General features: G+C 52.9%; 1 protein-coding gene across 1 annotated transcript; it reads right to left on the bottom strand.

Annotated features, from left to right (window-relative positions):
• Nucleotides 1-19654: 19654 nt before the first annotated feature.
• LOC120385186 (anoctamin-7-like) lies at nt 19655-50173 on the bottom strand. Its single transcript, XM_039504290.1, has 13 exons — nt 49634-50173; nt 48556-48710; nt 46639-46713; nt 45310-45351; nt 29470-29569; nt 28401-28561; nt 26142-26249; nt 24173-24309; nt 23671-23728; nt 22933-23043; nt 22231-22396; nt 21472-21562; nt 19655-20003 (listed from the first exon to the last, which is right to left on the bottom strand). Exons 2-13 carry the CDS (start codon nt 48568-48570, stop codon nt 19997-19999), a joined length of 1071 nt encoding a protein of 356 aa, XP_039360224.1. The 5' UTR covers nt 48571-48710; nt 49634-50173; the 3' UTR covers nt 19655-19996.
• Nucleotides 50174-70729: the final 20556 nt, after the last annotated feature.

Below are 70729 nucleotides of genomic sequence, written 5' to 3'. Positions count from 1 at the left end.
ACACTCCACCTTATGTAGCTTTTCCATATTGCGGGAACCATTTGTTCCAAACTTGTTTCCCAGTCCAGTTTGTGGAAAAATACAGGTACAAAAATGGAGTTTGTTGTCATGTGGTCTGCTCACATGCCCTAGCATGCCCTGCTGAGTCATAGTAGCCATGACTCATAGGCTAGCTGAAAAATTCACAAGAGGGCTAAGCTCTTCCACGGTCCATTGTCTTTCTTGATGAGCCATGAACACTGTCTGGCTTCTTTGTTGTACCTGAAAGGCTTGTTGTGAGTGTTACCCAGAGTAAACACATTTGAAATACAGATACAGAGTCAATATCCATAACTTCAGTTACGAACATGATACATGCACACAAATAGGACAGTCATATTCAGCAAATCATAACTTTTCCAATGACACTGAACATGATGCATCTTGCACAAAATGTAACATAATTATGTCCTAATCATTTTATAATCATACCACTATGCTGAATGTGTGGTGTAGTGTCAGGCCTAATTTCAAGGCACAGGAGTTGGGAATGGAACTTCCACTCTTTGTGGAACAGGAAATAACCCTCCAGCCAGGGCTGGGAAAACTTCCCGGACTCCCAGTGCTGGAGCCTGAATCTTCTGACACTTCATTAGTTACCACGAACCCCAATCTTTGTGGCAACTGCAAACTTTATCAATGATGATTTTATATTCTCTTCCAGGTCATTGATAAGAATGTTAAATAGCGCAGGGCCAGAACCAATCCTTGTGGGAACCCCCTAGAAAGAAATCTACTCAAGCATGGTTCCCCATTTACAATCATAGTTTTTAATCTATTTAATGTATGCTGTGTTTATTTTGTATCTTTCTAGTTTTCTAGTCAAAATATTGTGCTGAACCAAGTCATATGCCTTACAGAAGTCTAGGTAATGTTTTCACCTCTTAGCTCATCAATACTATTAGCTGCAACCAAACTTTTGATCTCACCCAATAAGGATATCCAGTTAGTTTGATTGGATCTGTTGTCTCTGAACCTTTGTTAATTGGTACTAATTATATTACCCTCCTTTACCTCTTTATTAATTAAATCCATATTCGCTGCTCTATTATCTTGCCCAGTATCGGACTAACACTCTTGTAATTAGCTGGGTCATCTCTTTTACACTTTTTAAATATTGGCACAGCATTAGCTTTTTTCCAGTCTTCTGGAATTTCCCCATTGGTCCAAGTCCTAATTAAAATCAACATTAACAGTCCTCCACCAGGTCTTTCAAAACTCTTAATACAAGTTATCTGGACCTGCTTATTTAAACATGTCTAACTGTAATAGCTGCTGTTCAACATCCTCATGAGTTATTGTTGGGATGGAAAGACTGTCGTTGTCAACGTCTTATATGATTACATCATCTGTTTTTCTCCAACTCCAGGAGTGAAATATTTATTGAACACTTTTACCTCTTCTGTATTATTTTTGATAATTCTGCCATTTCCATCTAGTAATTTACCACTACCATTGTTAGGGATTAATTTTGTACTTAATATACTTTTTTAAACTTCCTTCTTATTTTCATTAAGTGGTCATTGATTTCTGATAGCTTCCCTTACCAATTTTCTACAATTCTGACTTTCTAACTGTTATTCTTTACTGTTGACTTCCCCTTTCTTCCATATATTTTCTTTGGAGATTCCTACCAGGGAGCCACCAGCAGGGTCAGAGACAGCCCCATCTCCTATATCAAGCCCTGGCTAGTAGCTATGTGATAAATGTGATGACTCTGCCTCTGTCTGTCAGCTGGGAGACACAAAGGTTCTCTCTTTCCACCCTCTGATGCCTCCTGGCTGCTCTAAGCAAGGTGGGGTGGGACTCTGTTAACATGTGCCTCCTGGAGCTTCCATTTACTTGGTGCTGCTGTTCCATGAATAGTGGGGTTGTGAGTGGGGCAGCAGGTACTGAGTGTTGGACTCTTGCTCTTTCAGGGGCCGGTGACCTTTGAGGAGGTGGCTGTGTATTTCACCAGGAAAGAGTGGGTTCTGCTGGACCCCAGTCAGAGAGCCCTCTACAGGGATGTCATGCAGGAGAACTATGAGACGGTGGTCTTGCTGGGTAAGGAGTCCTGTCGCCTGGGTTATTAGAAGCTGTGGGGTCTCTAAAGAACCTGAGTAGTAATAACTGTATACCTTTATTCATCATACAAGTTTTGCAGGTTTTCTTGCTCCCCTTTTTTTGCCTTATCTCCCACATGCTAGTATCATTTTTGGACATGTGCCTTTTTGGTGCCGTCAGTCATTTTAAAATTGGATTTAATATATCCTTATTGGCTATATTAATCACTGTAGCTTTCATGCCTTTTCCTCATTTTAAGAGGAAAATATGCCTCCTGTAGAATTCTAAATTGAGTAAATATGTGTATGACTCATGCATGGTTTGTGTGACAGTGAGATGAGCTCTTTTAGGAGAGCGTGTATTGTTGCCATTCAGGATCCCATGGGTGAAGGGATAAGAGAGCCGTGGGAGGGGCAGAGAAGTGGGGGGAGTAGGTAATTCTGGGGTGCCAGGACATGGGGAGGGTGTGTGCAGGGTTAGAGCTAAGAAGCAGCAGGGAGGTAGGAGGTAGTGAGAGATGAGGAGAAAATACAAGAAGCTCCCAAGGTGCCGGGAAGTGGTGCTGGCTGAGAGTAATGGGAAGAAGGGGAGGGGAGCGTGGAGGAAGGGCACCCGGGAAGTGGTCTGGGTGGGTCATTGGGAGGGAGGAGAGGTTTGGGAATCTAGAGCTGTGGGGGATCCCAGACCTTTAACCCTCAATCCCTACTGAAGCCTTGTTGCTTTAGAGCCTACACTCCAGTTTTATTTCTGTTCAGTTTCACTTCTTTTTACATTTTCCCCCCCAAATATCATTATTTTAACATTTGACCTCCCTCTCCCACTCATAACCCCTCTCCCCATATAACCTCCCCATGTCTATGCTCAGTGACCCTGGCCACTGATCCTGAGTCCTTGCTGCATTCCTCCCTGTGACGATGCGGTTCTGGCGGGACCCAACGGAGAGTGCCAAATCAGGACCAATTGCTCAAACAGGGCAGTCACAGCCCTAGGCTGGGGTTTTTCACCTCTAAGGCAAACCAAACCAGCCAGACAAAGAGGACTTTGGTTTCACCCCACTGGCTAACCACAAGTCACACAAGCAATTCCCTTAGACACTCCAGTCTCCCAGTATCACCACCAGTGCCACTCGTCCTGGGGATGAATGGTTATGAAAACCAACACCCCAATAAAAGAAAATGGTTCTCTCGATCCCAAAGGACCAAGCCCCAGACCCAGGTCAATATACACATCAGATCTTACCCACAATTCACACTGTTGCCAATCCTTTAGAATCTAAAATCTAAAGGTTTATTCATAAAGGAAAAAAGGTAGAGATGAGAGCTAGAATTGGTTAAATGGAATCAATTACATACAGTAATGGCAAAGTTCTTAGTTCAGGCTTGTAGCAGTGATGGCATAAACTGCAGGTTCAAATCAAGTCTCTGGAGTACATCCCCCGCTGGGATGGGTCATCAGTCCTTTGTGCAGAGCTTCAGTTTGTAGCAAAGTCCCTCCAGAGGTAAGAAGCAGGATTGTAGACCAGATGGAGATGAGGCATCAGCCTTAGATAGGCTTTTCCAGGTGTAAGAACCTCTTTGTCCTTACTGTGGAAAATTACAGCAAAATGGAGTCTGGAGTCACATGGGCCAGTCCCTGCATACTTTGCTGAGTCACAAGGCGTGTCTGCCTTCTCTCCATGGGTCAATTGTGTAGCTGATGGTCATTAATGGGCCATCAAGCAAGCTGGGCAGAGCTAACACCAACTTGTCTGGGATGTTTTCCAGGCTGTGGCGCTGCAAATTTGTAAGTGTAGCCAAGCCCCCAGAAGCACAGCACCAACTTGAAATACAGACAGTATAGAGCCAATATACATAACTTCAACTAAGAACAAGACCTCAGACTATCCTAGTGAGAGACGGCCCATACACAGGCAGACAGTGATTTTGATTCTTTGTTTTTATACCCCTGTAACTAGCTAAGTGATAAAAATACACCTAAGTTCTTAAAGTCTAGGCTTTACAGACAGACCTGAATATCTCTATTCTAACAGTGGGTTCTACCCTTTCCCCCATTCTGTCTGTCTTGTCTTTTCAGATTGTAAATTCTTCAGGGCATGGGCCATCTACTATTCTGTGTTTGTACTTGGCCGAGCACAATGGGGACTCACTGTTAGTTCGTTCTTAGGCACTAAGGTAATGAATATGATTAACAACTCTCCTGCCACTTTGAGCCAAGGAAGCTGGCCTTGGGATGTTACTGCTTAAAAATGAGCTGGGGGTAAAACCATGGACTATTCCTTGTGACAAGTATCCCACAAATTCCACTCACCTCCCTTGTTTTCTTTGCCTGGAGTAGGGCTTCCAGATTCCACACCTGATGTGATCTCGCAGCTGGAACGAGAGGAAAAGCTGTGGATCCCAGATCTCCAGGGCTCTGAGAAAGAAGTCCTCCCGAGAGCTGCCTGCACGGGTAAGGAATTGGTTAAATCAGCTCAAAAACTGTCTGTGATTTCAGGAAACATTTGGGATGCCCTACAAAGACCCTATGAGCTCTCCAAATTCAGGATTGTTCCCTGCAGGTGTGGAATCATTAGGCAGATGTGACTCATGGCTTCCCACCTATGCTCTGACAAGTGGCAGCAGGTCCCTGCCCAATGTAGCTTTCCCCAGAGTGTTCTGGTGAAAATCAGCACCTGATAGGTTTGATCTCTCCCACACATATTTTGGTTTGTTCATCCCTTTTACCATTCCTCTCTCTGAGATTTCCTTTCTCTCCGGTGCAGGGAGTGACCTATATCTGGATTCGCTCAGTCTTCCATCAGGTGATGGGATGGTGAGTGAAAATAAGGACCAGAAACCCCAGCAGGAAGATGCTGAGCAAGTAGAAACACATGGAACGTTATCAGGAAGACCCAAAGGAAACGTTTCCGGGAGTTGTGCACTCCCAGAAAAAGAAACAGCCTGTGAGACTCAGCAGAGGTCAGAAGAAAACTTAAGTAGCCTCTCAGACCTTATTCCACACGAGAGAATCAACTTGGAACAGACACGCTACACATGCCATGATTGTGGGAAAAGCTTCAATGGGAGCTCAAACCTTGTCACTCATCAGAGAATGCACAGAGGAGAGAGACCCTACATGTGCTCCGAGTGCGGGAAAAGCTTTAGTCGGCAGTCACCCCTTATCACACATCTTAGAATCCCCACAGGAGAGATGCCCTACACATGCTTTGAGTGCGGGAAACACTTCACTGATAGTTCAGCCCTCATCTCACATCAGAGAATCCACACACAGGAGATGCCCTACATGTGCTCCGAGTGCGGGAAAAGCTTTAGTCGGCAGTCACCCCTTATCACACATCTTAGAATCCCCACAGGAGAGATGCCCTACACATGCTTTGAGTGCGGGAAACACTTCACTGATAGTTCAGCCCTCATCTCACATCAGAGAATCCACACACAGGAGATGCCCTACATGTGCTCTGAGTGTGGGAAACGCTTCAATTGGAGCTCACACCTTATCACACATAGGAGAATCCACACAGGACAGAAACCCTACACGTGCTCTGAGTGCGGGAAAAGCGTCAGTTGGAGCTCACACCTTATCAGGCATCAGAAAATCCACGTAAGAGAGAACTGTAATAAATGCCTTGCTGAGCAAAGATTTTGTTTTTGTTTTTTAAATCACATTTGCTAATTCCCACATAGTGATCTGTGCACCATCTTCACCGTAGTAGCTCAGCTCCCCCAGATGAGTTGCCTGCTTCTGCCTTTTCCAGCTCACCCGTCTTTGGGGTCAGTCCTGTGATCTTTTCTATTGAGCCGTAGGAGTGTATGTCATAGAACCATAGAATATCAGGGTTGGAAGGGACCTCAGGAGGGATCTAGTCCATTCCTGCTCAAAGCAGCACCAACCCCAACTAAATCATCCCAGCCAGGGCTTTGTCAAGCCAGGCCTTAAAATCTCTCAAGATGGAGATTCCACCACCTCCTAAGTAACCCATTCCAGTGCTTCATCACCACCAGAGCAAACTGAGTTTCCTAATATCCAACCTAGATGGCTCCCACTGCAACTTGAGACCATTGCTCCTTGTTCTGTCATCTGCTCCCACTGAGAACAGCCAAACTCCATCAGCTCCAGGTGGAGAGAGGTTTGATTCCCAACAAGCTACACTGAGGCAAAACTACCTGTGCCTGACATCCACTAGGGCTGCACATGGCGTTGGCTGCTCGAGTTAGTGATCTTGGGGTAAAAGACAATTACAGTTGTAGAGCAGATGCAGCCCAGGTGCAGGGGTTGGCATTAGCTTCCCCTTGACCTGACCTAAACTCCATCACTTTCCTAGTCTAAACAAACCCTGAGCATCACGGTTATACTGTTCCCCAGTACACAGCAATTGTTAGTCATCGAGTTCTCCTTTGGGGAACAAATTGTTTCATTCTCAGTTGCTCTGATGTTGCTTCACGTTGTGCTGAAGAGCAGATATTTTTCCTACCATTTTCCTCACTTAAAATATATTGAACTATAACAAAGAGCAGGAACAGGGCAGGGATAGGAAACCATCATTTCACCCTCTGTAACAACAGAAGAAGACAGTGTAAGTCAGAGGATTCCCTTATTCCCCATCACCATCCCAATCCCCTGTTGTTCAATTGGTTAGGTCAGTATTTTTCTAAGGGGCTAGGAAGATTTATACCCTAGTAAATGAATTGTACATAAGAAAAGTACCCATGCATTGGGCTCCCAAAGCCGTTGTGGCCCAGGCGCTGCAGGTGGTCGCTCCTGAAGATATCTCCTTCCTAATCAGCTGCATGTTGCCTATTGTTTGGGAAATGCAATCCCTAGCTAGGTAGAGATGGGAAAAATGGAAGTGACACTTCTGTTCAGCTCACCCATGGGAGATGCTGCAAATGTGTAGAAAATGAAATCCGTGTTGAATGTGATATAGCTGCAAAAGATACCTATGTTTAATAGAGACCTGACATTTGGTGTCTTACAGGGACTCTAAGCCGCACCTGAATTTAGTCCCTAATTTAAATCTGTGCCACCAGATTAAAGAAATAAAAGGGCATAGTTGAGGAGTTGTGCCTCACTGTCGCTACTGATCTGTTGTGTGGTTGGTGAAGAATTCTACACCAGAGAAGTGTCAAATTACTCCAAGGAAGGTCAAAGATTTGACAAGAGCTCAGGTAGAAATTGCAGGTACTAGTGGTTGATTTTCACCCCTGAGATGGAAGCTATGGTGACCTGTGGCCCAGGTAAACTATTTTTAGAACCCGGCTCCCTAGTTAAGTGACATTGGTCACCCTCCTGAAGGACGCCATGATTAAATTGGGAACAACTGTCTTTTACCATTTGGATCCAAAGTTAGATGAAGCACAGAGAGAAAAACAGCTGATTCCTTCACCTCTCTGCCTCCTGCTTCTTTGAAAGGTTAGAAAGTGTGAAAATAGAGCACAGGTGGTTCTAATTCCTCAGCATCTTCCTGCTGGGGTTTCCCCTCCTCATTCTCACTCACGGTCCCATCACCTGATGGGAGACAGAGAGAATGAGACATAGGTCACTCCCTGCTCCTGAGAGAGAGGAAATCTATGCCATTACCTGGTTCCTAAACTGCAGCTACAGTTCCTACTCTGGGTGAATCCAAAGCCCGAGAGGTGCAGAGATCCAACCCCTTATTATCTTAGAAACTCTTTGTTCCCTTTTCTATTTTTTGTCTTTCTTTTTATGAACTTGGAGACCTCCCAGCCTTTCTATTAGATTGGAGTGTAACGATGTCGCTCAGTGGGTGTCAGTGTGTGAACACCTCTGAAATCTACAACGGGAAGATGTTAGGAAGAATAGTTCCCCAAATCTTAATAGCCTTAAAACCCTGCCCTATAGAATCACTGAACGAATGCTCCTCACCTGCGCAAGCAGTGGAAGGACTTGAGCGGTCAGATACGTATTGTTCAGCGAGAGCTGTTTGAACTTTTTACTAATGTCTCTCTAAGGTCTGTATGTGTTCTGGGCCGAGAGGGCGAGGAGAAGTATTAGCTACAGAATAGTGAAATCTAAGGAGAAAACTGTAATTAGCTTTGAGGTTGTGGGCTAAATGTCAGCAATGATTTGGTTTCAGCATTGAAATATTCAGCTGGGTAAATCTGGGTTGCACTGCCTGGGTCAAAATCTCTGATTGGGGTTTTGGCATCACTAAATGTGCACCTGCCTTCTTGGGTTGCTCTTTTAGGATTTATAGGGGTTGGTTTTTCTACTGTATTAATCTGATGGTTGGACTAAATTGACGACTTGATTCCAGCGCAATATCCTTGTTAACTCATTGATTTCCTGATTTGACCTGAACTTTATCACTGTGTTGTTTAACCCTTAGCTGAGTGGTGTCTATAGTCATTTAGCCTTAGTGACGTGCTGCTTTCCCCACTTATTTCTCCTTATCCCCTTTCAGTCTCTCCTCTTTCCCTTTCTTCCTCCTCCTCCTCCACCCTCTGGCAGGGAGATGTGGTCACTTCCCTGCTCCCAGGGGCGCTCACTCTCCCGTAGCTGGATTGGCCCCTGTGAGCGCTAATAGGAGCGAGAGCCTGGGTGCGGGTCAGTCCCTGCAGCGGCTCTGGGACACACAGGGGCAGGAGGAGGAGCAGAGATGGGGCTAGTTCCCACCTCAGACAGTCCCTGGCCCGGTGAGTGCGGCAGCTGCAGCCTGGGTTGGGCTTGAAGGAGCCAGGAAGGGGCTGGAGCAGTGGGGGGCTGGTAGGAAGGAAGCAGGAAAAACAAGGAAAAGAGCCGTGGGGCAGCTCCTGGTGGCCGGGCTTTGTAAGGTACCAGACACTGCTGGTGCTGCTGCCTCCAGTGTGCGCTGGGAGCTGGGGCTGAGCTCCGGGCTGCTGCTGCGGTGCCAGAGGGGCTGCTCCAGGGACAGACGTTCACTGAAGCACTTTCTGTGCCCATCCGAGGTGGGGACTTTCTCCAGCTGGACCCAGTCCCAGGCTCTGCTGCCCCTGGCCAGGGGCTGCAGGCACCAGGGGCCAGAAGGACCCCAGGGGCAGCCCTGGGTGGGCAGAAGAGACTCCACACACAGGTCCCAGAAGCTGAGGGTCTCGCAGCCCCTGGGGATCTGCTCTTGGGTGGGATCTGGACAGCAATGGAGCCCCTGCCTCATGCTGCCTCAGGTGTAGTGTGAGAAACTGCTGTGTGTAGGAATTTGCTACTTAGGGTGCATTGAGCATGCTCAGTAAATCTGCTGAAGCCACTTCCCTTCACCCTGCCCTTTCTCAGAATCATTCTGCAGATTGCTATTTACAGGGTGTCATAAACGTATAGCTACAGGTAGCATTAAATACCCTGTAAAGGGTTAAAAAGCTCAGATAACCTGGTTGGCACATGACCAAAAGGACCAATAAGGGAAGAAAATACTTTCAAATCTGTGGGGAAGGTTTTGTTTTCATGTTCCTTTGTTCTCTCTGGGTCAGCGAGGAACCAGGGCATGGAAAATACATCTTCCCTAAGCACATGGCATAGAAAAACCTTAGAGTTCTGTCCATAGGCAGGTCCTTCCATAGCTTGCTGAGTCACAAGGTGTATCTGCCTTCTCTCAGTGGGTCGACTGTAGAGCTGATGGTCCGTAATGGGCCATCAAGCAGGCTAGGCAGAACTGACACCAACTTGTCTGGCTGGGGTGTTCCTGGAAGCAGAGCACAAGTTTGAAATACGGGCAGCATAGAGCCAATATTCATAACATCAACTACAAAATGATACACATCTAGAGATAGCATCATTATAATCAGCCAATCAGAACCTCTCCATAGACCTCTTACACAACAACCTTTCTACAATATTGGCTGCGAATATAGAACAGTGGTCGCAACAGTGATCTATACAGTTACAGATTATGTCAGTAATGTCACAGGAGGTGACACGGTTCTGAGGGCTGGAGAAAAATGCCTTCTAGTGAGCTATTGAAAGAGCTCAACCTGTTTAGCTTCTCAAAAGAAGATTGAAAGGTGACTTCATTGAAGTGTTGAAGTGCCTTAATGGAGAGAAAAGATTGGGTATTAAAGGGCTCTTGAATCGAGCAGAGAAAGGCCTAAGAAGACCCAATGGCTGGAAGGTGAAAAGAGACAAATTCATATTACAACTAAGGCACAAATATTCAACAGCGAGGATGATTCACCACAGGAACAAGTTACCAAGGAAAGTGGTGGATTCTCCATCTCCTGATGTCATTTCATGAAGACTAGATGCCTTTATGGAATGTGTTTGCCCCAAAAGTAGCTCTTGTGTCCTACAGGAGGCCTGCGATACGCAGGGGGTCAGATTAGATGCTCTAATGGTCTCTTGCCATAAAGTCGACTAATTTCTGAAAATCTGAGGGTAGCATTGGGAGCAGCGTCTGATGTTTCCCTGCCTAGCCGGCTTGCTGCCTAGAACGAACGCTCCTTGAGTGGGGTGATCCACAGGGAGTAGCTCAAACCTGCAAAGTGCCTGGCCAGGGGCAGGACGTTAACCCAGCAAGGGAGGGGTGTGGCAGTGACATCACAAAGGCCTTTTGCAGGGGCTCAGACTATTGGTCCAAGGTGGTGGGGAGGTGGTGACCTCACAGAGAGATGCTGACATCAGCCAGGCAGGACAGGGGCGAGGGGCCAGGGAAACCTCAGAGACCCCTGTGGCTTTACTGGAGCAAGTCTCCTTCTCCAGGTCTCCTTCTCCTTCTCCAGGTCTCTCTCTGAGGACTGAGAGAGTATTCGGGTTCATGGACGTGAGCGCCAGGAGGAACCTCTTTCGAGTTTTCTCCTTCCCTTTTAGTGATTTTACTAGAAAACAGCCGTCCCTGTTTAGAAGGTAAGAGCCTCCTGGAGGTTTGAAACCTGTTCAGTCTGATCCATCTGGTGAGAGTTGAATTCTAGGCATGGAAAACACGAGCTTAAAGAGGCAGAATTTTATTGCGCACCTGGGATTTTGTCCCTTAGAATCACTGGGGACATTAGGGTTTGTCCTTTTTGTTTCACATTTTCCTCCATCCCTTCCTCCCTCCTTTCTCTTCTTCTCTTGCTTATTTTGTTCTTTCTCCTGTTCCCCTCCCAACACCAGGAGGGAGGGGGGGGTGTTGCGGGGGAGGGCTCTGCAGCTCCCACTGTAGGAGGTCCACCCAAAAATGTGAGGCTGAAATAGTGCTCAGGCAGTCAGGACCGGATTAGCCTTTTGTGGGTCCCGGCACCAAACATATTTGTAGGCCCCTATGTAGTCACTGTGGGCTCCGAGTGTGGGCCTGGTGGGGCAGTGCCATTGGTGCCATAGGATACCCGGTACTGAACCTCAGAGACATTTTCATTTTGATCACACACCCCTACATGACTGTACGCATTGCCATACACAGCTCCCTCAGCCCCCGGGTTTTCTTATTGAGCTGTACACCCATGTGGGTTTACCAGTGTCCACAGTGAGCAGAACTTTCATAGTGATCAAGGAAACTCCCCACAGATTTATCTCCTTCCTCATTCAGACCTTCTCTAGCCATGTCTCCAGTACCCCCCATGTCACCAGTCACGGCAGATGGTCCTAGTCTCAGCTCAGAGTTCTAAAGCCAGCAGACACCTGATCAGGTCTGACAGATTCCCCCCCTCAGCCCCCATCCTACCATGTGAGCCAGCCAGCTGCAAACACCATCTCCCCAAAGTCAGGACTGAGCCCTTGGGAATCCAGAAGCCACCAGCCTCTCTCCCTCTGCTCCCATCTACATGCTAGTCTGCTACCTGGTCACCACCACCTCTCCCCATACTTGTTTCCTTTCCACTTTGGAAATGCTCCCACCCAGCTGGAAGCTCCCTCTGCCAGCCTGACCTGCTCCCTCCTTCCCTGCTCCCCTTGACATTCCTGTCCTACTGGTGCCCTCTGTTCCTTGAGGTGAACTCCAGTGTCTTTAGCTGCTCTAGCTTAATGGCCCCAGTAGTCACAGAGCCACCTGCAGCTTCTCTGGCTACAGCCATGGGGCCAGTTCCCAGAGGCCAGCCTTAGCCAGCTGCAGCTACTAGCCGCAGGAGGGTGGCAATGCCAGGGCTGAGCGTGCTTGAACCTTGCAACGGCAGCACTAGGGGCTCTAAATCCTCAGCCCTGGCCCTAGGCAGCTGCAGACTCTGGAGTTAGGCACTTCCCTCCTCTAGGCCATGGCTTTAAATACCTGCGATTCCCATCACCTGCAGCAGAGGCCACCAATTCCCACGCCCCCCTCAGCCAGCACCTAGTCGTGCAGAAAGTGCAGCCTGAGTGATTTTGGAGGCTGGGGTGCCAGGAGGTTCCCATCCCTGAGCAGCAGCTCTGCAACAAGCTCACGTGCGTCCCAGTTGGGACATTAGCTGTTACTGACAAGGCTTGTCTGTGTTCTTTTTTTTATCTCATTGTTAGGTGTGAGAAGTATGAACTGTTGAATAGGTTCCATTAGTTGGTTAATAAGATGTCTACGAAGTAAATCACTGGCTTTAAAATAAGATCCAATCTGGAGCATATGAACTATTGACCCCTGGACTCCATCTCTGAGAGGACTTGTTTACCATCAGGGGACAGGCTCAAACCAGTCCAAACCGGTTTTTCCCGCCAAAACCAGCCCTCAGCGTTCCATCTCCTCAGCCCTTTTCCCGCCACAGAAGTGATATAAGGACGTGCTCAGCGCCTGGGCGGGGCCGTCCCCCCCCCAGCGACGGCCCCTCCACGGTCGGGTCTTCCCAGTGCTCCCGAGCCGGAGAGCGACGAACCCCCTGGGTCCCGCCGTGAGACTGAGGAACAGGAGGCCTGTCACCCCCATTCCTGCCGTCCTGCATCCCTGGTGTCCAGCCTCCCACGGAGCCCCCTTGGAGTGAGAGACCCCGGGGGGGGGGCACTGGGGCTGGGCAGGAAAGTGACTCTGCCCCGGGGAACCCGGGAGAAGCCTCAGAGCTGCCTCAGCCCCAGTGGAGCTGCAGCAGGAGCTGCCCCCGGCATCGCTGGGATTTGGGGGGCAGAGACTGGGGCCTGGGGGGGATCCCCTGTGGTGTGGGGGGAGATGGGGGTGTCAGGCAGGGAGGAGAAGCTGGAGTTGGAGGGAAGGTCAGTGGGACGCGGGGGAGGGGGCCTTGAACTGTCTCTGTGCAGCCAGGAAATTCCCAAGTGGGGGGAGAAGTGGTGGGCGGGGGTAGGGGGGAGGGGGGTTAATTGGATCCTGTCCCTGTTTGTGCCACTTGGCTCTCGCCCCCGATACAAATTCTCTCTAGTTCTGCCCCTTTTCTCGCTCAGTGTCTCACACGGGGCTATAAAATCTGGGGCGATTTCCCCCCTTTCCCCTCCAATGATCAGCTCTCCCGTCTCCCCCGATTTCCCCCGTTCTCCCCATGAGTCTCAAACGTCAGTTTAAAATCTTCTCTCGTGAGGGGCATTTTCCACCCGTGTTATCTGCAGCGATTTGTCCTTGTGTAGGTGGGAAATTGTTGCCCTGCGTCATTCCCCAGCACATGGCTGCCCCTGGAGTGGGGGTGGGATGGCTCAGTGGCTTAATGCTCAAATAAATTTGTTAGTCTCTAAGGTTCCACAAGTACTCCTGTTCTTTTTGTGGATACAGACTAACACGGCTGCTGCTCTGAAACTATGTAACTGTACTCTCTATGCCAGGATCTAAATCATGAATGAAGATATTGAACAGAACTGGACCCAGAGCTGAGCATGGTGGGACCCCACTCCTTATGCCCTTCCGGCCTGACTGTGAACCACTGATAACTACTCTCTGGGAACAGTTTCCCAACCAGTTATGCACCCACCTTAGAGTAGTTCCATCTAGGTTGTATTTCCCTAGTTTGTTAAGGAGAAGGTCATGTGAGACTGCATTGAAAGCCTTCCTAAAGTCTAGATAAACCATATCTGCCGCTTCCCCCCATCCGCAAGGTTTGTTACCCAGTCAAAGAAAGCTATCGGGGGCTGGTTTGACACAACTTGTCCTTGATAAATCCAAGCTGGCTATTGCTTCTCTCCCTATTATCTTCTAGATGTTTTCAGATGGATTCCTGAATTGTTTGCTGCATTATCTTCCCTGGTGCAGAAGTTAAGCTGACTGGTCTGTAACTGCCTGGCTTGTCCTTATTTCCTTTTTCATATATGGGAACTACATTTGCCCTTTTCCAGTCTGCTGGAATCTCTCCCATCTTCCATGACTTTTCAACTATAATAACCAAAGTAAAACTAGCCCATTGGGTCTGTGAGCAGGTAAATCGCCTCCCTCCAGCAGCTCCCCCAGGGCAATGACCCAATGCCTCCCCCCACCACAGGGACAGAAGCTGAAAGTCCATCTGATGGCAGGTCAGGGGCTAGCGTGGAATGTGCTGGGATCTCGGCCTGGGCCCTAGTGGGGTAGGTGACCCCGTCACCGTAACCACACCCAGCAAGGCCTGCACCGATTTTCTCCCTGTCTGTGAGTCCCAGCAGAGAGACCAGGGACTCATTGGTCCATGGAGAATGAGCTTTCCCCAGCTGGGGCTGCAAACCAGTGATCAAGGGCAGCGGGTGAGGAGCTTGCACTAGCGCTCCTGCAGGGTCCATGGTGTGGGGTGAACAGAGAAATCCAGTGTCCAGGGCTCTCAGGCCACGTGTCCATTCCACTGCAGGAGGATCTGGGAGCAGCCCGGGGACTGGGGCAGGAGTCGGGAAAGCAGCCGTCTGGGAGAAGGAGGGAATTCAGCTGTGCTGGGAAGCTGGGCTGAGCAGAGATGCTGCTGCAGATGCTGCTAGTTCCCTGAGTACGACGCTGCAGCACTTTAACTACATGGTTAATATAGAGGTTGCAGCTCAGCTGAGTAGTGTGCTGCACTCATTTTAATGGTGTTAGTGGCTTTGCCAGGGTATAAAACCAGGGCCGCCCAGAGGATTCCGGGGGCCTGGGGTCTTCGGCGGCAGGGGCCCCCACTTCGGCGGTAATTTGGTGGCGGGGGGCCCTTCCGTTTCATGACCCGCCACCGAAGTGCCCCGGAGACCCGTGGCGGGGACCCCCTGCTGCCGAATTACCGCCGAAGACCGGGCTGCACGTCGGCGGCGGGTCCCGCTTCGGCAGTAAATCGACAGCAGAGGTCCTTCCACCCCAGAGCGGAAGGATTCCCGCCGCCGAGACCGGGAGCAGAAGAAGCTCCAAGGGCCCGGTCCGCAAGAGTTTTCCGGGGCTCCCGGGCGAGTGAATGACCCTGCTCCTTGTGCCACGAAAAACTCTCGTAGGGGCCCCTGCGGGGCCCGGGGCCTGGGGCAAATTGCCCCTCTTGCCCCCCCCTCTCGGCGGCCCTGTATAAAACTGAGGTGCAGCTTCACCCTGGTCACACCCCTCTATCCCTGCTCCACCCCCTCCCCCTCCAGCCTGTCCATGCTCCCCCTCCCGAGCACTCCTTGTGCCTACAGCTGCTGGGGAGGCACAAGTGGCACCTGTGTGGGAGGAATTTCCCAGGGTGGGGAGGGCTTTACCCTTCCCTACAGCCCCTTTGGCCCACCCTGGGCAGCATGGGAGGCAGAGCACAGTGGTGGGCTGGGGCCAGATTTCAAGAATGTCTCTTGATGTCAGATCCAAATATGGGATCCTGCCTTTACATGCGTAGGGGCTGGACACCTGCAGTGCCCAAGGACTCCACATGCAGCTGTGGCTGCAGTTGGAACAAGTTCCCTGCAGTCCTGTAGTTCAAAGGGAGAAACTGAGGTACCCAAAATTAGGCCATTGTTGTAAATTGAGGCCTTTCCGCCTTGCCCGTTAACAACAGTCGGTGGGCTAAGGCTCATTGGAAGTCACTGTTTAGACTTGATCACGGCTGACGTAGTCCTGGTCATAAGCAGAAGCCTGGCAGTGAAAGGTCCTGATTCCATCCCCAGCCTCCAGAGGCAGATGGTCCCCCAGGGATGGAACAACCCTGGGAATATTTTACACTCACAGTCTTTCCCACGGGCTGGGTAATTCCACAGTCTCATTCACAGGGCTGAGAACCTCAGGGTTAAGTTGCACAAAGTGAAACTAACTGAAATGTGCCCCTGCGCTGCACGCTGTGCTGTGCTGCCCTGGGAGATGTGGCTTTAAGCTGCTGTCCCAGCCCCTTCCCACTCTCAAGAAGGACTGGGCCAAAGAGATCTGATGAGGTTCAACAAGCGTAAGGATTTTTATCTCTCTAGGCCGATCTGATCAGAAGATCTCGGGAGCCTTACAGTTTATCTCCCGCTGAGTCCCCCTTTTAAGGCCATCTATCAGAGCTGACTTTAATGAACTCCACACACACAAAGCTATAAAATAAAACAACAACACTTTATTTGCTAAGGGGAGAGGAAGGAATGGAAAGGGGAATGGATTAATGATTCTGGAGATTCGGAATAACACACAGGCACTTATAATACAAGATGTTCTATCTTTACAGACATCAGCGATAAAGGGTGCAGGATCCAGAAAAGAAGCCAGTAGTGAACACTGACCGTGGACAACAGATGAAACAGACAGGTACGTATCCCTATCTTAACTCCCACCTAACCCGCTTTGCGTCGTCCTGAGTGCACGATTGATCTAACTAATCGGACCAGGTCCGTGTATGCAAGTTTGCTTTCCCAAAACAACAAACAAACAACCCCAACTTAATTAGTAAGTAGCTATTGCAGGCCCATAGCCAGTGGCAAGATTGTACCGCACCAGGAGAGAGAGCAGCCACCTGCACCTCTGACAGCTCAAAAGCTCAAGAGCCAGTGCCCCTGGCCCCTCCCCTCATTGGTCTCTGTAGGGAGCTGTTGCTGGGCAAGGTCAGATTCCTGCTCTTCCCACTTTCCCGCCTTTTCTAGGTACTGAGGAACAAGAACCTGACCCCAATGGAGGTCGCCTTGTCCTTTACCAAAACAAAATGGCCTTTTGATTTACAGAACTTATTTTAACTTTTATACAGAATAATTCGGCAAACATGTATACTGAAATTAACATTTCCCCTCTTGTCGGTGTTACACCTGTTTTAAAAGATGTAACTGCCGACACCTGTGGCTTTGCCAAATTATGACCCACCCGATGAATAAATTGTCACATGGCGAAAAATTTGCATTGAACCCAAATACAACCATAGTATTACAGAGGGTAGTGCTGATTAAAACATTCCTTATCGCAGACTGGGGATGTGTAATAACTGTTTGATTTGCTTCTTCCCTAATTACCACGGGACCAGTTAAACTAGGAATAGGAGAAGGAAGAACCAAAACAAATTGGTATACTCTTATTCCATACGGACCTACCATAGACCATTTACCAGAGTCTGCCGTTGTAACATTCATTTTAAACCTCCCTATACAAGTCTAACTATTTACGGGAAAATTTAACCTTGATCTTACTGCAGTAGAAAGTTTTACAATGAAAAGACTCTTCCTGCTTTACATCCATTTCCCTGCATAGACGAACTATTGCAAGAAGGTGTGGATACAACAGTACATTGAGAGCCGAGAAGGAAGGACTGTGCTGGAGTACTAATTCTGAACATGGCACTAGGTCTTTCATGAACCCAAGGAGCTGATATATTTCCAGAAACCCACCCCATGGTACATGCTCGGGTACTTCCAATTTAATGCAACCGCAAATCTGAGAACTGTTGGGCACCCTAAGTTTGGTACAATTCCCAAAAGAGGTTTTACTATATCCCACTTACATGACATTTCTGTTTTTCTCTGCATCCCACAGGTGCAGCCTGATAGTTAAGGCACATTTCTGAAATTACTGCTTGAAATATACCTGCCTTGTTCGATCTTTCTTTGACCCACTTGAGCACACAGCACGGTTCTTCCTTGATCATTAAAACAGAAATGGGGTCATTTTGTTCCAAAGGATCCAGGGTGGCCATGGGATCCTCTGTGGCATAATGACTCCCTGTTATACAGAACAGATGGTCACCTTCAACCAAATCAATTAACCAAACCTTAACAAATACAGTGCAACCTATATACATAGAGAATAGGATGATGGCGGTCATGTCGATCTAGGAATGGAAGAGAAAATATGATTGGCACAGTTAAATGGGTTGATTTCCTTTCCATTCCTTTACCTGGCTGCTATGGAATCACTTTAATTTGATCCCCTTCTTTGCTGGTATTTGAACCTGATATACAGAGGCACTTGCTCCGTTTGTTATGATAACTGGACCCACCCAACGAGGACTAAGGACATGGCCTTTTTCTATATAATACCTAAACATTACCTTTGTACCAACCACCCATCCTACATCATTAATGTGGCCTAACCAAGCACTAATGACTTGGTTATTAGCTTTTAGTTGAGGAGCTACTCGATGTTGAAGACTGCTGATGGTGTCTAGCAACTGTGACATGTATAAGTCTATTTGCACCCTGGGAAGGTACTCATCCGGTGGAACTCCTCCCACCCACTAAAGTTCAGGGGTGTGCATAATTCTCCCAGTTAGCATCTCGTGCGGTGAAAACCCTCACACAGTTCTAGTAGATCGCATGGCCGCTAGGATATATGGGAGTTTGCTATCCCAATCCCTTCCTTGCACATCTATTACTTTTCTAAGAGCAGTTTTCATGGCTCTATTAGCCTCTCGACGATAACAGATTTTGCGGGTGAGCAGCTATGTGCAACCGCTGTTTGATGTTTAAGGCCGCACACAGCGCTTTTGTGACTTCACCCACAAAGTGTGGTCCTCTGTCTGAATCTATTTCTGATGGGATACCAAATCGAGAAAAGGTTTGTTCCAGTATTTCCTCCTTTATGTTAGGCAACCACGCCACTTAGACACCCGTTCCAAAGTTTTGGACGCATCATAGTGTCCCTGGCCATGAGCTACAGTTATTAGTTCTTTTCGTGGAGTTATTGGCATAACCAGTACAGGTAATTCACAGTTTGGTGATGTTGCTATAATCAATCCGTTTTTGTCCTTACATATCCTTGATGTTTCCCTGCTGTTAAAAGGGCTTGGAGATCATTATCCTGTTTTTGCAGGGTCAAGATGCCATGGCCTGCTGACACATCTGGAGACGGCATCTTAACTACAGCAGCTGAAATTGGGTCTTATCCCATGTATATGCTGATCCTAACCTAGCAGCTTGTTTTGCTAGCTGATTGGCCTGATTGTCAAGCGTGGCCAGAACCGACCCCCTTCGTATGGGCTTTTACTTTGAACTCTTTTCTTCCAGATGGGAAGGGCTTGAACCACCCAACTAGAAGCAGAACACAGACAGATGTTTTCCTCAGGTGCTACCCCAGACGATACTGCCAGGACCGCAATTCATTGTGCAGCTTGTGCTGACGGCGGCCTCACCGTACCCTGCACCACTTGCTGTGTCCCCTCCTGGATTGCAGCAAACCCTGCAACAGGATGCCCTTCGTGGTGACAAGCACTCCCATCAACTGCCCAGAGTGTTAACCCTTTTCCTTGTACTTCTTCCCAGGATGTTGCTAAGAAGAATGGAGATAGTAAGTCTAAATCAGGATCTGGCAACGGACATTCGTGCTCATCTCCTGCGGTAATCGGAGCATAGGGAAGGATTCTCGTATGGGGGGGATCTTCTCAGTACGAATATCCCGATTGACCAGACTTAGAGTCCATCCCGCCAGCCGGGAGAGGATACCCTTCCTCATTAATTCTTCCAGAGATGACATATTTTACTGGAGTATGGCATGTCCTCACCACAATGAGAGCTGTGCCACTTAAATATTCCCAATGTGTTAGGGACCATACCAGGGCGAATACCTCACGTTCGCAAGCTGAAAACCTCGCCTCCACCTCACTGAGAGTTTTGGAACCATAGGCCATCGGTCTCACCTGGCCAATTTGTTTTGCAGCAAAACAGCTCCAGTGCTTGCTGGAGTAGTTGCCAGGTGCAAGTAAAATGGCAGGCCTTGTTTAGGAGAGGCTCGCGCTGGTGCAGCCGCTAGAGCCTTTCTAAGATCATTAAAAAGGCACCTTTCACAATTGGCAAGTCAAATCCTAGTGAGGACAAGACACAGAAGCGTCAACTCTGGCAAGTCCAATGAAAAGTATAGGGCAGAGGCCAAAATGAACGTGAAGAGCAACTAGCCAAGGCACAACAACTAACAGCAAAGGGTTGTTAAGTACATGGGATCAGGGCCGGCTCCAGGCACCAGCCTACCAAGCACGGGCTGGGGCGGCACCTTGGGAGGGGGGCACTCGGGGGTTGGGTTTATTGTTTTTTGTTTGGCCAGGCGGCGCGGGGAGGCGGGTCTTAGGAGGTGTGGTGCCGTGTTGGGGCGGGGACTTGGGCGGTGCTCGGCTGGGGTGGGGCCTTGGGCGGCGTGACGCTCGGGGGGCGGGATGTGGGTGGGGCGCCGCTCAGGGTGGGGACTGGGTGGGGCGCCGCTCGGGGGCGGGGCTTGGGTGACGCTAGGGCGGGGCCTTGGGCAGCATGATGCTCGAGGGCGGGGACTTGGGCGGGGCAATGCTCAGGGTGGGGACTGGGCGGGGTGCCGCTCAGGGGGCGGGGCTTGGGTGACGCTAGGGGGCGGGGTCTTGGGCAGCATGATGCTCGAGGGGCGGGGACTTGGGCGGGGCAATGCTCAGGGTGGGGACTGGGTGGGTGCAGGCGTGCGTGTCGGGGATCCTTCCCTCTCCTCCCTGAGGCCAGAGGGGGGCTGTGGCTGGATACACACCTCCCCCTGCAGGGAACGAGGCCGCCTGCCCCAAAGCACAGACACAGACCAGAGGAGTTTAAGGAGACTCTCTCTTCAGGTCTCCAGCCACTAACTGGTGCCAGTCCTGGACATGTGAGCAGAGCCGAGTGCAGCGATGCACCGACTCCCCCAGCGATGGCACTGGGTTGGCAGGTGGCACCATTCATGGCACCTGAACCTGTATTCCCCTCAATAGCCCACCAAGGGCCCCCACCCTTCTCCTCCTCAGCTGTCCCCTCTCTTGGGTGGAAACCTGCGTCTCTCTCCCTGCTGCCCGGGCTATTTCCAGGCTGTGCAGCCCCCTGCTTACACTGTGCCATTGCCCAGAAAAGCAGGCTGGTGGGTGGCCAGCGTTGGCACTTTGCTTTCTCTCCAGAGGCTGCAAACGGTGCCTTGCCGGCAGTTATAGGGCGCCACCCCGCTCTCCCTCAGCAAATCACCACATATCAAAGCCCCTCCTTGTGTCTCCCTCCTTTCTTCTGACAGCTGTGACCCGGGGGCTTTTGCTAGGCCTGGGAGCGGAGAGTGATGGGAGCTGCTGGAGTAGCCCCTATAGCACCCCCACCCCCTATAGCGCCCCCGCCCCCCGCCCTTCGAGAAGGCAGCACCCAGGCCGCACACTAGTAACGGCGGCTGGCGGCAGCCTGCGAATTCCTGTGTCTGAGGGCTGGATGTCGGGGGGCAGGGAGGGGGGCAGGGTAGGATGGCAGGGGTCCTCCTCACACACCCCCCCTCCTGCGCTCCCAACCCCAGCCCCACAGACTCACGCGGGCGTGTTGGTTCCCATGGCAATCAGGCCTGCGAGGAAGACCACGGTGCCCACGGCCGCAGCAGGGAGCAGCCAGGCCGTGTAGAAGCCTGCAGAGGGGACGGGCACGTGAGACCAGCCCCCGGAGGAGGGCGACACCGGACAGGGGAGACCCCCTCCCTCCCCTCTCCATCAAGGGTGGGGCACCAAGACTCCTGAGTTTCACCCCCAGGGCTGATGCCCTGTGTGGCTTGGGGAAAGTCCCTCCCCCGTCCGTGCCTCAGTTTCCTCAGCTGTAAAATGTGGACAATGATCCCGCCCCACCTGGCAGGCTGGGGGCAGGACTAAGGCACTTGCAGACTCTGCATGGCACCTCGCTCACCCTCTTCCACCCCACGCCCGCCCACGCCCCTGTGAAGCAGGGGCACGGGGCACCAGCCACATGGCACTGCTGGCACTTCGCGGCAGCACCAAGGGAAAGAACCAGGAGACCTGCCCACACGGTCCTGCCCCCCGGCCCTTTCTGTACCAGTCAGGGTGCCGGGAATCTGCCTCTGCCGGCCGGACACCGAGAGCCCTGGGCAGCGCCACCGGGCAGCACAGGCTGGGTGAGCCTGGCTGGGGGCAGAGAGAAGCCCTGGGGCTCTGTGTGTCCAGCAGGCTCCAGGAACAATCCCCGTGATCCCCATCCCAGCCCCAACCTGGCCCCTGGGACGCTGCAGGGGAGGCGCTGGGGCAGGGGCAGAGGCGGACAGAGGAGGAGGAGGTGGGCTCTCACCCAGCCAGGCGAAGTAGATGGCAATCTTCTCCCCGAAGTACTGGCGGATGTGATCCAGCGGCTGGTACCGGTACCAGCAGCCCCACTGGGCCCAGAAGCGGTAGAGGACTTGGCGAGGGTTCAGGGCTTCATCGGGGACCTCAGACTCAGGCGTCTCGAAGGGGCCCTGGGTCAAGGCAACAGAGAGGGAGACGGGTCGGCCACCTGCACAGCCAGGGGCGACTGCGGATGGGGCAGGGTCTCTGCAGTGCCCAGGGAGCAGAGCTGCCAACGGCTGCCCGGGACCCCCGCCTAGTGCCGGCTGAATGGCCGCAGTGACCAACCAGGACCTGCAGAGCCAGCAGCTGCCCCCCGGTCCCCACATCCCAGCTCCGGAGGGACGTCTGTGTCCCCGCCCCATCCCAGCTCCGGAGGGACATCTCTCCCAGGCCCCCCCTCCCAGCTCCAGAAGGACGTCTCTCTCCCAGGCCCCCCATCCCAGCTCCGGAGGGACGTCTGTCCCCGCCCCATCCGAGCTCCGGAGGGACGTCTCTCTCCCAGGCCCCCCATCCCAGCTCCAGAAGGACGTCTCTCTCCCAGGCCCCCCATCCCAGCTCCGGAGGGACGTCTGTCCCCACCCCATCCCAGCTCCGGAAGGACGTCTCTCTCCCAGGCCCCCCATCCCAGCTCCGGAGGGACAGCAGCCCACCCGGCAGCCCCTACCTCGTGCAGCGGGAAGGCAGCGCCGTACACCCGCTCGTTCAGCAGCCGGTTGATCCCGATCTCGGCACGTTTCCGCTTCCCGTAGATGGTGCGAGCCAGGATCTCATAGACCTGCCGACCCGAGGAGCGCGGCGCCGTCAGCAAAGTCCACCCTCGCCAGGGCTCACGCGGAGCAGGAACCCAGCAAGTCCCGGCTGGGCGCAGCCCTGTGGAGCTCACACACCTGGACCTTGCACCAGAGCCTTGGGATGCTAATGGGAGCCTTCCCATAGACCTTTCTGGCCCAGCCCCCAGGGCAGGAGCTGCCCACGGCTCTGATGCCCCCACATTCCCCTTGGCTCATGCTAGGTGCAGGGCAGAGGGAGCCTTCCTGACCCTTCCCCAGGCAATCAGCCGTGCCCTGGAGCCTGAGATTGGATTCAAACACACGTCACTGGTTCTAGTGTTTCCCACCAGCTGTGGGGCCTGCGGAGGCTGAAGCACAGAGCTGGGCCCGAAGCCATGAAGGGGGATGATTCTGGGTTGGGGTTTCTACACAGAGCTGGGGGCAGGGTTGGGTCTGGGTGGGGGGTTAAATCAGCCCATTAGAGAGCCAGGGGATTTCGATCTGGCTGCCCACCATGTGATGGGCCCGTGGAGCTGCCTCTAGGGCAACGGGGTTAATTACGGACCTGGGCAGAGCAGGGCTGGGAGTGGGGCAGGCCCCTGAGGTCCCCATGCTCCCTCCACCCTACTCACGATGCGATGTCTCTGCGTGTTGCTGAAGTAGGAGTCCCGGGAGTCGCTGCCCAGGAACCTGGGGGGGATAATCAAACAGCCAGTCGGGCCAGGGGAAGGGAGGCAAGGAGGGAGCTGTGACGAAGTGGGGATGTTCTGGCTGTGCTCTGTGAATGCTGAGTGGGGAGTGCTGGCCTGGGAAGGCTGCAGGGGAGTTGTGCTGGGACTGGCTGCATTGGGGATGGGAGACTTGCCTTGAGGGAGGACACCTGAGCACGGAACATGAGACCCCAGGAAGGGGGCTGGAGGTCGGCCAGGTGACACCTCTGCCCGGAAACTGGACAAAGGACACAAAGGCTGGGGGAGGAGCCGGGGGGAGGCTGAGTGAGAGGCTGGAGGGAGTTTCAGTTTGGAGCTGGCTGGGAGACTGGAGGGGAGCCCAGATGGGGCTCTGGTCTCCCAATGCAGCTCTGGCCTCCCTGGCCCCCCAGATGGACCTAACTGAGGGAGTCCCGAGACTCACTTGTCCAGCTTGGACCTGCGGAAGGCGCAGGTGTAATAGTCCGCGGGCTTGCTGGGGACGTGCTGGTGCAGGGCGTTGGGGGTGCAGAGTCTCCTCAGGACCTCGGCGGAGCTGTTCCAGTCCGGGTTGGGCTGGGCCTGCGGTCGGCACAGAGAGCGTCAGGGCTGGGGGTGGCCAGGGGAACCTCCCAGACCGACAGTCACCTGCAGGCGGAGACGGGGCCAGTCCCCCCACTACTTCCTGCACACGGGGGGCCTAGCAGAGCTGGGGGGCGGGGCTGAGCTAGCAGGGGGCTGTGGGTCGGAGCGCTGTCAGAGCTGGGTGGGGAGCCCAGGGCTGGGGTAGGAGGGGGCTGCGGGTCGGGGTTGAGGGGAGCTGGCAGAGCTGGGGCGCCCAGGGCTGGGGTAGGTGGGGGCTGCGGGTCGGGGTTGAGGAGCTGGCAGAGCTGGGGGGGCGCCCAGGGCTGGGGTAGGTGGGGGCTGCGGGTCGGGGTTGAGGGGCGCTGTCAGAGCTGGGTGGGGAGCCCAGGGCTGGGCTAGCAGGGGGCTGCGGGTCGGGGTTGAGGGGCGCTGGCAGAGCTGGGTGGGGGAGCCCAGGGCTGGGGTAGGAGGGGGTTGCGGGTCGGGGTTGAGGCGCTGGTAGAGCTGGGGAGCCCAGGGCTGGGCTAGCAGGGGCTGCGGGTCGGGGTTGAGGGGCGCTGGCAGAGCTGGGGAGCCCAGGGCTGGGCTAGCAGGGGCTGCGGGTCGGGGCACTGGCAGAGCTGGGGAGCCCAGGGCTGGGGTAGGTGGGGGCTGCGGGTCGGGGTTGAGGCGCTGGCAGAGCTGGGTGGGAGCCCAGGGCTGGGCTAGCAGGGGTTGCGGTTCGGGGTTGAGGGAGCTGGCAGAGCTGGGTGGGAGCCCAGGGCTGGGGTAGGTGGGGGCTGCGGGTCGGGGTTGAGGCGCTGGCAGAGCTGGGGAGCCCAGGGCTGGGCTAGCAGGGGGCTGCGGGTCGGTGCGCTGGCAGAGCTGGGGGGAGCCCAGGGCTGGGGTAAGTGGGGGCTGCAGGTCGGGGTTGAGGGCACTGGCAGAGCTGGGTGGGAGCCCAGGGCTGGGCTAGCAGGGGCTGCGGGTCGGGGTTGAGGGCGCTGGCAGAGCTGGGTGGGAGCCCAGGGCTGGGGTAGGAGGGGGCTGCGGGTCGGGGTTGAGGCGCTGGCAGAGCTGGGTGGGAGCCCAGGGCTGGGGTAGGAGGGCTGCGGGTCGGGGTTGAGGGGCGCTGGCAGAGCTGGGGGGGAGCCCAGGGTTGGGCTAGCAAGGGGCTGCGGGTCGGGGCGCTGGCAGAGCTGGGTGAGGAGCCCAGGGCTGGGCTAGCAGGGGGCTGCAGGTCGGGGTTGAGGGGCACTGGCAGAGCTGGGTGGGGAGCCCAGGGCTGGGCTAGCAGGGGGCTGCGGGTCGGGGTTGAGGGGAGCTGGCAGAGCTGGGTGGGGGAGCCCAGGGTTGGGCTAGCAGGGGGCTGCGGGTCGGGGCGCTGGCAGAGCTGGGTGAGGAGCCCAGGCCTGGGCTAGCAGGGGCTGCGGGTCGGGGTTGAGGGAGCTGGCAGAGCTGGGTGGGAGCCCAGGGCTGGGCTAGCAGGGGCTGCGGGTCGGGGTTGAGGGAGCTGGCAGAGCTGGGTGGGAGCCCAGGGCTGGGGTAGGAGGGCTGCGGGTCGGGGTTGAGGGAGCTGGCAGAGCTGGGTGGGAGCCCAGGGCTGGGGTAGGAGGGGGCTGCGGGTCGGGGTTGAGGGGCGCTGGCAGAGCTGGGGGGGAGCCCCGGGCTGTGCTAGCAGGGGCTGCGGGTCGGGCGCTGGCAGAGCTGGGTGGGAGCCCAGGGCTGGGGTAGGAGGGGGCTGCGGGTCGGGGCGCTGGCAGAGATGCGGGGGGGAGCCCAGGACTGGGCTAGCAGAGGGCAATGGGGGGGCTGGTGGGAGAGCCGCCCCCCCCCCCGGGTGCACTGACCTGCAGGGGCGCTCGCAGGCACAGCTCCTCGGCGTAGAACACCAGCACGTCCCACGGGGCGCTCAGCTTCAGGTAGTGGATGGTTTTCCGCTCGCTCAGCATCTCCTCCTGCGGGGAAGCAGGAGGGGGCTGAACACGGAGCCCCCAGGGGGGCAGAGCTGCCATGTGCCTGCGTCCAGGGGCTCCAGGCCAGGGTCTGTAGGGCAGGGATGGGACACACGGCCCTGGGGTCAGGCAGGGGACAGCCGCCTTCTCTCCGACTGCTGCATCCTGGGGCCAGCAAGGCCTCGAGAGTCTCCCAATGCACCGTCACCCCAATCAGCCACAGCCAGGCCTGGCTGGAGCCGGGAGGATGTGGTGGGGGCCAGGGCCTTGGGAAGGGGACATGGCCAGGGCTTGGGAGGGGAGGCAGCTGGGGCCTGGACCCTGTGGGTGTGGGTGGGGGGGGGGGGCGGGGGCTCGGAGGGGGTGACGCTGGGGGGGATCAGGCCTGGAGAGGGGAGGGCCATGGCAGGGGTGTGACGTTATTGATATGATCTGGGACCATATAGAACATGGTTGCAACCAAGGTCCTGTAGTGGCACCAAATCTTATGTAAAGGATCATATAAGGTGTCTAAGACCAGGCTATGGGTGGCTGGTTATGATTATGGTGTCTGGGTGCATGTGTCATTTTGTAGTTGAAGTTATGAGTATTGGCTCTGTACTGTCTGTATTTCAAATTTGTGCTGTGTTTCTGGTGGTGTTAGCCCTGCCTAGCCTGCTTGAGGGCCCATTAAGGACCATCAGCTACACAACTGACCCATGGAGAGGAGGCAGACACGCCTTGTGACTCAGCAAAGTGCAGGGACTTGCCCAGGTGACTCCAGACTCCATTTTGCTGTAAAGCCTCTAAAAGGCTGATGCCTCATCTCCATCTGGTCTTCAATCCTGCTTCTTACCTCTGGAGGGACTTTGCTACAAACTGAAGCTCTGCACAAGGGACTGATGGCCCATCCCAGCGGGGGATGTTCCAGAGACTTGATTTAAACCTGCAGTTTATTCCATCACTGCTACAAGCCTGAACCAAGAACTTTGCCATCACTGTATGTGATTGATTCCATGTAACCAGTTCTAGCTCTCAGCTCTACCTTGTTCCCTTTATGAATAAACCCTTAGATTTTAGATTCTAAAGGATTGGCAACAGCGTGATTTGTGGGTAAGATCTGATGTGTATATTGACCTGGGTCTGGGGCTTGGTCCTTTGGGATCGAGGGAACCATTTTCTTTTATTGGGGTGTTGGTTTTCATAACCATTCATCCCCAGGACGAGTGCACTGGTGGTGATACTGGGAGACTGGAGTGTCTAAGGAAATTCCTTGTGTGACTTGTGGTTAGCCAGTGGGGTGAGACCGAAGTCCTCTCTGTCTGGCTGGTTTGGTTTGCCTTAGAGGTGGAAACCCCCAGCCATGGGCTGTGACTGCCCTGTTTGAGCAATTGGTCCTGAATTGGCACTCGCAGTTGGGTCCCGCCAGAACCGCATCGTCACAGGGGGCCTGGGGCCTGGAGGTGGAGGGACATGGCAGGGACCTTGGGTTGCCAGGCGAAACGCCCCGTCACAAAGGGACCCTGGTGACTCCGGTCGGCGGCACAACCGGGGCCCGGGGCTAAGGCAGGCTCCCTGCCTGCCCAGAATTCACACGGCCCCCAGGTCCCTGCAGCTCCTAGGCACATGGGCGGCCAGGGAGGCTCCACGCGCTGCCCCTGACCCTAATGCCGGCTCTGCAGCTCCCATTGGCTGGGAACCACGATGAACCCCGCAGCCCCCTCTTGCACCCAAACTCCCTCCCACAGCCCTCACCTCTACCCCCTGCCCCAGCCCAGAGCCCCCTCCTGCACCCCAAACTCCTCATCCCCAGACCCACCCCAGAGCCTGCATCCCCAACCCCCCCCCCCGTACCCTAATCCCCAGCCCAGTTAAAGTGAATGAGGGTGGGAGAGAGCAAGCGATGGAGGGGGGGGATGAAGTGAGTAGGGCAGGGCCTCGGAGATGGGGCGGGGCATGGGTGGGGCCTCAGTGGAGGGGCGGGGATGCTGGGTTTTGTGTGATTAGAAAGTTGGCAACCCGACGCGGCAGGGACCTCGGGGGTGGGGGAGGGACATGGATGGGACTTGGGGCGGGGGAGGGACACAGCAGGGGCCCGGGGCCCAGGAGGGATGCGGCCGGGACCGGAGGAGGGAGGCACATACCGGGGCCCACGGTATAAGTCTCTCCTCTCACCTTCTCCATCAGCAGCCCGGCATTTCTCAGGTTGTTGAGGAACTTCCTCCTCCAGTGCTCGTGGTGCCCGCGTGGCCGGTCGCCTCTGGCCTCGTGAGCCGCCAGCTTCCCCCTCCTCTTCTTCGGGGGCCGCACCTTCTCCTCCCACACCAGCACGAAGTCTGCGGGGGCGAAGGGGAGGGGGCTGCGGTCCGGCCTTGCAGCGGGCCAGGGGCTGGGAGCCTCCCGCAGGGCCGGGGAGCAGCAGCGAAACTCACCGTGATCATAAAACACCCAGACCACGCACAGGATGGGCGCGGGGGCGGGGAGACAGCAGCCCTAGGGCCCTAGAGTGGGGGGGGGGGCCACACTCGCCACCACCGCCCCCTGCTGGAGGGAACATCAGCCCCACTCTGGCACATGCAGCCCACCAGCTGGGGCGCCTCACCGCTAGCCTCAGCGGAGATTCCCCGGGCACTGCAGCGGGCGTGGCCTCGGGCTCTGCAGCGGGACGCCCGCAGGCGAACGGGAAGCCCCTGCAGCCGCAGCCCACAGGGGTGAGCAGGGCCCTGGGGAGGGAGGGAGCCTCGTTAACGTGGCCAAGCAAGGGGCTTTGGATCATTTCATTACTGCTCTGGACAATGTACGTTAGCCAGTGGAACTCTCTGCCACATGATGATGCCGAGGAAAAGAGATTTAGGGAGCACATGTTCGCAGAGCAAGGAGGGTCATGGGGCTGGGACGCAGGAGATGGAGGGTCACTTCTTGGCTCTGCTAGTGACCCCCTGGGTGTCCTTGGGAGAGTCACTTGCTCTTCGTGCCTCTGTCTGAGGCAACGAGCATCTCTGTGCCCAGCCCCCGGCACAGCCGGGAGGCCCGTTGGCAGTTGGCACAATGCAAAGCGCGCCAAGGCTGCTCGACGGCAGACTGCAGAGGGCAGTGACGTAGGGTGGCTTAGGGTCGCCCCCAGACTGCACCGGGCCCAGCTCACACAGCCAGAGAGGGACGTACCCACGCAGCCACCCGCTCCCAGCTCCTCCCAGACAGAGGCCCGGGGAGCTGCCGAGGGCAGGGCAGGGCAGGCGCTCACCGATCTTGGTTTGCCCATCTCGGAAGTAGTTGCCCCTGAGGTTGGGGCTGTAGCCTTCGTCACCATGCACGTAGATGGGATCGTCCTCGTCCTCTTCATCCTGCAGCCGGGAAACAAACGAGACGGGGGGCAGGGGAGAACCGTGCAGCTCCCGCGCCCCGGGCCAGCCTCGCCCCCGCGCCCCAGCTCGGATTCGTTGGGTCGGTGGGGGGGAGCAGGGGAATGTTTCAGTGCCCAGGAAACCGAGAGGAGAACCTAGAGCCAGATGGGCTGCTTCACCCCACGGCCCTGCCGGTGCCCCTCAGTCCCGACCCGCAGCCCCCTGCTATCCCATCCCTGGGCTCCCCCCCCCAGCACTGCCAGTGCCCCTCAATCCTGACCCACAGCCCCTGCTATCCCAGCCCTGGGCTCACCCCCGCCCCCCACAGCCCTGCTGGTACCCCTCAGTCCCGACCCGCAGCCCTCCACTATCCCAGCCCTGGGCTCATCCCTCCCTCCTCACAGAGCACTGCCGGTGCCCCTCAGTCCCGACTTCCAGCCCCCCGCTATCCCAGCCCTGGGCTCCCCCCCCCCCAGCCCTGCTGGTGTCCCTCAATCCTGACCCGCAGCCCCCGGCTATCCCAGCCCCAGACTCCCCCCGGCCACGGTTCTGCAGATGCACTACAGGGCACCAGCTATCCTGAAGGCCAAACCTTCGCCTCGCTTACGGCTCTGGGTCTGTTCGGAGTCCCCACCCTCCACCGCAGGGACGCCGACTCCATTAGCTCCAGGGAAACCAGCACACGGAACGAGCGAGGAACCAGGTTCTGCCGGGATTCCCGCCCAGGGCTGGGCTCTAACCGGGCAGCCCCTGAGCTGCAAGGACCCCCCCAGTTCCCTCCTCCTCCAGCTCCCGCTGCTCCCCGTCCAGCCAGGACAGTGGCTGAAATGGCCCCAGTAACGGACCGCGGGAGCTTTGCAGAGGCCTGGCCCAGAGCAGCCACAGACTCGGCCCAGAGCCGCGGTTCTCAACCTCTTAGCCATTGTGGGCTGCAGCCACCCAGTGCAGACACTACCCGGCGGCCCGGTGTGCTGATGGGGCTGAGAACCGCTGGCCTAGGAGAGGGCCCAACTGGGACTAGAAACCCACCTGCCCCAGGGCAGCGGCAGGGCTGGGACTCAGCGTCTGGAATGAGGCAGGGAAGGGGAGGTTGGATTACGGGGTTGGGCAGCTCCTCTGCCCCCCAAACTCCTGCCGGGATTCTACCATGAGCTCGGGGACGTGGGAAGAGCCGCAGCTTGTGAAACGGACGGACCCCCCCACCCCAGCCCCCAGAACTCAGCACCACCAAGGGCGGCGGCGCCATGGATTCACCAAGGGCAAGTCATGCCTGACTAACCTAATTGCCTTCTATGAGGAGATAACTGGGTCTGTGGGTGAGGGAAAGCAGTGGATGTGTTATTCCTTGACTCTAGCAAAACTTTTGATATGGTCTCCACAGTATTCTTGCCAGCAAGTTAAAGAACTGTGGGCTGGATGATTGGACTATAAGGTGGATAGAAATCTGGCTAGATCGTCAGGCTCAACAGGTAGTGATCAACGGCTCCATGTCTAGTTGGCAGCCCGTTTCAAGTGGAGTGCCCCAAGAGTCGGTGCTGGGGCCGGTTTTGTTCAATATCTTCATTAACGATCTGGAGGATGGCATGGACTGCACTCTCAGCAAGTTTGCTGATGACACTAAACTTGGAGGAGTGGTAGATACAGTGGAGGGTAGGGATAGGATACAGAGGGACCTAGATAAAGAAACCTGATGAGGTTCAACAAGGAGAAGTGCAGAGTCCTGCACTTAGGACGGAAGAATCCCATTCACTGTTACAGACTAGAGACCGAATGGCTAGGAAGCAGTTCTGCAGAAAAGGACCTAGGAGTTACAGTGGACGAGAAGTTGGATATGAGTCGACAGTGTGGCCTTGTTGCCAAGAAGGCTAATGGCACTTTGGGCTGTATAAATAGGGGCATAGCCAGCAGATCGAGGGATGTGATCATTCCCCTCTATTTGACATTGGTGAGGCCTCATCTGGAGTACTGTGTCCAGTTTTGGGCCCCACACTACAAGAAGGATGTGGATAAATTGGAGAGAGTCCAGCGGAGGGCAACAAAAATGATTAGGGGGCTGGAGCACATGACTTATGAGGAGAGGCTGAGGAAACTGGGATTGTTTAGTCTGCAGAAGAGATGAATGAGCAGGGGATTTGATAGCTGCTTTCAACTACCTGAAAGGGGGTTCCAGAGAGGATGGATCTAGACTGTTCTCAGTGGTACCCAATGACAGAACAAGGAGTAATGGTCTCAAGTTGCAGTGTGGGAGGTTTAGGTTGGATATCAGGAAAAAACTTTTTCACTCACAGAGTGGTGAAGCACTGGAATGGGTTCCCTAGGGAGGTGGTGGAATCTCCTTCCTTAGAGGTTTTTAAGGTCAGGCTTGACAAAGCCCTGGCTGGGATGCTTTAGTTGGGAATTGGTCCTGATTTGAGCAGGGGGTTGGGCTAGATACCTCCTGAGGTCCCTTCCAACCCTGATATTCTATGATTCTATGACTTCTGCGGGAGGCATGCTGGACAGCGCCAAGGATTGGGAGACAACCAGGTGTGAGCCCAGGGTGCAGAGAGAGCTGGGGAGGGTCTGTGTGTCTGTAACACTTCCTGTCCACTCCCACAGATGGAGTCCAAGAGAGATAGGAAGGAGAGGACGAGAACCCCAGTACTAAAGAAAAATAAGGTGCATCCTAGCTGGACCTGGGGCTCTGTGGGGTTAATACCAGTGGAAGGGACAAGAGTCTCTTGTGCAGCGTGACTATGCTGGGTGCAGGAGCAGTGGGGTGCTTTCCAATTGTAGCTGTGACAACATCATGCAAAGGGGTTCAGGGTAAGCCCTGGGGTGTGGGTGATGCGAGAAGGAGAGCCTAGCCATCACGGCAGATTGTGATGATAACTTTTGTTTTCCCTCTTGTGTTGTGTTTGGCACCAGGGAAAGAAATGTGGGGGTGGAGAGGAGGGAAGAGGGAAAGAGTCCAGCCCAGTGGTGAGATGGAAAACGAGTGAGAGCAGAAGCGTTGTTGATGCCAGGCAAGACAATCACCAACGAAATCATGCTGCCCGAGCATGGTGAGATTTTCCCAGGGCCCCCCGAGTTGCCCGAGGCCCCTGGGCATGGGCCCCCTGTGCGTTAAGCCGCCACTGCAATGGCTGCAGGGCTCAGGATACCGCTTCCCAGCATGCCTGGAATGCCGGGCGGAGACGGAACATGCGGGGAGCTACTACCAGAGCCAATCAGAAGTCAGCGCTCGGAGACAAAGGGGTCAGTTTATATTTGGTTGTTGGCTGTTGGTGGAGTGGAGCAGAGGGAGCCAATCAGAAGTTAGCGCTCGGAGACAAAGGGGTCAGTTTACATTTGGTTATTGGCTGTTGGGGGAGTGGAGCAGAGGGAGCCAATCAGAAGCCAGTGCTCGGAGACAAAGGGGTTGGTTTCCATTCGGTTGTTGGCGGAGTGGAGCTGAGGAGACGTCACAGCCTGGGAGGTGCCCATTGACACTCAGACCGAAGACCCGGTAAGAATCCCTTTTGCTTGTTTTCCTTGTGAATTTCAAGCCGGCCAAGGAGCACAGGGCAGCATCAGCCCCTAGAGAACTGATACTCAACTCCCATTCTGCTGCGCAGGGGCTGGGAGGGAGCTGGTTGGGGCGGGTCGGGCCCCTTGTCAATGCTGTGATTGTTGATGGGTTACTAGTCTAGTTGCTCCTGTTCTTTCCTTAACCCCAGGCCTTTCTTCCCTCTGCCCAATAAGCTCCCTCACTTGTTGTGTTGTTACTGGGAGATTGTGATAGATTTGTACCCTTGTGCCTGGATGACAATCCTAGTCTGTTATTGGGCACCAAACACTTCCCCAGGGCACAGCAGCCCTTGTGACTCAGGCACTAGGAGGGGCCCCCTGGGGTGGAGTCAGCAGGGGCCAAGAGAGTCCTGCACTTCGGACGGAAGAATCCCATGCACCGTTACAGGCTGGGAACCGCCTGGCTAAGCAGCAGTTCTGCAAAAAAGGACCTGGGGATTACAGTGGACAAGAAACTAGATATGAGTCAGCAGTGTGCTCTTGTTGCCAAGAAGGCTAATGGCATTTTGGGCTGTATAAGTAGACGCATTGCCAGCAGATCAAGGGACGTGATCATTCCCCTCTATTCGACATTGGTGAGGCCTCATGTGGAGTACTGTGTTCAGTTTTGGGCCCCACACTACAAGAAGGATGTGGAGAAATTGGAAAGAGTCCAGCGGAGGGCAACAAAAGTGATTAGGGGGCTGGAGCACATGACTTATGAGGAGAGGCTGAGGGAACTGGGATTGTTTAGTCTGCAGAAGAGAAAAGTGAGGGGGGATTTGATAGCAGCTTTCAATTACCTGAAGGGGGGTTCCAAAGAGAATCATAGAATCATAGATCAGAAGGGACCAATATGATCATCTAGTCTGACCTCCTGCAAGATGCAGGCCACATTAGCCGATCTACCCACTCCATTAGCAAGTGACCCCTGCCCCATGCTTCGGAGGAAGGCGAAAAACCTCCAGGGCCACAGCCAATCTACCCTGGAGGAAAATTCCTTCCCGACCCCAAATATGGCGGTCAGCTGAACCCCGAGCATGCGGGCAAGACTCTCCAGCCATACCCTCTGGAAAAAGGTTAAGAATAACATATCATTGACCCATTGTACTATTTACCAGTGTGGCACTTAATTAACCTATTGACTAAGCCCGGTATCCTATCATACCATCTCCTCCATAAACTTATCTAGCTTAGTCTTAAAGTCATGGAGGTCCTTCGCCCCCACTGTTTCCCTCGGTAGGCTGTTCCAGTATTGCACTCCCCTGATAGTTAGAAACCTTCGTCTAATTTCTAGCCTAAATTTCCTAACTGACAATTTATATCCGTTTGTCCTCGTGTCCACATTAGCACTGAGCTGAAATAATTCCTCTCCTTCCTGGTATTTATCCCTCTGATATATTTAAAGAGTGTAATCATATCTCCTCTTATCCTTCTTTTGGTTAAGGAAAACAAACCGAGCTCCTCAAGTCTCCTTTCATATGACAGGCCTTCCATTCCTCGGACCATTCTAGTGGCCCTTCTTTGTACCTGTTCCAGTTTGAATTCATCCTTCTTAAACATGGGAGACCAAAACTGCACACAATACTCCAAATGAGGTCTCACCAACGCCTTATATAACGGGACTAGCACTTCCTTATCCCTACTAGAAATACCTCGCCTAATGCATCCCAATACCGCATTTGCTTTCTTAACGGCCACATCACATTGCCTGCTCATGGTCATCCTACGATCAACCAGGACTCCTAGGTCCTTCTCCTCCTCCGTTACTTGCAACTGGTGCGTCCCTAGCTTATAACTAAAATTCTTGTTAGTCATCCCTAAATGCATAACCTTACACTTCTCACTATTGAATTTCATCCTGTTACTAATGCTCCAGCTTACAAGGTCATCCAAATCTCCCTGGAGGATATCCCGATCCTTTCCCGAATTGGCAATACCTCCCAACTTGGTGTCGTCCGCAAACTTTATCAGCCCACTCCTACTCTTGGTTCCCAGGTCAGCAATAAATAGATTGAATAAAATTGGACCCAAAACCGAACCTTGAGGAACTCCACTAGTGACCCCCTCAACCTGACAGTTCCCCTTCAATACTACCCTCTGCAGTCTCCTTTAACCAGCTCCTTATCCACCTCTGGATTTTCATTTCAATCCCCATCCTTTCCAATTTAACCAGTAATTCCTCATGCGGTACCGTATCAAACGCCTTACTGAAATCTAGATATATTAGATCCACTGCATTTCCCTTGTCTAAAAAATCTGTTACTTTCTCAAAGAAGGAGATCAGGTTGGTTTGGCACGATCTACCTTTCGTAAATCCATGCTGTAAACTATCCCAGTTGCCATCGGCCTCCTGCTCCGTAACCACTCTCTCTTTTAAAATTTTTTCCATGACTTTGCATACTACAGATGTTAAACTAACAGGCCTGTAGTTACCCGGGTCACTTTTTTTCCCCTTCTTGAATATAGGAACTACGTTAGCTAATCTCCAGTCCAATGGTACAATCCCCGAATTTAGAGATTTATTAAAAATCATCGCTAACGGGCTAGCAATATCACTCGCTAGTTCCCTTAATATTCTAGGATGAAGATTATCCGGGCCCCCCGATTTACTTCCATTAAGCTGTTCAAGTTTGGCTTTCACCTCCGATACCATAATGTCTACCCCCATATCCTCATTCCCATCGGTCCCTGTATCACTATTCCTTAGCCCTTCATTAGCCTCATTGAAGACCGAGGCAAAATATTCGTTCAGATATTGTGCCATTCCAAGATTATCCCTAATCTCCACTCCGTTCAAAGTTTTAAGCGGTCCCACTTCTTCTTTCTTGGTTTTCTTCCTATTTATATGGCTAAAAAACCTTTTGCTATTGGTTTTAATCCCCTTCGCTAAGTCCATCTCCACCCGTCGTTTTGCCTTTCTCACTGCTTCCCTACACCCTCTGACCTCAATAAGGTAGGTTTCTTTGCTGATCCCTCCCATTTTCCAGTCCTTGTACGCTTTCTGTTTTTTCTTAATGACCCCTCTGAGACGCTTGCTCATCCAGCTCGGTCTAAAACTGCTACCTATGAACCGTTTTCCCTTTCTTGGGATACATGCCTCTGACATCTCCTGCAACTTCAACCTGAAGTAACCCCAGGCGTCATCTGCCCTTAGATCCCTAAATATGTTAGGCCAGTCTACTTCCCTAACTAGTCGCCTTAGTTTAGTAAAGTTAGCCCTTTTGAAATCATAAACCCTAGTCTCAGATGCACTATTGATTATCCTCTCATTTATTTTGAAACGAATTAGCTCATGATCACTCGAGCCAAGGTTGTCCCCTACAACTATTTCCTCAACAAGGTCCTTGTTGCTCACCAAAACCAGATCTAAAATGGCATCCCCCCTCGTCGGTTCAGCAATCACTTGATGAAGGAATTCATCCGCTATCACGTCTAGGAAAAGCTGAGCCCTATTATTGTTACTAGCATTTGTTTCCCAATCTATATCCGGGAAGTTAAAATCCCCCATTATCAAGTAGTTCCTATTAGTGTTTACCTCCTTAAAAACATTAAAGAGCTCTCTATCCGTCTCTAGGGTAGATCCCGGCGGTCTATAGCACACCCCAATCACTATCCCGGGTGAGGCTCTAGTAGTTTTCTTCCCCAATGTGACCATTGCCCAGACAGACTCCGTATTATCCATTGCATTGCTAGTTATTTCATTACATTTCACCTCATTATTGATATACAATGCTACTCCCCCCCCTTTACCTTTGCATCGGACTTTCCTAAATAGCACATACCCTTCCATACCTGTACTCCAGTCATGGCTACCGTTCCACCATGTTTCGGTTATTCCTACGATATCCGGCTTCAATTCTCGGACCAAGAGCTCCAGTTCCTCCATTTTATTACCTAAGCTTCTTGCATTGGTGAACAAACATCCTAATTTTTGCTGTTGGGCTCCTCTCACTCTTTTCACCCAACTCGGTAGGGACACAGTACTACCAGCATGACCTGTAGATCTAGTATCCGTCCCCACCCCCCTCTTCCTGACACCTAACCGTCCCCCTCTGGCTATATCTGTTGTTATCTTGTTCTCACTCCCAATGTATAAATTTGGCGTGGAGAGCACCAGGACCTCTCCCAACCGTCTCCCCTCAGTGTCTAGTTTAAAACTCTTTTAATCAGGTGAGCCAGCCTCCCTCCTAGAAGTCTACTTCCTTCCCTACTTAGGTGGAGCCCATCCCGTGAGAACAGTTGTCTGTCCCCAAAAGCCTCCCAGTGCCCATACATCCCAAAGCCCTCCTTGTAACACCACTCCCTCAGCCAACTGTTAATCATCACTATCTTCTCACCCCTTTGGCGCCCTTCCCTAGGAACAGGTAGGATCCCACTGAAGATCACCTGAGCCTCAATTTCCTTGAGCGTCTTACCCAACCTGGCATAGTCTCCCTTGATCCTGTCTAGCAAGAATCTAGCAGTATCATTCGTTCCCACATGAAGGATGATCAATGGGTTCTTACCTGCTCCTCTTAGGATCCTTTTCAACCTCAGGTCCACATCCCGTATTTTAGCGCCCGGTAGACAGCACACCCTTCTGTTTTCCGGATCGGCCCTGGTCACAGGCCTATCCACCCTTCTCAGTATGGAATCCCCAATCACGTAGACCTGCCTTTGCCTGGGGACAGCACGGTCCTCTAACCTATCCCCTGTCCCCCCTCGTCGCACGCTCCTTCCATTCCTATCGTCCCTTATGGTTCCCCTTAAGCCATCCTGTAACCTCCCTGGGCCCAAACTTGGTGCTGTCTCCATAGACTCCTCCCCTCTTTCTATGGGACTGGCCGCTCGTCTCTTTTTCCTTGGCCTCCCACCATCAGCTACCACCTGCTGTACCCCTTCCTCATTCTCCAAACCTTCATACCTGTTCCTTAGCTCTATTTCCCCCTCACTGGCTCTCCTTTTCCTCTGCCTGCTTCTCACGGTCACATGCTTCCACCGCCCATCTTCCTTGTCTGGTGGTCCCCCCTCGTTGGCCTTAGCCCCTGCTTCCCCCTTTGCCCCTGGGCGTTCCCCTTCCGTTACTGCTTGCCATTGCTCCATCAGCTGCTCGAACCCCCTTCTATTCTCTATCAGGGTTTCTACCTGCAGCTCTAGGCCCTGGATCTTTTCCTCCAGCAGCTCTATTAGGCGGCACTTCATGCATACATAGTACTGCTCTGTACTATGGAGGATGGAGCTCAGCTGTTCTCAGTGGTGGCAGATGACAGAACAAGGAGCAATGGTCTCAAGTTGCAGTGGGGGAGGTCTAGGTTGGATGTTAGGAAACACTATTTCACTAGGAGGATGGTGAAGCACTGGGATGGGTTCCCTAGGTGGAATCTCCATCCTCAGAGGTTTTTAGGGCCCGGCTTGACAAAGCCCTGGCCGGGATGATTAAGTTGGGGTTGGTCCTGCTTTGAGCAGGGGGTTGGACTAGATACCTCCTGAGGTCCCTTCCAACCCTGAGATTCTATGATTCTAAGGACCCAGGTTCCATTCCCCCTGAGGCAAGACAGGCCCATTGCTGAGAGGCTTTGTTGCCCCAGACTCACGGCTGCTCCCTGCTCAGTTCCAGGATGGACGTGCTGAGAAGGTATCTCAGGAGGAAGGTGGCCCCGGAGCCAGAGGGGACCAGCTGCCAGCGTCCCCAGACAGAGAGCTGCCCCTCCATCCGCATGGCATGGGAAGCAGGCCCGGCCACCCCAGGAGATGGTCCTGCTCGGCCTTGCTCACTGGGAGGAAACCAGCCCCCAGGGCTGGTGCTGAGCAGAGAGAGACAACATCCAGGCCGAGATGGAGGTGGCCTAAGTTCAATCTGGGCAGGCAGGACTCAGCCCATGGCAGGAGCCAGGCAACGCAGCTCTGGGTTTGCTTCTGCTGGAAGGCCTGCCCTCATCCCAGCTGTGTGGGCCAGCAGGAGGCATTCCCAGGGCAGGAGCTGGGGGATCGCTGCCTCAGCTGCTTAACTGTTGCCGGAGAGGAGAGCAGCTACTCTCTGGAGGTTCTCTGCAACACGGAGGCTGAGTGGTCCTCCACTGCAGGTGAGGAGACCCCCTGGGCATGGGGAGGAGCAAGGGCCATTAACACCCAGTCGCTCTGTCCCAGTCATTGTGGGGATCCCAGCCCAGGGGTCTGGCCAGAGCCACGTGAGCTCAATGACATCAGCGGGAGTTGCAGAGCCACCCCCTGCAATGGGGCATGGGGGGAGCTTCTGGGAAGTGGGTCCCTGATGATTTGGAGCAACTCCCAGGGAGGATGGGACAGTGAAGGGCCCACTCTGCCATGGGGCCACAGGGCTGAGGGTCTATGGGAGGGGCAGTGTGGGGAACTCTCTGCCATGGGTCATTGGGGCTGAGGGGTCTGTGGACGGGGCAGTGTGGGGATCTCTCTGCAATGGGTCCTGGGGCTGAGGGGTGTGTGAGAGGGACACTGTGGGGATCTCTCTGCCTTTCGATGCTTACATGGGAGGGAGAAACATTAAATCTGCTCTCCCCATCCTTTCTCACCCCTGTCCTTCCTCTTCCCCCCTCCCCAGCAAGAGTCACCCTCTGCCCTTGTCTCTCTGATGCAGAGACCCCCACAGACCAGTCAGAGAAGGACTTTGCCCCTGAGGAAAAGACAGAGGAGGATGAAGACCCTGACACAGAAAGAGAGGAAGAGGAGGAAGATCTAAAGACAGAGGAGGAGGAGAAGCAGGAAGAGCAAGTCCTGATTAGTGAAAAGAGGAGGAGGTGGAGGAGCTAGTGATGAAAGAGGAGAACATTACCACTGAGGAGGAGGAAGACCTGGACACAGAGGAGAAGGGGAGGAGGAAATATCTATAGAAGAGAACAAGGAGGAGGATGAGAACCTGTTTGCAGAAAAGGAAGAAGAGGAGGAGAATGTGTCTGCAGAAAAGGAAGAAGAGGAGGAGGAGGGGGGGGATGTGTCTGAAGAGAAGGAAGAGGAGAATCTGACTACAGAAGAGGAAAAGGAGGAGGAGAACTTGTTTGCAGAAGAGGAAGAAGAGGAGGAGGAGGGGGGGGATGTGTCTGAAGAGAAGGAAGAGGAGAATCTGACTACAGAAGAGGAAAAGGAGGAGGAGAACTTGTTTGCAGAAGAGGAAGAAGAGGAGGAGGAGGAGGAAGAGAACGTGTCTGCAGCAGAGGAAAGGAGGAGGAGGAGAATGTGTCTGCAGCAGTGGAAAGGGGAGGAGGAGAATGTGTCTGCAGCAGAGGAGAGGAGGAGGAAGAGAACTTGTCAGCAGAAGAGGAGGAGGAGGACCTCTGCACAGAAGAGGAAGAGGACTTGATCACTGAGAAGGAGGAGGAAGAAGAAGGTAAAGGTAGAGGAAGAAAGGAACACCTGATCATGGAGCAAAAGGAAGAAGAGAAGGACCTGGCCATGGAGCAGGAAGAGGAGCACCTGCCTGTGGAGGAAGAGGAAGAGGACCTGGCCACAGGAGTGGAGCACCTGGCCATGGAGCAGGAGGAAGAGGAGGAGGACCTGGCTCCAGAGGAGAAAGAGGAAGACCTGGCCATGGAGAAGGACCAGGCCACAGAGGAGGACAAGGAGGATCTGGGTCAGGAGGAGGAGAAGGGAGAGGACCTGGCAATGGAGGAGGACGAGGATGTGGCCATGCAGGGGGAAGAAGAAGAGGCGGAAGAAGAGGTAGAGGACCTGACTACAGACTAGGAGGACCCAGGAATGGAGGAGGATGAGGATGTGCCGATGCAGGGGGAAGAAGAAGAGAAGGAGGTGGACCTGGCAATGGAAGAGTAGGAGCAAGAGGACCTGGCCAGAGAGGAAGATGAGAAGGAGGAGAACCTGGCCACGGAGAAGGAGCAGGAGGAAGAGGACCTGACCAGAGAAGAGGACGAGGAGGAAAGGAGGAGGAGAACCTGGCCACAGAGGAGAGGGAGGATCTGGCCAGAGAGGAGGAAGTGGAGGAGGGGGAGGACCTGGCCATGGGAATGGAGCACGTGGTCATGGAGAAGAAAGCAGAAGAGGACGACTTGGATGAGGAGGAGGATAAGGAGGGCAAAGCCAAGTCCTCCTCCACCTCCATGGCCAATTCCTCCTTGCCCAGATGCATAATCCATTCCCATTGCCAGACTCTTGCCCGTGGTGACAATGAAGGAGCAGGAGAACTTCTGGGCTGCACAGTCGGGTGTCACGGGGACGTCTGTGGGAGCCATTGACAGTGTGTTCTGTGTGGGCCATTTTCCTTCTCTGACCCAGGGGTTCTCTGCTCCCAGAATCTCAGCCAGGGAGGCCACCCTGCAGAATATGGCCCCGCAGTTTGGTGATGGGCTGCAGGAGTCACCACGTAGCTGTGCAGCAGCCATAGCACCTGCATTGACCAGGGACCAAAACCTGCAGCCCTCACAGCCCAGGCTGCCCCCACGGATGGCAATGGGAGTGTAGCCTGGGCAACTAGCTGCTGGGCCAGGGCATATAGAGAGGACTCAGAGATGCAGCAAACCAGTGGGCAGAGAAGTGAAGGAAGTAAGGGAAAGAGGAGAGCGAGGAGATCGGGGGAGCTGCTGCAGTCAAGGGACCCCAGCCAGAAGAGAGAAGCTGGGTGGGTTAGACACACAAAGTCCTGCATCTTGGCAGGGGTTAGACTAGATGAATCTTGCCAGAGGCGGCGAGTTATATGGGCCTGTGGTGCCGGGCTCCAGCAAATTCAGGGCCTCGAGGGCCCGGCTCCACCAATGTTCAGGGCAGGGTTTCTCCCCAGCCCGACCTGCCACTCCCACGTGCCACCCCAGAGCATCCCCGCCCTGCCTGCCACCCCACGCCTCCCCAAGCGTCTCTGCCTGCCCCTGCATCTCCACACTGTGCTCCTCACTGGCCGCTGCCACTGCAGGCTACAGGGGAGCAGCGCTGGGGGCAGGCTGAGCGGCTGCTGCGCCTGTGGAAGTAGGAGGTGCATGGCAGCCTCCCCCCCCACCAGGTGACTCCAAGTCGAATCTCTGAGGGGAGGGGCTTATCCCTTGGACCTCCTGAGCAGCAGCCTGGTGGGGCCTGGGTGAGTGTCTTGTCCCTGGGAATCCTCCTCTGCCCCCACCCCAGCCACAGGGCAGCTTTCCTGCTGCACCCCAAACTCCTCAACCCTGGCCCAGACCCACACCCTGCACCCCCTCCTGCACCCCAACGCCCAGTCCCAGCCCAGACCCTGCACCCAACACTCAAACCCTCACACCCAGCCCCCAAACCCCTCCTGCACCCCAAACCCCTGTCCCATCCCAGACTCTGCACTGCCAGCCCCAAGCAAGCCCTCCTGCACCCCAACCCCTGTCCCAGCCCAGACCCTGCACCTAGCACCCAAACCCCTCCTAGAGCTTGTGCCCCTTCTGCACCCAACCCCAACCCCTGTCCCAGCCCAGACCCTGCACCCAGCACCCAAACTCCTCGTTTGTACCCTTTTCTGCTCCCAAACCCCCACCACCTGTCCCAGCCCAGACTCTGCACCCCGCACCCAAACTCCCTCGTTTGTACCCTTTTCTGCTCCCAAACCCCAACCCCCTGTCCCAGCCCAGACCCTGCACCTAGCACCCAAACCCCCTCCTGCACCCCAACCCCCTGTCCCAGCCCAGACCCTGCACCCAGAACCCAAACCCCCTCCTAGAGCTTGTACCCCCTTCTGCTCCCAAACCCCAAACCCCAGTCCCAGCCCCGACCCAGCACCCAGCCCCCCCGCCCCTCCTGCACCCCAACCCCTGTCCCAGCCCAGACCCTGCACCTAGCACCCAAACCCCCTCCTGCACCCAAACCCCTGTCCCAGCCCAGACCCTGCACCCAGAACCCAAACCCCCTCCTAGAGCTTGTACCCCCTTCTGCTCCCAAACCCCAAACCCCTGTCCCAGCCCAGACCCTGCACCCAGCCCCCAAGCCCCCTCCTGCACCCCAACCCCCTGTCCCAGCCCAGACCCTGCACCTAGCACCCAAACCCCCTCCTGCACCCCAACCCCCGGGCCCAGCCCAGACCCTGCACCCAGAACCCAAACTCCCTCCTAGAGCTTGTTCCCCATCCTGGTCCCCAACTCCCTGTCCCAGCCCAGACCCTGCACCCAGAACCCAAACTCCCTCCTAGAGCTTGTACCCCCTCCTGCACCCCAACCGCCTGTCCCAGCCCAGACCCTGCACCCAGCACCCAAACTCCCTCGTTTGTACCCCTTTCTGCTCCCAAACCCCAACCCCCTGTCCCAGCCCAGACCCTGCACCTAGCACCCAAACCGCCTCCTGCACCCCAACCGCCTGTCCCAGCCCAGACCCTGCACCCAGAACCCAAACACCCTCCTAGAGCTAGTACCCCTTCTGCACCCAACCCCAACCCCTGTCCCAGCCCAGACCCTGCACCCAGAACCCAAACTCCTCCCAGAGCCTACACCCAACCCCCTTCTTCACCCAAACACCCTCCCTGGACCTTGCAGTGCCTTCTAACCTGATGGGTCTATAATTCTTTGATTCTAGCATCTGTCACCTAAAAAGAAGGGCTGGCGTGTCTGGATTTCCTCCGCATCCTCTGCAGTGAAGACAGAAGCAAGGAACTTTTTTAGCTTCGCCGCAGTGGCCTGGTCTTCCTGGAGTGCTCCTTTAGCACCGATTGCCTAGTGGCTTTGCTGACCGTTTGGCAGACTTCCTGCATCCCATGTACCCCCTCCTGCACCCCAACCGCCTGTCCCAGCCCAGACCCTGCACCCAGAACCCAAACCCCCTCCTAGAGCTTGTACCCCCTTCTGCTCCCAAACCCCAAACCCCTGTCCCAGCCCAGACCCTGCACCCAGCCCCCAAGCCCCCTCCTGCACCCCAACCCCCTGTCCCAGCCCAGACCCTGCACCCAGCCCCCAAGCCCCCTCCTGCAACCCAACCCACAGTCCCAGCCCAGACCCTGCACCTAGCACCCAAACCCTCCTGCACCCCAACCCCTGTCCCAGCCCAGACCCTGCACCCAGAACCCAAACTCCTCCTAGAGCTTGTACCCCCTCCTGCACCCCAACCGCCTGTCCCAGCCCAGACCCTGCACCCAGCACCCAAACTCCCTCGTTTGTACCCCTTTCTGCTCCCAAACCCCAACCCCCTGTCCCAGCCCAGACCCTGCACCTAGCACCCAAACCCCCTCCTGCACCCCAACCCCCTGTCCCAGCCCAGACCCTGCACCCAGAACCCAAACTCCCTCCTAGAGCTTGTACCCTCTTCTGCACCCAACCCCCAACCCCCTGTCCCAGCCCAGACCCTGCACCCAGCCCCCAAGCCCCCTCCTGCACCCCAACCCCTGTCCCAGCCCAGACCCTGCACCTAGCACCCAAACCCCTCCTGCACCCCAACCCCCTGTCCCAGCCCAGACCCTGCACCCAGAACCCAAACTCCCTCCTAGAGCTTGTACCCCCTCCTGCACCCCAACCCCCTGTCCCAGCCCCGACCCTGCACCCAGAACCCAAACCCCCTCCTAGAGCTTGTACCCCCCTCTGCTCCCAAACCCCTGTCCCAGCCCAGACCCTGCACCAAGCCCTAAGCCCCCTCCTGCACCCCAACCCACTGTCCCAGCCCCGACCCTGCACCGAGCACCCAAACCCCTCCTGCACCCCAACCCCCGTCCCAGCCCAGACCCTGCACCCAGAACCCAAACTCCCTCCTAGAGCTTGTACCCCCTTCTGCTCCCAACCCCCTGTCCCAGCCCAGACCCTGCACCTAGCACCCAAACCCCCTCCTGCACCCCAACCGCCTGTCCCAGCCCAGACCCTGCACCCAGAACCCAAACTCCCTCCTAGAGCTTGTACCCTCTTCTGCACCCAACCCCAACCCCTGTCCCAGCCCAGACCCTGCACCCCGCACCCAAACCCCTCCTAGAGCTTGTACCTTCTGCTCCCAACCCCAACCCCCTGTCCCAGCCCAGACCCTGCACCTAGCACCCAAACCCCCTCCTGCACCCCAACCCCCTGTCCCAGCCCAGACCCTGCACCCAGCCCCCAAGCCCCCTCCTGCACCCCAACCCCCTGTCCCAGCCCAGACCCTGCACCTAGCACCCAAACCCCCTCCTGCACCCCAACCGCCTGTCCCAGCCCAGACCCTGCACCCAGAACCCAAACCCCCTCCCAGAGCCTACACCCCAAACCCCCTTCTTCACCCAAACACCCTCCCTGGACCTTGCAGTGCCTTCTAACCTGATGGGTCTATAATTCTTTGATTCTAGCATCTGTCACCTGAAAAGAAGGGCTGGCGTGTCTGGATTTCCTCCGCATCCTCTGCAGTGAAGACAGAAGCAAGGAACTTTTTTAGCTTCGCCGCAGTGGCCTGGTCTTCCTGGAGTGCTCCTTTAGCACCGATTGCCTAGTGGCTTTGCTGACCGTTTGGCAGACTTCCTGCATCCCATGGACCCCTCCGCAAGCCAAAACAAGGAGCGCCGCCCCCCCTCCGAGCGTCACACCGCCCAAGGCCCCGCCCCCGAGCGTCACCCAAGCCCCGCCCCCCGAGCGGCGCCCCGCCCAGTCCCCACCCTGAGCATTGCCCCGCCCAAGTCCCCGCCCCTCGAGCATCATGCTGCCCAAGACCCCGCCCCCTAGCGTCACCCAAGCCCCGCCCCCCGAGCATTGCCCCGCCCACGTCCCCGCCCCCGAGCGTCATGCCGCCCAAGGCCCCGCCCCCGAGCGTCACCCAAGCCCCGCCCCCCGAGCGGCGCCCCACCCAGTCCCCACCCTGAGCGGCGCCCCACCCACATCCCCGCCCCCGGAGCGGCCCGTTTCCCAAGTCCCCACCCCAGCCGAGCACCGCCCAAGTCCCCGCCCCCCCAACACGGCACCCCGCCTCCTAAGACCCGCCTCCCCCCCGCGCCGCCTGGCCAAACAAAAACAATAAACCCAACCCCCGAGTGCCCCCCTCCCAAGGTGCCGCCCCAGCCCGTGCTTGGTAGGCTGGTGCCTGGAGCCGGCCCTGATCCCATGTACTGAACAACCCTTTGCTGGTAGTTGTTGTGCCTTGGCTAGTTGCTCTTCACGTTCATTTTTGGCCTCTGCCCTATACTTTTCATTGGACTTGCCAGAGTTTACGCTTCTTTGTCTTTTCCTCACTAGGATTTGACTTGCCAATTGTGAAAGGTGCCTTTTTAATGATCTTAGAAAGGCTCTAGCGGCTGCACCAGCGCGAGCCTCTCCTAAACAAGGCCTGCCATTTTACTTGCACCTGGCAACTACTCCAGCAAGCACTGGAGCTGTTTTGCTGCAAAAACAAATTGGCCAGGTGAGACCGATGGCCTATGGTTCCAAAACTCTCAGTGAGGTGGAGGCGAGGTTTTCAGCTTGCGAACGTGAGGTATTCGCCCTGGTATGGTCCCTAACACATTGGGAATATTTAAGTGGCACAACTCTCATTGTGGTGAGGACATGCCATACTCCAGTAAAATATGTCATCTCTGGAAGAATTAATGAGGGAAGGGTATCCTCTCCCCGGCTGGCGGGATGGACTCTAAGTCTGGTCAATCGGGATATTCACTGAGAAGATCCCCATACGAGAATCCTTCCCTATGCTCCGATTACCGCAGGAGATGAGCACGAATGTCCGTTGCCAGATCCTGATTTAGACTTACTATCTCCATTCTTCTTAGCAACATCCTGGGAAGAAGTACAAGGAAAAGGGTTAACACTCTGGGCAGTTGATGGGAGTGCTTGTCACCACGAAGGGCATCCTGTTGCAGGGTTTGCTGCAATCCAGGAGGACACAGCAAGTGGTGCAGGGTACGGTGAGGCCGCCGTCAGCACAAGCTGCACAATGAATTGCGGTCCTGGCAGTATCGTCTGGGGTAGCACCTGAGAAAACATCTGTCTGTGTTCTGCTTCTAGTTGGGTGGTTCAAGCCCTTCCCATCTGGAAGAAAAGAGTTCAAAGTAAAAGCCCATACGAAGGGGGTCGGTTCTGGCCACGCTTGACAATCAGGCCAATCAGCTAGCAAAACAAGCTGCTAGGTTAGGATCAGCATATACATGGGATAAGACCCAATTTCAGCTGCTGTAGTTAAGATGCCGTCTCCAGATGTGTCAGCAGGCCATGGCATCTTGACCCTGCAAAACAGGATAATGTTCTCCAAGCCCTTTTAACAGCAGGGAAACATCAAGGATATGTAAGGACAAAACGGATTGATTATAGCAACATCACCAAACTGTGAATTACCTGTACTGGTTATGCCAATAACTCCACGAAAAGAACTAATAACTGTAGCTCATGGCCAGGACACTATGCTGCGTCCAAAACTTTGGAACGGGTGTCTAAGTGGCGTGGTTGCCTAACATAAAGGAGGAAATACTGGAACAAACCTTTTCTCGATTTGGTATCCCATCAGAAATAGATTCAGACAGAGGACCACACTTTGTGGGTGAAGTCACAAAAGCGCTGTGTGCGGCCTTAAACATCAAACAGCGGTTGCACATAGCTGCTCACCCGCAAAATCTGTTATCGTCGAGAGGCTAATAGAGCCATGAAAACTGCTCTTAGAAAAGTAATAGATGTGCAAGGAAGGGATTGGGATAGCAAACTCCCATATATCCTAGCGGCCATGCGATCTACTAGAACTGTGTGAGGGTTTTCACCGCACGAGATGCTAACTGGGAGAATTATGCACACCCCTGAACTTTAGTGGGTGGGAGGAGTTCCACCGGATGAGTACCTTCCCAGGGTGCAAATAGACTTATACATGTCACAGTTGCTAGACACCATCAGCAGTCTTCAACATCGAGTAGCTCCTCAACTAAAAGCTAATAACCAAGTCATTAGTGCTTGGTTAGGCCACATTAATGATGTAGGATGGGTGGTTGGTACAAAGGTAATGTTTAGGTATTATATAGAAAAGGCCATGTCCTTAGTCCTCGTTGGGTGGGTCCAGTTATCATAACAAACGGAGCAAGTGCCTCTGTATATCAGGTTCAAATACCAGCAAAGAAGGGGATCAAATTAAAGTGATTCCATAGCAGCCAGGTAAAGGAATGGAAAGGAAATCAACCCATTTAACTGTGCCAATCATATTTTCTCTTCCATTCCTAGATCGACATGACCGCCATCATCCTATTCTCTATGTATATAGGTTGCACTGTATTTGTTAAGGTTTGGTTAATTGATTTGGTTGAAGGTGACCATCTGTTCTGTATAACAGGAGTCATTATGCCACAGAGGATCCCATGGCCACCCTGGATCCTTTGGAACAAAATGACCCCATTTCTGTTTTAATGATCAAGGAAGAACCGTGCTGTGTGCTCAAGTGGGTCAAAGAAAGATCGAACAAGGCAGGTATATTTCAAGCAGTAATTTCAGAAATGTGCCTTAACTATCAGGCTGCACCTGTGGGATGCAGAGAAAAACAGAAATGTCATGTAAGTGGGATATAGTAAAACCTCTTTTGGGAATTGTACCAAACTTAGGTGCCCAACAGTTCTCAGATTTGCGGTTGCATTAAATTGGAAGTACCTGAGCATGTACCATGGGGTGGGTTTCTGGAAATATATCAGCTCCTTGGGTTCATGAAAGACCTAGTGCCATGTTCAGAATTAGTACTCCAGCACAGTCCTTCCTTCTCGGCTCTCAATGTACTGTTGTATCCACACCTTCTTGCAATAGTTCGTCTATGCAGGAAATGGATGTAAAGCAGGAAGAGTCTTTTCATTGTAAAACTTTCTACTGCAGTAAGATCAAGGTTAAATTTTCCCGTAAATAGTTAGACTTGTATAGGAGGTTTAAAATGAATGTTACAACGGCAGACTCTGGTAAATGGTTTATGGTAGGTCCGTATGGAATAAGAGTATACCAATTTGTTTTGGTTCTTCCTTCTCCTATTCCTAGTTTAACTGGTCCCGTGGTAATTAGGGAAGAAGCAAATCAAACAGTTATTACACATCCCCAGTCTGCGATAAGGAATGTTTTAATCAGCACTACCCCTCTGTAATACTATGGTTGTATTTGGGTTCAATGCAAATTTTTCGCCATGTGACAATTTATTCATCGGGTGGGTCATAATTTGGCAAAGCCACAGGTGTCGGCAGTTACATCTTTTAAAACAGGTGTAACACCGACAAGAGGGGAAATGTTAATTTCAGTATACATGTTTGCCGAATTATTCTGTATAAAAGTTAAAATAAGTTCTGTAAATCAAAAGGCCATTTTGTTTTGGTAAAGGACAAGGCGACCTCCATTGGGGTCAGGTTCTTGTTCCTCAGTACCTAGAAAAGGCGGGAAAGTGGGAAGAGCAGGAATCTGACCTTGCCCAGCAACAGCTCCTACAGAGACCAATGAGGGAGGGGCCAGGGCACTGGCTCTTGAGCTTTTGAGCTGTCAGAGGTGCAGGTGGCTGCTCTCTCTCCTGGTGCGGTACAATCTTGCCACTGGCTATGGGCCTGCAATAGCTACTTACTAATTAAGTTGGGGTTGTTTGTTTGTTGTTTTGGGAAAGCAAACTTGCATACACGGACCTGGTCCGATTAGTTAGATCAATCGTGCACTCAGGACGACGCAAAGCGGGTTAGGTGGGAGTTAAGATAGGGATACGTACCTGTCTGTTTCATCTGTTGTCCACGGTCAGTGTTCACTACTGGCTTCTCTTTTCTGGATCCTGCACCCCTTTATCGCTGATGTCTGTAAAGATAGAACATCTTGTATTATAAGTGCCTGTGTGTTATTCCGAATCTCCAGAATCAGTAATCCATTCCCCTTTCCATTCCTTCCTCTCCCCTTAGCAAATAAAGTGTTGTTGTTTTATTTTATAGCTTTGTGTGTGTGGAGTTCATTAAAGTCAGCTCTGATAGATGGCCTTAAAAGGGGGACTCAGCGGGAGATAAACTGTAAGGCTCCCCGAGATCTTCTGATCAGATCGGCCTAGAGAGATAAAAATCCTTACGCTTGTTGAACCTCATCAGATCTCTTTTGGCCCAGTCCTTCTTGAGAGTGGGAAGGGGCTGGGACAGCAGCTTAAAGCCACATCTCCCCAGGGCAGCACAGCACAGCGTGCAGCGCAGGGGGCACATTTCAGTTAGTTTCACTTTGTGCAACTTAACCCTGAGGTTCTCAGCCCTGTGAATGAGACTGTGGAATTACCCAGCCCGTGGGAAAGACTGTGAGTGTAAAATATCCCAGGGTTGTTCCATCCCTGGGGGACCATCTGCCTCTGGAGGCTGGGGATGGAATCAGGACCTTTCACTGCCAGGCTTCTGCTTATGACCAGGACTACGTCAGCCGTGATCAAGTCTAAACAGTGACTTCCAATGAGCCTTAGCCCACCGACTGTTGTTAACGGGCAAGGCGGAAAGGCCTCAATTTACAACAATGGCCTAATTTTGGGTACCTCAGTTTCTCCCTTTGAACTACAGGACTGCAGGGAACTTGTTCCAACTGCAGCCACAGCTGCATGTGGAGTCCTTGGGCACTGCAGGTGTCCAGCCCCTACGCATGTAAAGGCAGGATCCCATATTTGGATCTGACATCAAGAGACATTCTTGAAATCTGGCCCCAGCCCACCACTGTGCTCTGCCTCCCATGCTGCCCAGGGTGGGCCAAAGTGTCTGTAGGAAGGGGTAAAGCCCTCCCCACCCTGGGAAATTCCTCCCACCCAGGTGACACTTGTGCATCCCCACCGCCGCTGTTGGCTCATGGTTTGCTCGGGTTGGGGGGAGCATGTCCTGTCTGGAGGGGGTGGGGTTGGAGCAGGGATAGAGGGGTGTGACCAGGGTGAAGCTGCACCTCAGTTTTATACAGGGCCGCCGCGAGGGGGGGGCAAGAGGGGCAATTTGCCCCAGGCCCCGGACTGCAGGGGCCCCTACGAGTTTTTCGGGCCCCTGGAGCAGGGTCCTTCACTCGCCCGGGAGCCCCGAAAACTTGCGGACCGGGCCCTTGAGCTTCTTCTGCTCCCGGTCTTCGGTGGCGGGGAATCCTTCCGCTCTGGGGTGGAAGGACCCTCTGCTGGCGAATTACTGCCGAAGCGGGACCCGCCGCCGACGTGCAGCCCGGTCTTCGGTGGTAATTCGGCAGCAGGGGGTCCCCGCCACGGGTCTCCGGGCACTTCGTGGCGGGTCATGAAACGGAAGGGCCCCGCCACCAAATTACCGCCGAAGTGGGGGCCCCTGCCGCCGAAGACCCCAGGCCCCCGGAATCCTCTGGGCGGCCCTGGTTTTATACCCTGGCAAAGCCACTAACACCATTAAAATGAGTGCAGCACACTACTCAGCTGAGCTGCAACCTCTATATTAACCATGTAGTTAAAGTGCTGCAGCGTCGTACTCAGGGAACTAGCAGCATCTGCAGCAGCATCTCTGCTCAGCCCAGCTTCCCCAGCACAGCTGAATTCCCTCCTTCTCCCAGACGGCTGCTTTCCCGACTCCTGCCCCAGTCCCCTCGGGCTGCTCCCAGATCCCCTCCTGCAGTGGAATGGACACGTGGCCTGAGAGCCCTGGACACTGGATTTCTCTGTTCACCCCACACCATGGACCCTGCAGGAGCGCTAGTGCAAGCTCCCCTCACCCGCTGCCCTTGATCACTGGTTTGCAGCCCCAGCTGGGGGAAAGCTCATTCTCCATGGACCAATGAGTCCCTGGTCTCTCTGCTGGGACTCACAGACAGGGAGAAAATCGGTGCAGGCCTTGCTGGGTGTGGTTACGGGTGACGGGGTCACCTACCCCACTAGGGCCCAGGCCGAGATCCCAGCACATTCCACGCTAGCCCCTGACCTGCCATCAGATGGACTTTCAGCTTCTGTCCCTGTGGTGGGGGGAGGCATTGGGTCATTGCCCTGGGGGAGCTGGGCGAGGGAGGCGATTTACCTGCTCACAGACCCAATGGGCTAGTTTTACTTTGGTTATTATAGTTGAAAAGTCATGGAAGATGGGAGAGATTCCAGCAGACTGGAAAGGGCAAATGTAGTTCCATATATGAAAAAGGAAATAAGGACAAGCCAGGCAGTTACAGACCAGTCAGCTTAACTTCTGCACCAGGAAGATAATGCAGCAAACAATTCAGGAATCCATCTGAAAACATCTAGAAGATAATAGGAGAGAAGCAATAGCCAGCTTGGATTTATCAAGGACAAGTTGTGTCAAACCAGCCCCGATAGCTTTCTTTGACTGGGTAACAAACCTTGCGGATGCGGGAAGCGGCAGATATGGTTTATCTAGACTTTAGGAAGGCTTTCAATGCAGTCTCACATGACCTTCTCCTTAACAAACTAGGGAAATACAACCTAGATGGAACTACTCTAAGGTGGGTGCATAACTGGTTGGGAAACTGTTCCCAGAGAGTAGTTATCAGTGGTTCACAGTCAGGCCGGAAGGGCATAAGGAGTGGGGTCCCACCATGCTCAGCTCTGGGTCCAGTTCTGTTCAATATCTTCATTCATGATTTAGATCCTGGCATAGAGAGTACAGTTACATAGTTTCAGAGCAGCAGCCGTGTTAGTCTGTATCCACAAAAAGAACAGGAGTACTTGTGGAACCTTAGAGACTAACAAATTTATTTGAGCATTAAGCCACTGAGCCATCCCACCCCCACTCCAGGGGCAGCCATGTGCTGGGAATGACGCAGGGCAACAATTTCCCACCTACACAAGGACAAATCGCTGCAGATAACACGGGTGGAAAATGCCCTCACGAGAGAAGATTTTAAACTGACGTTTGAGACTCATGGGGAGAACGGGGAAATCGGGGAGACGGGAGAGCTGATCATTGAGGGGAAGGGGGAAATCGCCCCAGATTTTATAGCCCCGTGAGACACTGAGCGAGAAAAGGGGCAGAACTAGAGAGAATTTGTATCGGGGCGAGAGCCAAGTGGCACAAACAGGGACAGGATCAAATTAACCCCCCTCCCCCCTACCCCCGCCCACCACTTCTCCCCCCACTTGGGAATTTCCTGGCTGCACAGAGACAGTTCAACCCCCCCCGCGTCCCACTGACCTTCCCTCCAACTCCAGCTTCTCCTCCCTGCCTGACACCCCCATCTCCCCACACCACAGGTGATCCCCTGCCAGGCCCCAGTCTCTGCCCCAAATCCCAGCGATGCCGGGGCAGCTCCTGCTGCAGCTCCACTGGGGCTGAGGCAGCTCTGAGGCTTCTCCCGGGTTCCCGGGCAGAGTCACTTTCCTGCCCAGCCCCAGTGCCCCCGGGGCTCTCACTCCCCGGGGGCTCCGTGGGAGGCTGGACACCAGGGATGCAGGACGGCAGGAATGGGGGTGACAGGCCTCCTGTTCCTCAGTCTCACGGCGGGACCCAGAGGGTTCGCCTCCGGCTCGGGAGCACTGGGAAGACCCGACCGTGGAGGGCCGTCGCTGGGGGACGGCCCGCGCAGGCGCTGAGCACGTCCTTATATCACTTCTGTGGCGGGAAAAGGGCTGAGGAGATGGAACGCTGAGGGCTGGTTTTGGCGGGAAAACCGGTTTGGACTGGTTTGAGCCTGTCCCCTGATGGTAAACAAGTCCTCTCAGAGATGGAGTCCAGGGGTCAATAGTTCATATGCTCCAGATTGGATCTTATTTTAAAGCCAGTGATTTACTTCTGTAGACATCTTATTAACCAACTAATGGAACCTATTCAACAGTTCATACTTCACACCTAACAATGAGATAAAAAAGAACACAGACAAGCCTTGTCAGTAACAGCTAATGTCCCAACTGGGACGCACGTGAGCTTGTTGCAGAGCTGCTGCTCAGGGATGGGAACCTCCTGGCACCCCAGCCTCCAAAATCACTCAGGCTGCACTTTCTGCACGACTAGGTGCTGGCTGAGGGGGCGGGAATTGGTGGCCTCTGCTGCAGGTGATGGGAATCGCAGGTATTTAAAGCCATGGCCTAGAGGAGGGAAGTGCCTAACTCCAGAGTCTGCAGCTGCCTAGGCCAGGGCTGAGGATTTAGAGCCCCTAGTGCTGCTGCAAGGTTCAAGCATGCTCAGCCCTGGCATTGCCACCCCTCCTGCGGCTAGTAGCTGCAGCTGGCTAAGGCTGGCCTCTGGGAACTGGCCCCATGGCTGTAGCCAGAGAAGCTGCAGGTGGCTCTGTGACTACTGGGGCCATTAAGCTAGAGCAGCTAAAGACACTGGAGTTCACCTCAAGGAACAGAGGGCACCAGTAGGACAGGAATGTCAAGGGAGCAGGGAAGGAGGGAGCAGGTCAGGCTGGCAGAGGGAGCTTCCAGCTGGGTGGGAGCATTTCCAAAGTGGAAAGGAAACAAGTATGGGGAGAGGTGGTGGTGACCAGGTAGCAGACTAGCATGTAGATGGGAGCAGAGGGAGAGAGGCTGGTGGCTGGATTCCCAAGGGCTCAGTCCTGACTTTGGGGAGATGGTGTTTGCAGGTGGCTGGCTCACATGGTAGGATGGGGGCTGAGGGGGGGAATCTGTCAGACCTGATCAGGTGTCTGCTGGCTTTAGAACTCTGAGCTGAGACTAGGACCATCTGCCGTGACTGGTGACATGGGGGGTACTGGAGACATGGCTAGAGAAGGTCTGAATGAGGAAGGAGATAAATCTGTGGGGAGTTTCCTTGATCACTATGAAAGTTCTGCTCACTGTGGACACTGGTAAACCCACATGGGTGTACAGCTCAATAAGAAAACCCGGGGCTGAGGGAGCTGTGTATGGCAATGCGTACAGTCATGTAGGGGTGTGTGATCAAAATGAAAATGTCTCTGAGGTTCAGTACCGGGTATCCTATGGCACCAATGGCACTGCCCCACCAGGCCCACACTGGAGCCCACAGTGACTACATAGGGGCCTACAAATATGTTTGGTGCCGGGACCCAAAAGGCTAATCCGGTCCTGACTGCCTGAGCACTATTTCAGCCTCACATTTTTGGGTGGACCTCCTACAGTGGGAGCTGCAGAGCCCTCCCTGCACACCCTCCCTCCTGGTGTTGGGAGGGGAACAGGAGAAAGAACAAAATAAGCAAGAGAAGAAGAGAAAGGAGGGAGGAAGGGATGGAGGAAAATGTGAAACAAAAAGGACAAACCCTAATGTCCCCAGTGATTCTAAGGGACAAAATCCCAGGTGCGCAATAAAATTCTGCCTCTTTAAGCTCGTGTTTTCCATGCCTAGAATTCAACTCTCACCAGATGGATCAGACTGAACAGGTTTCAAACCTCCAGGAGGCTCTTACCTTCTAAACAGGGACGGCTGTTTTCTAGTAAAATCACTAAAAGGGAAGGAGAAAACTCGAAAGAGGTTCCTCCTGGCGCTCACGTCCATGAACCCGAATACTCTCTCAGTCCTCAGAGAGAGACCTGGAGAAGGAGAAGGAGACCTGGAGAAGGAGACTTGCTGAAGCAAAGCCACAGGGTCTCTGAGGTTTCCCTGGCCCCTCGCCCCTGTCCTGCCTGGCTGATGTCAGCATCTCTCTGTGAGGTCACCACCTCCCCACCACCTTGGACCAATAGTCTGAGGTCCTGCAAAAGGCCTTTGTGATGTCACTGCCACACCCCTCCCTTGCTGGGTTAACGTCCTGCCCCTGGCCAGGCACTTTGCAGGTTTGAGCTACTCCCTGTGGATCACCCCACCAAGGAGCGTGTTCTAGGCAGCAAGCCGGCTAGGCAGGGAAACATCAGACGCTGCTCCCAATGCTACCCTCAGATTTTCAGAAATTAGTCGACTTTATGGCAAGAGACCATTAGAGCATCTAATCTGACCCCCTGCGTATCGCAGGCCTCCTGTAGGACACAAGAGCTACTTTTGGGGCAAACACATTCCATAAAGGCATCTAGTCTTCATGAAATGACATCAGGAGATGGAGAATCCACCACTTTCCTTGGTAACTTGTTCCTGTGGTGAATCATCCTCGCTGTTGAATATTTGTGCCTTAGTTGTAATATGAATTTGTCTCTTTTCACCTTCCAGCCATTGGGTCTTCTTAGGCCTTTCTCTGCTTGATTCAAGAGCCCTTTAATACCCAATCTTTTCTCTCCATTAAGGCACTTCAACACTTCAATGAAGTCACCTTTCAATCTTCTTTGAGAAGCTAAACAGGTTGAGCTCTTTCAATAGCTCACTAGAAGGCATTTTTCTCCAGCCTCAGAACCGTGTCACCTCCTGTGACATTACTGACATAATCTGTAACTGTATAGATCACTGTTGCGACCACTGTTCTATATTCGCAGCCAATATTGTAGAAAGGTTGTTGTGTAAGAGGTCTATGGAGAGGTTCTGATTGGCTGATTATAATGATGCTATCTCTAGATGTGTATCATTTTTGTAGTTGATGTTATGAATATTGGCTCTATGCTGCCCGTATTTCAAACTTGTGCTCTGCTTCCAGGGAACACCCCAGCCAGACAAGTTGGTGTCAGTTCTGCCTAGCCTGCTTGATGGCCCATTACGGACCATCAGCTCTACAGTCGACCCACTGAGAGAAGGCAGATACACCTTGTGACTCAGCAAGCTATGGAAGGACCTGCCTATGGACAGAACTCTAAGGTTTTTCTATGCCATGTGCTTAGGGAAGATGTATTTTCCATGCCCTGGTTCCTCGCTGACCCAGAGAGAACAAAGGAACATGAAAACAAAAACCTTCCCCCACAGATTTGAAAGTATTTTCTTCCCTTATTGGTCCTTTGGTCATGTGCCAACCAGGTTATCTGAGCTTTTTAACCCTTTACAGGGTATTTAATGCTACCTGTAGCTATACGTTTATGACACCCTGTAAATAGCAATCTGCAGAATGATTCTGAGAAAGGGCAGGGTGAAGGGAAGTGGCTTCAGCAGATTTACTGAGCATGCTCAATGCACCCTAAGTAGCAAATTCCTACACACAGCAGTTTCTCACACTACACCTGAGGCAGCATGAGGCAGGGGCTCCATTGCTGTCCAGATCCCACCCAAGAGCAGATCCCCAGGGGCCATGAGACCCTCAGCTTCTGGGACCTGTGTGTGGAGTCTCTTCTGCCCACCCAGGGCTGCCCCTGGGGTCCTTCTGGCCCCTGGTGCCTGCAGCCCTGGCCAGGGGCAGCAGAGCCTGGGACTGGGTCCAGCTGGAGAAAGTCCCCACCTCGGATGGGCACAGAAAGTGCTTCAGTGAACGTCTGTCCCTGGAGCAGCCCTCTGGCACCGCAGCAGCAGCCCGGAGCTCAGCCCCGGCTCCCAGCGCACACTGGAGGCAGCAGCACCCAGGGCCGGCTTTAGGCCAATTCAACCACCCCGAATCGGGCCGCGCCTAAGAGGGCCCCGCACACAAGCTCCTGACAGTGCGCTGTACCGGGTGGCCCAGCTTTCAGGGGCATTAAAGGGCCTGGGGCTCCCAGCAGGGACTGGAGCCTCAGGCCCTTTAAATTGCCACCAGAGCCCCACTGCTAGAGCTCTGGGGCTATTTAAAAGTCTGGGGCTCCCTTGCTTCTACTGCCCCAGCCCTTTAAATAGCCCTGAACCCCACTGCTTTGCCAAGGCTCCGTGGCTATTTAAAGGACGGGGCTGTAGAAGCAGGGGAGCCCCAGGCCCTTTAAATAGCCCCTGAACCCCGGGCTGCTGCTGCTGCTACCCTGGTGGGGGAGGAGGAGGAGGCACTTACCGACAGGGTGGGCGGTACCCCTGTACCGCACCCCTGCCTGCACCCAGCGCCGCACTCCCTGCCCTGCCTGCAGCCAGCCCCTGCCCGCACCAGCCCCGCACCTCCTGCCCTGTCTCCAGACAACCCCTGCCGCACGCCCCTGCCTGAAGCCAGCCAGTCCCGCACTCCTCTGTGTCCAGCGCTGCCAACCCTTGCCACACCCCCCTGCAGCCCTACCTGAAGCCAGTCAGCCCACCCCACACACCCCTGCCTCCAGCCAGCCCCACACCCTTGCCCTGCTTGCAGCCAGACCCTACCTCCAGTCAGCCCCTGCCCTGCCTCCAGCCAGCCCCATGTCCACTGCTGCCCTGCAGTTCCCAGGGCAGTAACCCTGCTTCAATGAGGGGGCAGGGAGCAGCTGGGACTCACACATGGGCACACCCTAGGTGTCCAGAGAGCAAATGTGAAAAATTGGAACAGGGGTGGGGGGTAACAGGAGCCTATATAAGAAAAAGAACCCCAAATCGGGACTGTCCCTATAAAATCTGGACATCTGGACACCCTAGCACACCCCCAGGGAGTGGCGGGGATCCACACACATGAAACGGAGCTCAGTTCTAGTTCAGGCTCATCTTTTAAAAAGAACTTTAGGTCTGGTTAACGTACATCTGTATTTTCCCAGACATGTCCAGCTTTTTGGTTCTTAAATCGCCATCCGGGAGGAATTTTTTAAAATACGGACGTATGGTAACCCTATTGGTACAAAAAATACATACTGTGGCACATCCCTTAAAGCAGAACTTTTACAGGAACCCGTTGCTAAGAAATGAAAGGCTTTTTTTTACATGTTTTTTTTTTTTAGTCATCCCTGCCGGGGCCCCGCCAAAAATGTTCGAATTGGGCCCCGCACTTCCTAAAGCCGGCCCTGGCAGCACCAGCAGTGTCTGGTACCTTACAAAGCCCGGCCCCCAGGAGCGGCCCCACGGCTCTTTCCTTGTTTTTCCTGCTTCCTTCCTACCAGCCCCCCACTGCTCCAGCCCCTTCCTGGCTCCTTCAAGCCCAACCCAGGCTGCAGCTGCCGCACTCACCGGGCCAGGGACTGTCTGAGGTGGGAACTAGCCCCATCTCTGCTCCTCCTCCTGCCCCTGTGTGTCCCAGAGCCGCTGCAGGGACTGACCCGCACCCAGGCTCTCGCTCCTATTAGCGCTCACAGGGGCCAATCCAGCTATGGGAGAGTGAGCGCCCTGGGAGCAGGGAAGTGACCACATCTCCTGCCAGAGGGTGGAGGAGGAGGAGGAAGAAAGGGAAAGAGGAGAGACTGAAAGGGGATAAGGAGAAATAAGTGGGGAAAGCAGCACGTCACTAAGGCTAAATGACTATAGACACCACTCAGCTAAGGGTTAAACAACACAGTGATAAAGTTCAGGTCAAATCAGGAAATCAATGAGTTAACAAGGATATTGCGCTGGAATCAAGTCGTCAATTTAGTCCAACCATCAGATTAATACAGTAGAAAACCAACCCCTATAAATCCTAAAAGAGCAACCCAAGAAGGCAGGTGCACATTTAGTGATGCCAAAACCCCAATCAGAGATTTTGACCCAGGCAGTGCAACCCAGATTTACCCAGCTGAATATTTCAATGCTGAAACCAAATCATTGCTGACATTTAGCCCACAACCTCAAAGCTAATTACAGTTTTCTCCTTAGATTTCACTATTCTGTAGCTAATACTTCTCCTCGCCCTCTCGGCCCAGAACACATACAGACCTTAGAGAGACATTAGTAAAAAGTTCAAACAGCTCTCGCTGAACAATACGTATCTGACCGCTCAAGTCCTTCCACTGCTTGCGCAGGTGAGGAGCATTCGTTCAGTGATTCTATAGGGCAGGGTTTTAAGGCTATTAAGATTTGGGGAACTATTCTTCCTAACATCTTCCCGTTGTAGATTTCAGAGGTGTTCACACACTGACACCCACTGAGCGACATCGTTACACTCCAATCTAATAGAAAGGCTGGGAGGTCTCCAAGTTCATAAAAAGAAAGACAAAAAATAGAAAAGGGAACAAAGAGTTTCTAAGATAATAAGGGGTTGGATCTCTGCACCTCTCGGGCTTTGGATTCACCCAGAGTAGGAACTGTAGCTGCAGTTTAGGAACCAGGTAATGGCATAGATTTCCTCTCTCTCAGGAGCAGGGAGTGACCTATGTCTCATTCTCTCTGTCTCCCATCAGGTGATGGGACCGTGAGTGAGAATGAGGAGGGGAAACCCCAGCAGGAAGATGCTGAGGAATTAGAACCACCTGTGCTCTATTTTCACACTTTCTAACCTTTCAAAGAAGCAGGAGGCAGAGAGGTGAAGGAATCAGCTGTTTTTCTCTCTGTGCTTCATCTAACTTTGGATCCAAATGGTAAAAGACAGTTGTTCCCAATTTAATCATGGCGTCCTTCAGGAGGGTGACCAATGTCACTTAACTAGGAGCCGGGTTCTAAAAATAGTTTACCTGGGCCACAGGTCACCATAGCTTCCATCTCAGGGGTGAAAATCAACCACTAGTACCTGCAATTTCTACCTGAGCTCTTGTCAAATCTTTGACCTTCCTTGGAGTAATTTGACACTTCTCTGGTGTAGAATTCTTCACCAACCACACAACAGATCAGTAGCGACAGTGAGGCACAACTCCTCAACTATGCCCTTTTATTTCTTTAATCTGGTGGCACAGATTTAAATTAGGGACTAAATTCAGGTGCGGCTTAGAGTCCCTGTAAGACACCAAATGTCAGGTCTCTATTAAACATAGGTATCTTTTGCAGCTATATCACCTTCAACACGGATTTCATTTTCTACACATTTGCAGCATCTCCCATGGGTGAGCTGAACAGAAGTGTCACTTCCATTTTTCCCATCTCTACCTAGCTAGGGATTGCATTTCCCAAACAATAGGCAACATGCAGCTGATTAGGAAGGAGATATCTTCAGGAGCGACCACCTGCAGCGCCTGGGCCACAACGGCTTTGGGAGCCCAATGCATGGGTACTTTTCTTATGTACAATTCATTTACTAGGTATAAATCTTCCTAGCCCCTTAGAAAAATACTGACCTAACCAATTGAACAACAGGGGATTGGGATGGTGATGGGGAATAAGGGAATCCTCTGACTTACACTGTCTTCTTCTGTTGTTACAGAGGGTGAAATGATGGTTTCCTATCCCTGCCCTGTTCCTGCTCTTTGTTATAGTTCAATATATTTTAAGTGAGGAAAATGGTAGGAAAAATATCTGCTCTTCAGCACAACGTGAAGCAACATCAGAGCAACTGAGAATGAAACAATTTGTTCCCCAAAGGAGAACTCGATGACTAACAATTGCTGTGTACTGGGGAACAGTATAACCGTGATGCTCAGGGTTTGTTTAGACTAGGAAAGTGATGGAGTTTAGGTCAGGTCAAGGGGAAGCTAATGCCAACCCCTGCACCTGGGCTGCATCTGCTCTACAACTGTAATTGTCTTTACCCCAAGATCACTAACTCGAGCAGCCAACGCCATGTGCAGCCCTAGTGGATGTCAGGCACAGGTAGTTTTGCCTCAGTGTAGCTTGTTGGGAATCAAACCTCTCTCCCACCTGGAGCTGATGGAGTTTGGCTGTTCTCAGTGGGAGCAGATGACAGAACAAGGAGCAATGGTCTCAAGTTGCAGTGGGAGCCATCTAGGTTGGATATTAGGAAACTAATTTTGCTAAGGTGGTGATGAAGCACTGGAAGGGGTTACTTAGGAGGTGGTGGAATCTCCATCCTGAGAGATTTTTAAGGCCTGGCTTGACAAAGCCCTGGCTGGGATGATTTAGTTGGGGTTGGTGCTGCTTTGAGCAGGGAATGGACTAGATCCTCCTGAGGTCCCTTCCAACCCTGATATTCTATGGTTCTATGACATACACTCCTACGGCTCAATAGAAAAGATCACAGGACTGACCCCAAAGACGGGTGAGCTGGAAAAGGCAGAAGCAGGCAACTCATCTGGGGGAGCTGAGCTACTACGGTGAAGATGGTGCACAGATCACTATGTGGGAATTAGCAAATGTGATTTAAAAAACAAAAACAAAATCTTTGCTCAGCAAGGCATTTATTACAGTTCTCTCTTACGTGGATTTTCTGATGCCTGATAAGGTGTGAGCTCCAACTGACGCTTTTCCCGCACTCAGAGCACGTGTAGGGTTTCTGTCCTGTGTGGATTCTCCTATGTGTGATAAGGTGTGAGCTCCAATTGAAGCGTTTCCCACACTCAGAGCACATGTAGGGCATCTCCTGTGTGTGGATTCTCTGATGTGAGATGAGGGCTGAACTATCAGTGAAGTGTTTCCCACTCAAAGCATGTGTAGGCATCTCTCCTGTGGGGATTCTAAGATGTGTGATAAGGTGACTGCCGACTAAAGCTTTTCCCTCACTCGGAGCACATGTAGGGCATCTCCTGTGTGTGGATTCTCTGATGTGAGATGAGGGCTGAACTATCAGTGAAGTGTTTCCCGCACTCAAAGCATGTGTAGGGCATCTCTCCTGTGGGGATTCTAAGATGTGTGATAAGGGGTGACTGCCGACTAAAGCTTTTCCCGCACTCGAGCACATGTAGGGTCTCTCTCCTCTGTGCATTCTCTGATGAGTGACAAGGTTTGAGCTCCCATTGAAGCTTTTCCCACAATCATGGCATGTGTAGCGTGTCTGTTCCAAGTTGATTCTCTCGTGTGGAATAAGGTCTGAGAGGCTACTTAAGTTTTCTTCTGACCTCTGCTGAGTCTCACAGGCTGTTTCTTTTTCTGGGAGTGCACAACTCCGGAAACGTTCCCTTTGGGTCTTCCTGATAACGTTCCATGTGTTTCTACTTGCTCAGCATCTTCCTGCTGGGGTTTCTGGTCCTTATTTTCACTCACCATCCCATCACCTGATGGAAGACTGAGCGAATCCAGATATAGGTCACTCCCTGCACCGGAGAGAAAGGAAATCTCAGAGAGAGGAATGGTAAAAGGGATGAACAAACCAAAATATGTGTGGGAGAGATCAAACCTATCAGGTGCTGATTTTCACCAGAACACTCTGGGAAAGCTACATTGGGCAGGGACCTGCTGCCACTTGTCAGAGCATAGGTGGGAAGCCATGAGTCACATCTGCCTAATGATTCCACACCTGCAGGGAACAATCCTGAATTTGGAGAGCTCATAGGGTCTTTGTAGGGCATCCCAAATGTTTCCTGAAATCACAGACAGTTTTTGAGCTGATTTAACCAATTCCTTACCCGTGCAGGCAGCTCGGGAGGACTTCTTTCTCAGAGCCCTGGAGATCTGGGATCCACAGCTTTTCCTCTCGTTCCAGCTGCGAGATCACATCAGGTGTGGAATCTGGAAGCCCTACTCCAGGCAAAGAAAACAAGGGAGGTGAGTGGAATTTGTGGGATACTTGTCACAAGGAATAGTCCATGGTTTTACCCCCAGCTCATTTTTAAGCAGTAACATCCCAAGGCCAGCTTCCTTGGCTCAAAGTGGCAGGAGAGTTGTTAATCATATTCATTACCTTAGTGCCTAAGAACGAACTAACAGTGAGTCCCCATTGTGCTCGGCCAAGTACAAACACAGAATAGTAGATGGCCCATGCCCTGAAGAATTTACAATCTGAATAGACAAGACAGACAGAATGGGGGAAAGGGTAGAACCCACTGTTAGAATAGAGATATTCAGGTCTGTCTGTAAAGCCTAGACTTTAAGAACTTAGGTGTATTTTTATCACTTAGCTAGTTACAGGGTATAAAACAAAGAATCAAAATCACTGTCTGCCTGTGTATGGGCCGTCTCTCACTAGGATAGTCTGAGGTCTTGTTCTTAGTTGAAGTTATGTATATTGGCTCTATACTGTCTGTATTTCAAGTTGGTGCTGTGCTTCTGGGGGCTTGGCTACACTTACAAATTTGCAGCGCCACAGCCTGGAAAACATCCCAGACAAGTTGGTGTTAGCTCTGCCCAGCTTGCTTGATGGCCCATTAATGACCATCAGCTACACAATTGACCCATGGAGAGAAGGCAGACACGCCTTGTGACTCAGCAAAGTATGCAGGGACTGGCCCATGTGACTCCAGACTCCATTTTGCTGTAATTTTCCACAGTAAGGACAAAGAGGTTGTTACACCTGAAAAGCCTATCTAAGGCTGATGCCTCATCTCCATCTGGTCTACAATCCTGCTTCTTACCTCTGGAGGGACTTTGCTACAAACTGAAGCTCTGCACAAAGGACTGATGACCCATCCCAGCGGGGGATGTACTCCAGAGACTTGATTTGAACCTGCAGTTTATGCCATCACTGCTACAAGCCTGAACTAAGAACTTTGCCATTACTGTATGTAATTGATTCCATTTAACCAATTCTAGCTCTCATCTCTACCTTTTTTCCTTTATGAATAAACCTTTAGATTTTAGATTCTAAAGGATTGGCAACAGTGTGAATTGTGGGTAAGATCTGATGTGTATATTGACCTGGGTCTGGGGCTTGGTCCTTTGGGATCGAGAGAACCATTTTCTTTTATTGGGGTGTTGGTTTTCATAACCATTCATCCCCAGGACGAGTGGCACTGGTGGTGATACTGGGAGACTGGAGTGTCTAAGGGAATTGCTTGTGTGACTTGTGGTTAGCCAGTGGGTGAAACCAAAGTCCTCTTTGTCTGGCTGGTTTGGTTTGCCTTAGAGGTGGAAAACCCCAGCCTAGGGCTGTGACTGCCCTGTTTGAGCAATTGGTCCTGATTTGGCACTCCGTTGGGTCCCGCCAGAACCGCATCGTCACAGGGAGGAATGCAGCAAGGACTCAGGATCAGTGGCCAGGGTCACTGAGCATAGACATGGGGAGGTTATATGGGGAGAGGGGTTATGAGTGGGAGAGGAGGTCAAATGTTAAAATAATGATATTTGGGGGAAAATGTACAAAGAAGTGAAACTGAACAGAAATAAAACTGGAGTGTAGGCTCTAAAGCAACAAGGCTTCAGTAGGGATTGAGGGTTAAAGGTCTGGGATCCCCCACAGCTCTAGATTCCCAAACCTCTCCTCCCTCCCAATGACCCACCCAGCCCACTTCCCGGGTGCCCTTCCTCCACGCTCCCCTCCCCTTCTTCCCATTACTCTCAGCCAGCACCACTTCCCGGCACCTTGGGAGCTTCTTGTATTTTCTCCTCATCTCTCACTACCTCCTACCTCCCTGCTGCTTCTTAGCTCTAACCCTGCACACACCCTCCCCATGTCCTGGCACCCCAGAATTACCTACTCCCACTTCTCTGCCCCTCCCACGGCTCTCTTATCCCTTCACCCATGGGATCCTGAATGGCAACAATACACGCCTCCTAAAAGAGCTCATCTCACTGTCACACAAACCATGCATGAGTCATACACATATTTACTCAATTTAGAATTTCTAGGAGGCATATTTTCCTCTTAAAATGAGGAAAAGGCATGAAAGCTACAGTGATTAATATAGCCAATAAGGATATATTAAATCCAATTTTAAAATGACTGACGGCACCAAAAAGGCACATGTCCAAAAATGATACTAGCATGTGGGAGATAAGGCAAAAAAAGGGGAGCAAGAAAACCTGCAAAACTTGTATGATGAATAAAGGTATACAGTTATTACTACTCAGGTTCTTTAGAGACCCCACAGCTTCTAATAACCCAGGCGACAGGACTCTTACCCAGCAAGACCACTGTCTCATAGTTCTCCTGCATGACATCCCTGTAGAGGGCTCTCTGACTGGGGTCCAGCAGAACCCACTCTTTCCTGGTGAAATACACAGCCACCTCCTCAAAGGTCACCGGCCCCTGAAAGAGCAAGAGTCCAACACTCAGTACCTGCTGCCCCACTCACAACCCCACTATTCATGGAACAGCAGCACCAAGTAAATGGAAGCTCCAGGAGGCACATGTTAACAGAGTCCCACCCCACCTTGCTTAGAGCAGCCAGGAGGCATCAGAGGGTGGAAAGAGAGAACCTTTGTGTCTCCCAGCTGACAGACAGAGGCAGAGTCATCACATTTATCACATAGCTACTAGCCAGGGCTTGATATAGGAGATGGGGCTGTCTCTGGACCCTGCTGGTGGCTCCCTGGTAGGAATCTCCAAAGAAAATATATGGAAGAAAGGGGAAGTCAACAGTAAAGAATAACAGTTAGAAAGTCAGAATTGTAGAAAATTGGTAAGGGAAGCTATCAGAAATCAATGACCACTTAATGAAAATAAGAAGGAAGTTTTAAAAAAGTATATTAAGTACAAAATTAATCCCTAACAATGGTAGTGGTAAATTACTAGATGGAAATGGCAGAATTATCAAAAATAATACAGAAGAGGTAAAAGTGTTCAATAAATATTTCACTCCTGGAGTAGGAGAAAAACAGATGATGTAATCATATAAGACGTTGACAACGACAGTCTTTCCATCCCAACAATAACTCATGAGGATGTTGAACAGCAGCTATTACAGTTAGACATGTTTAAATAAGCAGGTCCAGATAACTTGTATTAAGAGTTTTGAAAGACCTGGTGGAGGACTGTTAATGTTGATTTTAATTAGGACTTGGACCAATGGGGAAATTCCAGAAGACTGGAAAAAAGCTAATGCTGTGCCAATATTTAAAAAGTGTAAAAGAGATGACCCAGCTAATTACAAGAGTGTTAGTCCGATACTGGGCAAGATAATAGAGCAGCGAATATGGATTTAATTAATAAAGAGGTAAAGGAGGGTAATATAATTAGTACCAATTAACAAAGGTTCAGAGACAACAGATCCAATCAAACTAACTGGATATCCTTATTGGGTGAGATCAAAAGTTTGGTTGCAGCTAATAGTATTGATGAGCTAAGAGGTGAAAACATTACCTAGACTTCTGTAAGGCATATGACTTGGTTCAGCACAATATTTTGACTAGAAAACTAGAAAGATACAAAATAAACACAGCATACATTAAATAGATTAAAAACTATGATTGTAAATGGGGAACCATGCTTGAGTAGATTTCTTTCTAGGGGGTTCCCACAAGGATTGGTTCTTGGCCCTGCGCTATTTAACATTCTTATCAATGACCTGGAAGAGAATATAAAATCATCATTGATAAAGTTTGCAGTTGCCACAAAGATTGGGGTTCGTGGTAACTAATGAAGTGTCAGAAGATTCAGGCTCCAGCACTGGGAGTCCGGGAAGTTTTCCCAGCCCTGGCTGGAGGGTTATTTCCTGTTCCACAAAGAGTGGAAGTTCCATTCCCAACTCCTGTGCCTTGAAATTAGGCCCTGACACTACACCACACATTCAGCATAGTGGTATGATTATAAAATGATTAGGACATAATTATGTTACATTTTGTGCAAGATGCATCATGTTCAGTGTCATTGGAAAAGTTATGATTTGCTGAATATGACTGTCCTATTTGTGTGCATGTATCATGTCTGTAACTGAAGTTATGGATATTGACTCTGTATCTGTATTTCAAATGTGTTTACTCTGGGTAACACTCACAACAAGCCTTTCAGGTACAACAAAGAAGCCAGACAGTGTTCATGGCTCATCAAGAAAGACAATGGACCGTGGAAGAGCTTAGCCCTCTTGTGAATTTTTCAGCTAGCCTATGAGTCATGGCTACTATGACTCAGCAGGGCATGCTAGGGCATGTGAGCAGACCACATGACAACAAACTCCATTTTTGTACCTGTATTTTTCCACAAACTGGACTGGGAAACAAGTTTGGAACAAATGGTTCCTGCAATATGGAAAAGCTACATAAGGTGGAGTGTGACATCATTTCTTGGCCTCATTCCCACACAAGAGAACTCCTGGAAACACCTGAGGAAGAAAGACTGAACTGGGGAACTGCTGGTCCCAGGGTAAAGGGATTTTTAGCTTGTGTACGGAAACTTGGTGGACTGCTTGTATCATCAGTCAGGTGAGAAACTGCTAATTCAAATTCTATCCAGATAGTATGTTAAGCTTAGTTTGAGTTTTTGGTTATTTGTTAAGTAATCTGCTTTGATCTGTTTGCTACCACTTATGGCTGGGAAATTGGCTTTGTCTTCTATCTGTCTTTGAGTGGCTTAGGTAAAGCACTCAGGTAGCTTAGTTGGATGCGTGGTGCCACCTGCTGTCCTGTTGGGTAATAACAGGGCCTGGAGAGGCTGGCAGTGTGAGAAGGGCCAACCCAGTTTGAGGGTTAGAGGGACAGTGTTTCCCAGAAGCCCCCCAGACTGCACCCCCGGGGTGACAGCCCATCACACCCTAGAGTACACAAGTCTCAGCAGGTTTGTCACATCCTTTCCCCTCCCATTCCACACCCTAGACAGTTCCTGCTTCCCACTACATCTAGCAGCTCCCACCCTCCTATACATTTACTTCTCCTCTCCCTCCAAGCAGAACCCACCACCAGCGTCCTGATAATCCCTTACCTGAGCCAGCTCCATTGCAGCCGTTTCCTTCCAGCTGGGAGGAGGGGATGATTTAGGGTGAAAGGTGGACATTATTCTGTAGCCTGCCAGGGCAAGAAGGGCAATGTGAGAGAATTCAGACAGGGTTTCTGTCCTTTCCACATGTCAATTCCCCCCAGCATTTTTCCCTGGTAATGGACATTCTAGGTTCTGCCACACTGTGTAGCACAAAATGACCTTATTCCAGTACAGGCCTAGCCCCTCCCACCAGGGTGTAACCCTCCTAGACATAGTGAAACCCTCCCAGTAGCAGAGTCTCTCTGTTACACGTATACAGTTTGTAGATGATACCAAGCTGGGAGGCTGCAAGTGCTTTGGAGGCTAGAATTACAATTCAAAATGATCTGGACAAACTGGAGAATATAGGATGAAATTCAATGAGGACAAATCCAAAGTACTCCACTTAGGAAGGAACAATCAGTTGCACACATACAAGACAGGAAATGACTGCCTAGGAAGGAGCACAGCGGAAACGGATCTCGAGTCACAGTGGATCACAAGCTAAATATGAGTCAACAGTGTTACACTGTTGGAAAACCCAAGTATAATCCTGAGATGTATTAGCAGGAGTATTGTAAGCAAGACATGAGAAGTAATTCTTCCGCTCTACTCTGCACTGATTAGGCCTCAACTGGAGTAATGTGTCCAGTTCTGGGTGCCACATTTCAGGAAAGATGTGGAAAATTGGAGAAAGTCCAGAGAAGAGCAATAAAAATGATTAAAGGTCTAGAAAACATCACCTATGAGGGAAGACTGAAAAATTGTGTTTGTTTAGTCAGGAGAAGATATGATCAGCTGTCACGTACATAAAAGTTCATTTCAAGGAGGAAGAAGAAACATTGTTCTTAACCTCTGAGGACAGGACAAGAAGCAATGGGCTTAAATTGCAGCAAGGAAGGTTTAGGTTGGACATTAGGAAAACTCCTGTCAGGGTGGTTAAGCACTGGAATAAATTGCCTAGGAGGTTGTGGAATCTCCATCATTGGGGATTTTTAAGAGCAGGCTGGACAAATACCTCTCAGGGATGATCTAGATCAGGGGTGGCCAACATGTGGCTCTTTAGAATTTAATACGCAGCTCCTTGTACAGGCACCAACTCCGGGGCTGGTGCTACAGGCACCAACTTTCCAATGTGCTGGGTGTGCTCACTACTCAGCTACAGGCCCTGCCCCCACTCCACCCCTTCCCACCCCCATCCCTGAGCCTGCAGTGCCCACGCTCCATCCCCCCCGTCTCCCCCCACCGAGTGTCTTGCATAGCATGAGCAGCTGATCGGGAGTGCGAGGAGGGGGGGGGTGCTGATTAGTGTGGCTTCCCATGGGTGGGAGGCACTGGGAGCAGGGGGTGGGAGCTGATGATTCTTTAGCAATGTATATTGGTAAATTCTGGCTCTTTCTCAGGCTCAGGTTGGCCACTCCTGGTCTAGATAATACTTCATCCTGCCTTGAGTGCAGGGGACTGGACTAGCTACCTCTCAAGGTCCCTTCCAGTTCTGTGATTCTATGAACCAAAGGCCAGAGATGAGCAGAATCAAAGAACTCACTCTGGGGAGTCTCCCTGTCATTGTCCCCAAGGCAGCTCTCTCAGATTAACTAAGTTATTTGATGCTCCAGCCTTTATACAGTCTCTCCTGGGAGTGCCCCTTTCATGGGCTGGGCCTAGTTTTAGCTTTTGGGAAGCGTGACCCTGGGGGCTCTGAGACTGGGCCTTCTTGCCTCAGCACACCTTGTTTCCCACCAGTTTTCTCTGTGTTGGGGGTGGGGGGCAGATTTCATGATATCATAGCCCCTGGGGGAGGGGTTTGAATCATAAGTCCAAAGTGGGAGAACAACTCCCCCCACTTGTGCTCAGTCTCCACTAGGGGGCTGGGCTGGGATCACTAGGGAGGGAAGCACAGGGAAAAACAGTTTCCCCTATGGAACCCAGGAGTCCTGGATCCCAGTTCACTCCACCCCCAGAGCCAGGGATAGAACCCAGGGGTCCTGGTGCCCAGCCCTCCCTGCTCTGACCACTCAACCCCACTCCTCCCAGGGTGGTGCAGGGTCACTGGGTCTGTGTCTCAGCTCAGCTAAGGGCCTTGACTGATTTTCCCAAAGTGCTTCCTTCTGAATCCATCCGACGAAGTGGGGATTCACCCATGAAAGCTCATGCTCCAACACGGCTGTTATTCTATGAGGAGCCACAGGACTCTTTGCTGCTTTTACAGATCCGGCACATCTGCCCCCCCTGCCCAGTCACTGCCCAACCCCGTGTGGGGGCACCAGCACTGTGCCGGGTCGTGATGGGAAATTGTCCAAGCTGGCCCAGGAGAGACGTGTGTGTCCCTGCTGCCCCTGCTGGTGGGGCTGAGCCCTACTCTGTGTGTGTGTGCATCTGTGACACTGTTTGTATCAGTGTGTTGCTGGGCTAACCACTAGGAAATGGCTTTGCAGGATTTTGTATTCTGCAGCAAGTCACACACACACACACATACATACACACACTCTGACGCACAAAGAGACTCACACAATCGCAAGAACACTCAGACACCACACACCCAGAGGGACATGCTAGCCCAACCCCCAAAGAGAGCAACAATCACCGCCCCAGCCACACTCACAATCACCCCACACACCATAATATTCACAATCGTGCTCAGAGATACAACTGCACGCAGTTC

This window comes from Mauremys reevesii, linkage group 17, assembly GCF_016161935.1.
Source record: "Mauremys reevesii isolate NIE-2019 linkage group 17, ASM1616193v1, whole genome shotgun sequence".
NCBI classification, from domain to species: Eukaryota; Metazoa; Chordata; order Testudines; family Geoemydidae; genus Mauremys; species Mauremys reevesii.
Note: the sequence above shows the minus strand (reverse complement) of the source record. Positions and strands in the feature narration are given on the sequence as shown.

Coding starts and splice junctions, on each gene's coding strand:
- LOC120385186 (XM_039504290.1), bottom strand. Junction 29,570..45,309: donor ACGCCAGCCCTTCTTTTCAG/GTGACAGATGCT, acceptor TCCCGGCTGCAG/GATGAAGAGGACGAGGACGA. Junction 22,397..22,932: donor CTGCCTTCCCGCTGCACGAG/GTAGGGGCTGCC, acceptor GCCTTGACCCAG/GGCCCCTTCGAGACGCCTGA.